Source organism: Eriocheir sinensis, chromosome 14, assembly GCF_024679095.1.
Source record: "Eriocheir sinensis breed Jianghai 21 chromosome 14, ASM2467909v1, whole genome shotgun sequence".
Classification (NCBI taxonomy): Eukaryota; Metazoa; Arthropoda; class Malacostraca; order Decapoda; family Varunidae; genus Eriocheir; species Eriocheir sinensis.
Genome location: NC_066522.1, coordinates 22,210,265 through 22,261,387, shown reverse-complemented (window position 1 = coordinate 22,261,387; position 51,123 = coordinate 22,210,265). Strand labels below are relative to the sequence as shown.

The window sequence follows — 51,123 nt, the reverse complement described above, 5'->3', positions numbered from 1 at the left end:
AGGTCGGGTCCCCCACCCCCACGCTGCCCATCGCCTTGTGTCTGGCTCTGATGTTACTTAGGCTTTATGTAATCCAAGACAGCGTCGCTGCTCTGCTGGCAGCTGCACATGCCCTGGCTGCTGACACCTCATCAAGTTATTTTGTTGTACAGTCCACTCCAGCCAAAGTGGGATAATGCGAAGGTAGTAGAGTATGGAGAAAAGAGGCTTCGAGGAAGCATTATACATCAGCACAAACCGTAACATGAACAAAAAAATTGGAGATGTGGTGTGGGCTGTGCCGGCAGCCAGTGGTGTGGAAGCGACACTGCCTAGGATGAAAGAGAAAGTAACAATTCATGCTGACCACCAGGTGATTGAGGTGCCTGAGCAGTGAGTGGGTCATCTCATGTGACCTGTATACAGTAGGAACCACCTCAGTTCCCCTGAAAAGCAAAAGCAAACCTAGTTGGGAATAAGTCACCGCAAATCACACATGTTTCCTTCCTCCTCTATTGCCCAACTTGTCAAAATGTTCTTATACTTGTCAAATGAATATCATTTGTGCTTCAAATGACATGGAAGGTGATGGGTTTTCTCACCACTGTCAATACTAAGTCCCTTAATATGATCTGTAAACTTTTCTACCTAGGCAAGTAAAGGTGGCATTACCATTAGCTTGTATATGTATCTGTGGGTTAAATTTGACAATATATAAAGGTAGTAACATGTAATGGACAATGTTGATTTCCTGGAATTTAAATGGACTTTTTTTTTTTTTTACTGTGTGGCATGGAGACTTTCTTGAATGAGTCTAAGAGGCCAATTGTCTTGACTAAATTTAAGAAATCTAGTTTTTTTTTTTTTTTTTTAATATTCCAACCTAGGTTGGCTGAAACAATGGTGATGTAAGATTTAGGAATTGTTTGAGGGATAAATTTGAGGCTTCTCAGGATATCAAATTATTATTTTTTTTATCACTCAAACAACAGCCTGGAAAATGCATTGAAATACACTTTCCAGTTATACTAAATGCTAATAAGCATTTTAATATTTTGAATACATGAATTGATTTATCCTCTTCCACTTCATTGAAAATAACTCATTAAGGTATTGGGTAACAAAAAATAAAAGTTGCCAAGGCTTATTATTGACATGAGAAATTAATGTTGGTCTTCTTTGTCTTGCAGCACACTGCCAATTCATGTACTGTCAAATTGAGTGTGAAATCTTGACTCATTGAAACAAATATTATGCTTGATTTCAGTTTGCAGTATTTGAGAAATGTTTACAAACGAATACTTAAAATCATCATTAATAGTGCCTCTTAAGCTATTACTTTCAATTTTCCCTCAACTGGGTGGTTAGACCATGAGAATGTTAAGGATGGTGCCTTCATAATGTATATTGTTCTTGGATAATTTATATTTTGTTTCGTGTGAATCTATGGAACGGTGTACAAAGTTTCAGCATCTTTGTCACATATATGTATTTCTGTATGTGGTTTCATTTTGGTTTGTAAATCCCACATTTTTTTCTTTTAATAAATATAGAACTAAGACTAAACAATGCAGAGGTTAGTCTTAAATATCCTTAAAGCCTTGTTAAAAAGTCTTGAGCAATGTCCTGTATGTGTGTGTGTGTGTGTGTGTGTATGTGTGCATGTGCGGATCTTTACCATTGTTTTTGATACACAATGATCACAGGTTTCACAACTTTATGTGGAGCCAGCAGGTCAATGCAAGATGTGCTTCAGCATAGATACATATGAAAGCATATATATAGCAAATATATCTTTATAACTGTATGTCAAAGCTTCCTTATAAATAAACCTAGTCCTAACCTTTGTTATATACGTTTTTCTTTTCACACCCCGTAATTAACCAGGTAAATCATTTGGATATACATTGCACAGCACTGAAGTGTGCCAGGCACCCAACAATGACTGTCTACTCAATGTGTACGCAGCCTCAAAGTTGTAATTCCAGATCCCAGTACTGAATTCAGGCACTATGGCATTACTGATACTGTACATACATATGAAGTCCAGGAACAAAGATACACTCTGTAGTGTCAGACTGGATACTTTAGGAAACCTGACAGAAAGAGACTTTATATGGACATTAATCAGCCTAATACTTGAATCAAAGAATTGGAGATCAATGTTGTGGCAAATGCAATTTAGTTCATTTTTCTCAAGCTTACCTTTACTGTTAGGTTCCCATTGAACCCAAAATACCTTAGGTCTGGTGTTCCTTCCATTTCAGGCTATACTTGACCTTCCTGTGTGCAAGCAGCAGGACCAAAGGTAAGTGGAAAATACATGACCAGCAACATGAAGAAAGAAACAATGTGAAATTTTTCATTTATTGTGACTTAGACTGAATTTACCACTTTAGTGTTCAAGACATCCAACACTTGATACACAGATCATATTGATATTTCCGTTACAACATGTTCAAGCAGGCTTGTAGAACCAAGTCCTTCCTCATTTTTTTTATAAGTTTTAATAAAATTATATTAAATTGAGCAAGTAGTAATCTTACAATATAATATACTTATTATTAAATGACAAGTTTACTTAATGGACTGATGATAATTTTCATACTAATATTATCCAGCCATTCATATTTCTCACTTCATACACTGGCACAAATACTGGACAATGCCATTCTTAGAACATATTTCCACATCAAATTTCTGATGACTATGCAACAATTACAATTAGATAATCATACTGAGTGAAGTCAAGTCAAACATTAATCTTGAACATTAAGCAAAATGTGGCGTCAATGAACATTTATATAACGAATATGATTTAGTTCCATAAAACATGTAGTGCACACACACACACACACACACACACACAAACATACACCATTTTTTCTAAGGAAACCAACAAATAAAAAAAAATCTAAACCCATTTTTTATCGTCATTCACCACAAGCATTCTAATATGAAGCAATACCATCCACTTTGACACAAGAGGAGATGTCCCAGGTAATGATTCACTGATGATTGTGTTGCATGCCCTAGATACTATGAAAGTCAAATGTATTATCACAGAAATACAGACCTCCTTCTTCACCCCAGCCTTTTGACACACAGTTCCTAACCTATGGTAGTTATTGGGAGACGCATCAACTTATTATATTCAGTGGCTCATAAGTTGTAATTTATCTATAAAGCATTCAAACATAGGGATTTATTGGGCACCTTATGCAAAATTTGAACTAGAGTCTGGGCCTGTGTAATGCTATGTTTTAGACCTACAGGAAAGTACCAGCAAACAAATATCACAGCCAGAGTTTCTCTCAACTCTATCCCCTTCTCAGTGGTGAAGGTTCATTCCTGTATATGCCCTGTACAGTGAGCACAAAGACCATTTACTATAGACAGAAGACTATCCATGCCTATAAAATGCATGTGAAGCTCAAATCATGTGTATACTGATGTAAAACTCTTTTAACTCCATACAGCAAATGTAAACTAATTCATTCTGGTAGGAGGTCAAAGTCATCAGATACATGGACCATAGGCACATGTAAATCATCTATATGTGGCCTGGAATTTGCATCACAGTCCCCAAGCTCCTTCAGCTTCCACTCCCAGTCCATCCGCTGCACTGCATGTAGCGACTCAGCCTCATTGTGGTGTCTCAGAACCATGAACTCCTGTACCAAGAGATTGAAGGAATGAGTCTAGTCAAATGTGAAGAGGAGGAAGTAAAAATAGGGTGCAAATGATGCCATTACTTCTACATTCCTTTCTACATACCCAGATCTCAGGTACAACTTAAATTTACACAATAATAAGTACATACTGAATACATATACCAATGTAAACATCATATTTTTTGTATTTTGTTTCATGATTAAGCTTGGGGTGACAACTTTAATTAAACATGGCTGTTACTTCTCTGGGAGGTTCATTAGAGCTGGAGTAAATTATACATAGGACTGATGTTTACATTAGTGTATATAGTATTAGGCTGAAAAAAAATACCCTTACTTAGATGAAACAAATATACTATAAGATTAAAATTACATACTTCTCAAGAGCTGTGTCAGCTCATTTTCAAAATATTAATACATCTACAATACTTAAGCTACACCCTTTGAAGAACAAAACTTATGAAAACAAAAAGGAAACTAAAATATTCCCAATAGAAAATGCCAAATGCAATGAAGGAACTAGCAACTTGCATACCCCTCTAGTAAGTACTGGAGTGGTTAGTAACAATGATGAACTTTATTTGGAAATCAAACCACCATTCGAGAACATTAAAAATGATCAATTTACAATGAATCGTATGCCTCAGACTTCTATAGAAGTCTGTGACATCTACTGACTTTTCTTAACAAATTATCCTTTTCCATGTGTCCTTCCCATCAAACCTCACCTTTCAGCCTCCATCATGACTGCCAGGCAGAGCATGGGTACAGAGCAATTTTTTTTCTTTCTATAGTACTATAAAGTAAGAACTTTCCCCAGGTACCCATTTATCACCCAGCCAGAAAGGGATAACAGTTGGGGAAGCTGCATGTAGACAAGGAGGGCTGGGATTCGAACCCAGGTCCGTGGATATGTATGTAGATACGCTAAGCACTGCACCACAGAGGAGAGATGTAGAGCATTTAAGAAAGGTAAACAAACTGCCAAAATTAATGTCTGATACTATCTAATTGTGCATGTACACATTTACACTGATTTGGGGGTGACGTTTAACCGTCAAAAAAAATTGCAAATTCAAATAAGCACAAATCTGTTGCTCTTTGAATTAAATTGCTTTTGATGTACATAATGGCTTCTAGTGAGGGAGATGTTAATCCTAAAAAGGCTATATTTATCATGTTAGTCTTGGAGTTAGCAGTACGAAATGTGTGGAGAACAGACATCACACTTTTAGACTTGGACTATGGAAATAAAATGCTGGTGCTATGCTTTCAACTGTGGTGAAACTACTAACAAAGATGTTAATCCCAGAAACAAAGCAAATCTATCCCATCAGACACAACTTTAGTGTTGCCAAATAGTAATGAGAGCACACATGACCAGACTCAAAACTTTAGGTTAATCTCATTTTGGTGACTCAGTTCACATGTTTGGTTTTCACATCATTACATAGATATGATACAGAAGAAATATTTCAGTACTATTACAGTTTCTCTGAGCCACACACTCATGATAACCTGGTCTCAAGAAATATATGAAGCCAAGGAAATATTATGAGGCCTTGATATTTCTAATCTGGTCTTGAGGTTAAGGCAAAGGTCAGACTCAGACCCCTATTAATTGCTTCTTTGGAAACAGGTTGCAGCCAAACATCTTACATCTCAACTTTCCAGTCAGCAACTCCTTGTACCCGTCCCTGTCATTTTGTGTTTCGAACTTACCTTTTGTTGTACACTAGATTTCTTCTTTAATAATAATCGTAGAATAGCATCACCAACACATACACCTGCAATAAACAGTGATAATGTTATAGCACATACCTTAATCTTGTCCCATTTGTCATCTACATCTTGCAACCATGAGAGGAATAATCGTCCATTGTATCTAGACCTCGCATTGCCGTCTTTCTCTTGTTCCGGTGAAATAATGTTATAAACCTGAAAATGATAGAAAATAATATCTTAAATATCTTATTCTGTCGATGAAAATAAGCATCAGTTGAGATTTTACCATGCAAGTAAGCTTATATTATAACTCCATTATAAGTCAGTCAGTGCACCATCACTTGACATGAGCTACATTCAGGCATTATAAAACCCAAGGCTAAGTAAAGAAAGTAAGAGTGCCTAATCAGAATAATAGACATAAGCTTGGTACCTGCATTATGAAAACACTAAAGTGGTTAATATTCCATAAACACTGACCTCCTCGTCCTTCAGGAATGTGCAGACAGAAAAGGGCAGCGCTTGGTTGGCTAATGCACGCGCTGCACGCCCGTGAACACGCAGAATCTCTTGCTCCACACTCAGCACTAATTTCTCCTTCTCTATTAGATGCTGAGAGGAAAAAGAAATATGTATGAATACATGGCAGACGTTAAAAGAGATGAAGGGTTGCATTATCTTTCATCTCATCTTAATATTCCAGGTCTCACAATAAAAAATGAGAGAAAAACAAAGGCTTTACCTGAAGTCGGAGTCTGTAGCGCTCCTTTTCCTGATCTGTAAAGAGATCCTTGAGGACCTGATTCAAGGCGGCAGGCGGAGTCATGATGGGCGACAGTCTGGAGGTGGCATTGCCGGCCAAGACGTAGGAGCACCGGTTCATTAAGTAGTCTTTAAACCCTTGGGGGGGCTTGGGCTGAACAGGTCGAAGATTCTCACGTCGCCGCTCAATCTGATAAACAAATTAAGTTAAAGAAAAAATTACAATGTTATTTATTTCCTTCCTTCCTACATATATTTTTAAGATGCTTCACCACAACCATTGTAATACCAAATATGAAGGAGACAGCTTAGATCAGAGGTATCATTAACTCAAAATATAAACAAATTAATTCTTCAAAATTAACTATTTGCATGCTACTGTTACTTTGTGTTACACTCACTTCTATACTGCTGTTCAGTGTATGTCTGTGTGTGCTATGACAGGGATAGAAAACTTAACAACTAACAATTGCAGAGAAAGAAAAGAAAACTGCCCACATACCTGTTTCCTGATATTGAGAAAGGTTTCATAACAATTAGTCATTGGCTGATCCACCAAGGAGACTGCAGGAGGCTCACACTCTGGCTCCTTCATCTTGATTTTCCTCTTGCGGGGGTGAACGGCATCGTCCATGGTGGTGGTGGGCCGGGCGGCCTCCTCCACCTTCACCGTCACCTCCTGCTTCACCACTGAGGTTGAGGCTGTCACGGGAAAAGTTTACCTTGATGATGAACTGAACACACATCTCGGGTGAAACTGAAGGAGCCATAACTCAAGACAATGAAAAAGATATAAACATGAACAAAATCCTCTCCATTTCCCACACATTCAAGATGGAAAAAGCTGTACTAATGGCAAAGCTTCTACACAATGCATAACAATTAAACAGACATTCAAAGTTTACAAATGTATATATTTCAAATGCTGAAAGAATACAAGCCCCCATTGTTCAATATCAACCCATCACCATGTTCTCTAAATCACTTCAATGAATTACCTGTAGTAGACTCCTCTGCAGAGCTGGAGTTTCCCCCACCACCGCTGCCTCGCTGGGACCTGGTGATTCTGGTGCCACTGCCCTTCTCACTGCCAGAACTGCTGCCAGCACCCCCTTGCTCCTCATTCTGCACAAGACAAATGTAATATTACTTCTTACATCTGCACAGGTAAGAATTTATAAATATCTAAAAGGAAAATAATGCAGTATTCCATTTTTTTTCTTACTTTAGCTTAAAAGGCTGAAAAAATCATGAACACATCAAAACAAATGATGCTCAGGCACAGCAGTTGTTTATGTTAAATAGCCTTCAAATTTTCAACAGCTGGCACAGCTAAATCCAATCTCATGGAGTTAAATAATGGATAACTTACAATTATTTTATAGCAAAAGAGGCAGCCAAGCACAAAACAAAATATGAAAAGCCCAAACATGAAGCTCCTAGAATAAGGTTAGAAGATGCCAAGAATTGCCAAAATTGGTAAAAGAGACGATCTCAGACTCTTGCAACTCCTCTTACGATTCATTATCAAACAATACAATGTAGAGCTTATACATGTTGGTCTGATATAGAACTTAAATTATTTCTTTACAGCAGTAGAGGAAATGAGTAATATTCTGATCAAGCAAAACAGAACAATAAATAAATAAATAAAATGGGAGCCAGGAAATAGATTTTGATGTATAAAAGATAGGGAGAGAGTTTTGTTTTCCCACCCAAGAAGTCTTAAGCTATTTACAACAAAGCACAAGTTCACATACATCACAATTCACCTTCACAGTCACTCCTGGCTCCTTGCCGTCCATGGGAACCTCTTTTTCTTCCCCAGAGCTCGTGTTCACCACGTACGGCAGCTGACGATTGCTGGAACTCTTGCCGTTACGTGTGCTGGTCTCCTGCTCAGTGCCGCCGCCGAGGACAATCTTGAGGGGCGGCACCTTGGGCCCGGCACCGGAGCTGGATTCACTTTTGACATCATCTTCAGTGTCACTACTGTCCCCACCATTTTTGGTGCTTGGAGGTTTAGGACTGTTGGCTGCTGACCCCATAGGGCTCTTGCGCTGCTCCCCAGCAGGTGGACCACTGACTGTGGTAGTCTGCTTGGGGGCATTGCCACCGGTATTGTTCCCTGCAGTGGTCCCACGTCCTCCTGACTTGACATTCTTATCTGAGGTTCCTATTGAAAGGATTAAATAATTAACATCCACATGTATTGAATATTTGACATTTCATAAGATACTTTGAGTTCCCAGTTTTGTATAAGCAGCTTGACAAAATTATGAACAAGGCAACTTTTGTTCTCTGCTACACCATAGGCTACAGTGACAAAAGCTACAGTGTTCAACCAACATGTAAACTTACCAGTGGGACGGCCACCCCCTCGTCCTACACCTTTAACTGCTGCGTCTTTCACTTCCTCCTTTCTCCTCTTTTTTCTTGCTTCCTCATCTTCTTCAGTCTCTCCTTCTCTGCCTCTCTTGTCTCCCTTGTCTTCAGGTGGTCCAGCATCTGGCCTTGGAGGTGCAGCTGCTGCGGTCTTGTCCTCATCTTCCTCCCCTCTCCCTTCATCCTTACTGCACTTGAACTCGTACACATCCTCACTGTTTTCCATTATGTTTCTGAAAATAAAAAGATACATGACAAAGAATCTTTTACTAAGCTACAGAACTTTCCAGCACCCTCCTATAAATAATATATTGATATGTATAAGACTGCATCAGTTAAATAAAGAGAATCACTAATGTCTCACTTGCTGTCGTGGGGTCTTGGCTTCTCTGGTGTGCGTGAAACTGCGTTTGGCAGACGTAAAGTGACACGTGGTGACCCGGGTCCTACCCCAGGCTTGTCCTCTGAAGATTTGTTGGCAGGAGGAGTCCGCCTAGACATACTTGTGCAGCTACCACCTGTACATGTATAATAATGTACCCTTAATTACAGGGACTGATTGAGGTATGCAATCATGGTGCCATAACTATGAAATTACAGTGATAAGTACAATGATAGTCTCCCATTGCATGTTCCTTTGTAAAATAATAAACATAATGATTAACATATTACCCTACTCTTCTGATGATGAGAAGGACGCTTTACAAAAAACAAAGTCCAATGAAAATAATAAAGATTAAATATGGCCATGAAAGAAAAGGTTGAACAACAATGTAACCAGAAGTGAGCATGTACCGATGTAAGGTTGTGGAAGCTCGTCTCCAGAAGATGAGCCCAGTTCTTGTATGAGACCTCGTGACGCTGCCTCTATTAGTGCAACAATACCTGGTGATCGACAGACGTCTCTCGGTGTCTTCCCTCGCCGGTTCACCACATCAACACCTGCTCCACATCTTAGCAGCAACCGTACCAACTGAAACAGCGGACTCGTTAACCACAACTCAAATCCCAGAGTCACTTCTACTCTTTACACTCGTCCTTCACTAAACACAAAGGCTACATTCCAAAAACATGACCAAACAAAAATTCATTAACCAAACCCAATGTAATGTATTCATGAATCTATTTAAGTCAAAATTTTGTCATGTGTCAATGAAATCACATAATAAAGCATGGATGAATAAATTCAGTATTAACAAAACTGCAAAGAGAAGGCATATATATAATCACAAATAGCATGCCAACAAGATAATACTGTTGACAATACCTTAAAGTGGTTGTTAATGCAAGCATCATGTAGGGGAGTGTCGTTATCAAGACCTTTGGCATTAACGTCTGCTCCAGCTTCAATCAACAACTTGGACACTCCGTAAAATCCACGGTTACATGCTTCATGAAGTGGGCTCCAGCCTGGTGAAGGAGAGAAGGGGGTCTTTAATATACTATGCTATCATGCTGAATACGAATCTACATAATTAGTGGCTAGGACATATATAATTTTCTTGGCAAGGTTGTGATGACAGATTAAGTGGTCTGTCAATATTTTTTTTTATTTGTAGTTCAAAAACTTGTTAAAGCCCAGGTAAATATAAATGAAGATTGGCATGGATACAGTGAGGTAGAAATTATAACTGCAACACAGCAAACACCTTTAGTGAACCAACAAGTGTATCAAGCACTGTTCTTCTTTTTCTATTATTGTGATATAGTTTTCAGAAAAAACTATATCACAACAATATGGAGCAGAAGAAAAAAGAAAACTGAACAAAACTAAAAGACAACAACGCCAAATCAACAATCAAGAATCAAGAATAAGACATAAGTGGGAGCCGTTACAAAGGCAATCCGACGCCTACTACTGGACTGGACTGGACTCACCACTAAGCCAAGACATCATTTGGTGTTGGTGACAATGTCCTACAATTCACTTAAAGAATCTGAACACCATTTCAGCCCATCTCACTGAACCTATTTTATTACCCACTTAAGCCCATCTCTGAACTAATCTTAACTTCACCCACCTCATTAAGCAAATCCTATTAAACCACTTCACCCACCTTATTAAACTAATCTCATTAACCACTTCATCCCCTCTCATTGAACTAATCCTCTTATCCTTTCATGATTTCTGTTCTTATTTGTAAACCAAGGTCATTTCAACAAGTCACCTTATTTCTATTAGGGACAAGATGGCTGATGATAAAACAGTAATTTTACAAACATTTCCCCACTGTGTCAGACTCTCATTCTGTTTGGCTTTCCATATTCTACAAGTTATTCAAAAAGGACATACAGTATTGGTGGTAGTGAGAAAGAATCTGCTATTTTCTTCTCACCTTTCCAGTTACTTAATCATATCAGACTACTGGCAATGATTTACTAATGCATGTTTCTTTCTGTGAAAATTTTGTAATAAAAACTGGAACATAACTACAAACAGCTAGTCGGTCAGCACATATAAATAATGGGTGTCATATACAGCATCAGCAGCTATGACAAAGCTTCTGCCATTTTCTTTTCTAACTATTAATAGGCCAAATAATAAGTGTGGTACAGTGGCCCAACCAGTGAATAGATCCCAGAGTCATTTTGCCCCCGGTTCAGCTGTCACAACCTCAGGATTGAACTATAAACTAACATAAACCCATCTTAACCTAACACATATGTAGTAATATACAGCCACTAAGATGGCAACCTGACGTCATAAACTAGCAATCTATCATCGGTAAATATCATCTTTAATGTCTTGAAAGGAGTAACTTAGCAACAAATTTGTTCTAGGGCTTTCATAATAGTTTTCTGGTGACAACAATGATCTTCATTTCAAAGGCATCATATTTTAACTCAGAAATTTAGTCTGCATCTCTGGTTACTCAGCTCAGGTCTGCTAAATGATAGTACGTGACTTGAAACTCAGATCAACCAGTCTCAAACATTGGATCTATTTATAAACTAACAGAATCCCACCTTACCCAAACGTATAGTGACCAATTACCGCTAAATTAGTAACCTATCAGAGTATCAAGACACCTTTCCATCCAAAATCGACATCTCTCCTGGCCACTATATTCTATTTTCTTTTATAGTAGTGCTTAGCAGGCTTTTTCCCCGAGCTGCTTCCTTTGCTGTTAAAAAATGGCAACCTATCACTGCTAAGGTTATAAATCAACCTATTCATACTAAAACAGGAAGCTACTGCCAAATGCCTAAAGCACTTCTGTAGCTATTTACCAACTAAACAAAACTAACACTTGTAGCAGTTTTCCAACCAATAAAACTCGCTCCAAATGAATAACATCATAATTAAACTAGAAACCAATTGCCTGTGCCTCTGAGATCAACACCTCAAGCCTGATAAACAACATCCAACTTCTACACAGCAACACAACCAGACAAAAACACCCACAAGATTAGTCGAGTTAAAAACTGAAAACCAAGGAAGAGAAGAATAACTGATGGATACGAAGGATCCAAGAATAAGGCATAAAGATCTAAGTAGCAATATAAATCACCGTAAGTCTATAGAAAAACAGGAACAAGAGGAGAAAGCCAGTACCATTACCACCACCACATCCAAGACCTTCCAACCCAAGCATATGACCCATGGGAACACGTACAGAACACGCATTCAACACTGTGGAGGATTTAAAGCAAGATAGAATGTGAAATAGCGAGAAACTGAGGAAGATCAGAGAACGAGACCACCACCATCACCACCACAGCCTCCCCCAAATCTGTGACCCCCGGGAACACGTACAGAACACGAAATCAACACTGTGAGGCATTTAGGGCATGGAATAGATAGAAATATGGAAAAATAGAGGGAAATTGGCAGCCACCACCATCACCACCACACCCAGCACAGCCTCCCCAAATATGTGACCCACAAAAACACGTACACAACACGATTTCAACACCTTTTTCCTCTTCTCACGTGACCAGCAGGCGAGAGAGGTCAGGATTCAGCCTTGGAGGTGAGAAATAGCCTCTCCAAATGGCAGTAATTGTAGAGGGAGGGCCGAGAGGTCATCCAACCCACCACACAAAGCGGCCGTCATCCACTACCTCAACCACCCCCTTACCATCTCATCCACCCACCGCTCTCCCCTTCTCCACTTTCCCCCACCCTCTGGCCACCTCTGTTTAGGCTCTATGAGTGTGAATAGGCTCTAAATGGCATGGAAAAGACCTTAAATGCCCTTACTCAGCCTCAACGGGAAGCAAAACAAGTAACAGAGTAAGCGAGGGATGCGTGTTGGGTTGGACAGGATTTTTCTTCAGGGACTTTCTTCGTCATTGCTTGGGTTACAGTTACTGGGGTAGGTGAGGGTGTGATATTGTTATTTTCCTAAGGAGGCCGCAATAACGATGATTTAGGGTGGAATGGAAGGAGATATGAGTGTCTGGGAACGCAGCTTCTCACCCCCCCCCTCGATATGCCCCTCCCTGCCCTCTCCTCCATCCCGCACCCAAGCCCTCGGCCTCCATTTTGTGTGGCGGGAAAGATGAATTTTCTTTGCCCGTATCAAAAAGTCGAGGAATAAGTGTTGGGAATGGTTTTATTTGGCTTCGAAACCAAGATAGAGACATAGAAACCAAGGAAAAGGCAGAAAATATTGAAGAGGTGACATTCTGTAAGGCGGGAAAGATGAAATTCCTTTGCCCGTATCAAGAAGTCGAGGAATTAATGTTAGGAAAGGTTTTATTTAGCTTTAAAACGAAGGAAGAGGCAGAAGAGATTAAAGAGATATGTTGTAATGCCCGCAAGATGAATTTCCCCTGCCCTTATGAGGAAGCCAAGGATATCAGGAAGTGTTCTTGGGAATAGGAAAAGGGACAGGTAAGGAAGTCTTAGGAATAGGAAATCTTAAGGAGTGTTTTATTTAGCTCTGAAACCAAGGAAGAGCCAGAAAATATTGAAGATGATATTTTGTAAGGCGGGAAAGATGAAATTCCTTAGCCCGTGTGAAGCAGCCAAGGATATCAGGAAGTGTTCTTGGGGAGTCTTTGGAATGGGAATAGAAAAAGAAGTCTAAGGAATAGAAAGAAGCGGAAAATATTGAAGAGATGATATTTTGTATGGCGGGAAAGATGAAATTCCTATAGTGTATCAAGAAGCCAAGGAATCAATCTTAGGAAGGGTTTTATTTGGCTTAGAAAAGAAGGAAGGGGCAGAAAACACTAAGAGATATATGAAGAAAACAAGGAATCTATCGAAGGAAGTGTTATACTCAACTGTAACACCAAGGAAGAGGCAGAAAGTGTGAAAGATAATACACAACTTCTGGAAAATTAAGAGAAAGGAAACTAAAACCAAGAACAGGTCTATGTGAAAAGTAAAACAGGTACAAATAAGTGTGTAAATACATCCAAGAAGGTGAAAGTAAAAAAAATAAAAGATCAAATCGAATTATAAAAGGAAAGTAAAAAGGCAGACAAGCAACACTTTTTAACTTTACCATAGATCTTAGTACCTCACAAATGATCTACAAAAAGGAAGTTAAAGTGACGAGAAGGGAACTGAGGGAAAAAATTATGGATATATTTATTGGTATAGGAAGTAGGCAATATGGAGAGGGTACAGGGAGAGAATGAAGGAAACATTATAATCACAGTAGAGATTACAGATGTGAATAGTGTGGTGGGTAAATACTGTGTGCATATGGGAGTGTAGAGTTGAACATAAAGAATAAGCAGAAATTTTTTTAAAGCACTGATAAAAATCTGTGTAAAGAGTGGCAACAATAAATGGACAGTCATGGAAGATCTTTGTGTCCATGCTGACCAAAATATCAGTCAAGTGAATATAATAGGTAGATTGTTTCTTAATTAGTGGCACTGAAAGAAATGCCTTCTTGAGATCAACACAGGCTGCAAGCATCCCTTGTTAGAACTTACGTCAGTGCTCCACCAGTATACAGAACACTTGGATACGGCCAGTTATCGACTTACCAAACCTGAGACCTAAATGCTCAGGTCTCTGCAACTTCAACACTTGGCTGCAAATCTGAATGAGGAATAGTTGGGCAGGTACCGTGCCTGGACCACTGAGCAGTGCAATATCACATTAGTTACTGTAGTCCTAACAATCCTCCTTTCCCCTTCCAAACAGGGACAGCCAGTCCCTTTCATCAGTCATGACAAATGATACCAGAACCATATGGTGGTCAAGACTGCATGAAACCAACAGTTCTGAGGAGCTCTGCACTGATGTAACAAACACTAGCTGCCTTTTCACCCCTTAACCCCTTCAATATGGTGACGCCAACGTCGGCGTCACCATATGGAAAGGGTTAATCCTCTTCTAAACCTCTTAATCCTCTTCCATTTCCTCTTAATCCTCTTCTAAACCTCTTAAGAGGAAATGGTAAAGGATTAAGAGGTTTAAAAGAGGATTAAGAGGATTAAGAGGTTTAGAAGAGGATTAATCCTCTTGCATTTCCTCTTAACCCTTTCTATACTGTGACGCCGACGTCTGCGTCACCGTAACAAAGTGCAGTCTTTCTTTGATTATCGTATAAGTTGCAGCCTGTCGTTTGTTTGAAGATACCATTTACTTCACCTAACTATAACCCAGTCTTCATATTTATGTACTCAACATATTCATATATGCTGCCTCAAAAATAAGAAATTTTACCCAACAAAGTAAGCTCCTCCTTTGTTGATTTTTACTTTAAGTTGGTGCCTGTCACGTATTTGAAGAAACACTTGGTCTAGGTAAACTACAGGGAGGCAGTGGGTGAGCGGTCAGCGTGCAGATGCAGTGTCCTGAAGAATCCAGATTCAAATCCTGCCCACCACTACAAGCTGACAATTTTCAGTCGATGTTGAGTGACCTAAGACTACCCACATGCTGTCCTGATGACCACCTATCAACCCAGACTCTAGATAAACTCATTAAAGAGGATCAAAGATAAGCTCTGAGGGGAGGATGAGCCAAGTAAGATGGCCCAACTAAAGAACATTGGCCTGTGCCATTGCAGGCTGGGCCCAACCATCAGGCCCCATCAAGAAAGCCTACTGGCACTATAGGCCAAACAAACAAACAAACATAATAAATAAATTAATTAAAAGTTGTTCTCTTTGCATGGTCAGTAAATTCAGTTTTACCTCCCCAAACGTTTTTTTTTTTTTTCAAACACCCAGAAAAATTAATGTTCAATACTACTCAGTCTGGTGAGGTACAACGAATTCTTGATGAAATGGGCCATGTTAGTTATTGGGGTTACTTACAGGTCCTTACTTCATATGTATCACTTACTAAAATTTCCTGAGAACAAAATGCTAACAGCAAAACAGAAAAGAAACAGCAACAATGGGTCGTACAGAGTCTACATTTGCTAACTGCATGAAAGAGATCAGTTAACCTAATATATCACTACTTAATATAATTTTCTGCAAACAAAAGGCTAGCATCTCAGCTGAACAAAAAATAAAAACAATGACAGTGGGTAGTACCATGGCTACATTCATTAACTGCATGGAAGAGATACACAAGTTAGTACTCGGACAAGTGATGCATGTCGCTAAGGAATCAAATGATCTCGCACTGACCAGCATAGTCCGTGGCGTTGACCTCGGCCCCTTGGGAGATGAGTTGGGAGATGCGCTCGTTGTCCCCCTTTATCGCCGCCACATGGAGAGGCGTCTCCCCCCTCTCGTTACGTTTGTTCACTCCTCGGCCAAAGCTGGGAGTGTTGGGTGTGCGAGGGCTGCTGGACCGGTTCAGTTCTGCCTTATCTGAAAGCATGATTTTTAGGCATACATTACAAGTCTGTCTATACTTGTGGCTCTCTGTGAAGGAAAATTCCCTAAACCAACATCTGGAAACCTTCATAAAAATATATACTTTTTTTCTATATACAGTCTGTTCATATTCATCCTAAACTTAAACACCTAACTCCTTTCCTCCTTTTTCTTCTTCTCATTTAATGTCCATATTTTTTCTTATGGTGTTGGACAGGCTCTCAAACTCAACGCCTAACACCACCTAAAAAAGTGCAATATACTAGTCTTCTGCTATCAGACATGTGATGCTGTGAGGTGTATGTTGTAATGCAAGTATGTAACATTAACACAAGATCAACTTTAACATGAGTAAGCTTATAGTAAAAGTTAATGCCCAGCCATTAACTTAAAGGTATTGTTTTGATCTCCCATTACTTTTATTCTTCTCCTTATTTTACTGTCACTGTCTCTTATTTTTCACATCCATGTTTGATCATCGGAGGACTCTGAATCTACATATATATATTTTTCATTTTCCCTTGATGCCCTTTCATAAATCTCACTAATAACAATAATAATAGTCTTCTTCTTCTCTTCTTTTCATTTAACATCCATAATTTCCCTTACGAAGTTGGGCAGAACAATAATTATAATAACGTATGGTGACTTTCAACAATTGCCACCACTAGTGCACTCACCTGGTGGAGAGGGAGAGGACATCTGCATGAGAAGGGCGATCTGCTGCCTCTCAGACATGGGCATGACTGGCCGGCTGGGGGTGTGGTGGGCTGTGGTCACGTCTTCTGCCCACCCCACCATTGTCTTTACGTGGCTGCCCACACCACTGCTTCCACCCCTCTTTTGACAGCCAATGTTTAGCGTGTTGCTACTGTCCGTTAGGCCCTGATGCTCTGAGGGAGTCTTGCCCCTCAATTCACTGTCAGCTGGTAAAATTAAAGAAAAAGTTATGATATACAGCCATTTTGATACTGTAGGGTGGGGAAATAATGGGAAAGGAAAGTGGTTCCAGATTTCCCACAGTATAAGCAAAGGTTGGATTTGAAGATGGTAGTTTTTGTTCTGCACTATAGTTGTGAGTTAATTTGATGCTAAGGCAGTCCTGACTATACATACCTGGGTCATTTTCCTTCTGTTCTTTGCTGGCACTGAACAGTTTGCGCTTGGAATGGACTGGTCTCACCATTGTTGTCACCCATCAGGCTGGAGGAAAAGGAAAGTACACATAAATGATTTAACCCCTTGACTGCAGATTTCCTACAAGAAGCCATCACCAAGCTACAGGAATGGAACAAAAAAGGGCCGCTACAAGTCAGTGAAGAAAAATGTGAGGTCCTGCACCTTGGGAGGGGAAATCCAGCATACCAATACCACATGAGAAACACTCCACTGCCCACCACAGAGGCAGAGAAAGACCTGGGACCAGGCTACCAGTAAAAGCCAAATCCATGCCGATCACAGCAGACGGGTTAAAGGACAATATATGAACGGAACATTATACTTATTCCAACCATTAACTGAATGCCAAATGTCTTCTTCACCCCAAACTGTCCCTACAGACCTGAACACTTGTATTTCAAGACAAAAATGCAAAGAATTAAGACTCATAGCCAAGCACGTGATATTTACCCCCCTATAATTGCATATGTTTAGCCCACAGCAAATTTTTTCCTTAACTAATATTTTCTATAGCAGCATTTTGTTATGACCTCACTTTTATAACTACCAGTATGCTTATAATGGTAATAATAATAATAACAATAATAATAATAATAATAATAATAACAGATAATATAATAATGATAATATAATAACAATGATAATAGTGATATAATAATAATAGACAAACATCATTATGATTAGTATTATCATCATCATCAAATTATATAACTATTAGCTCTTATTATCTTTATTGTCTGTCATGGTGAGGAGGCCAGGGAGACGCTTGGGTGCTGGCGGTCTACAGAGGAAATAAGTGCAAAGATTAGATCTATTGCACAAACTGATAAGAAAAATTTGGAGGGCTTAACAAGACAATGCTTTTAGATGTTGCCATATACAGGGCCTGACTCAGGGGAAAGGGGACTCAGGGAATGGGTTTTGAGCTTCATCCCTAATTACGACATAGATCTGCTCTTAATAATTGATTTATGAAGAAGAGAACAACTATCTTGGTCTGCGGGACACGGAGACGCACGTGGAATATTTTCAGCCTGACGTCAGTAAACAGAACCATATTCAATCTGAAGAGAATTAACAAAAATAATAATAATAATATAAATAATCCATTTCCACATATTTCTGTTCTCTAAATCGTGCCAACTGTCCGCATGTCCCCCTCACCACATCCATAACGCCCTTTGGCCTTCCTCTTTTCCTCTTGCCTGGAAGCTCATTCTCCCAAAATACCAAGCATCTTTCCTTCACATATGTCAAAACCATCTCAGTCTGTACTCTCTCACTCTGTCCTCAAACTGTCTAACCTAGGCTGTCCCTCTAGTATACTTATTCCTAATCCTATCCATCCTTGTCACTCTCAACAAAAATCTTAACATCTTCAACTCTGCCTCCAGTCTTTCCATTAGTGGTATGTCTCTAAACCATACATATAACTTTGATAGTTTGATAGTTTGATAGATTGTAAATCTTCCCTTTCACTCTCACTGTTACCGTTCTATCACAAATCCACAACTCCTGCTCACCTCTAAACTTTTATACAGTCACACTGCCCTCATAATTATCTTAACACTCTTACATGTTTCTCTCTTACCCCTGATTTCCTCATACAATACCACACCTCTTCCCTCAACACCATGTCAAACTGCTTCCTCTAAATCCATGAAAATATAACGGACCTCCTCCCCTTCCCTAAACTTCACATCATCATTATTCTCTGAGCAAACATCACATCTGTAATAGTCCTCCTTCCTGTCATAAAACCATACTGCTCCTCCCTAATTGTCACCTCTCCTCTGCAGCAAGCTTCAATCGATCAACTGTCAAACTAAAGTCAAATTAACTGCTGAATATGAATAGTAAAATAATTGCCGAGAAGGTAGTCTTAGAGAACAGAATAAACTAACTCACCTCTCCTCTTAGGCAAGCCTCCACTATCTTCAACCATAACTTCATACACTGACTAAACAATTCAACACTTCCACATACAACATACAACAGCTCTGCACTTTATTCAATAGGAGCAGTGATTAGGTGACTTTTATGTTTTTGTTTATTTTTGCCCACGAGCTGCTTCCTATACTGTAAAAAAATAAAAAATAATAAAAAAATAAAATAAATCAACCTAATTATTAAAAATCGGTATCAGCGTGTTTACTTTTCCACTCCTCCAGCATCCTCTCAGTTTCCAAGGTTGTGTTAAACGGTACAGTTAAAAACTCCACTGCCACCTTTCCTAAACATATACAAGCCTCCACAGGTACGTACGTCATCTTTTTCTTTCTTCTATCGCACCGGCACCGCTCAACGGCAATAAAAACAGAAAACAAGAAAGTCCGATTAGCACTAATGCACCAAAAAGAATATAGTGTGTGGCTGCAAGAGAGTCCATTTTGGTTGGAGAATTTGGATCACTCATGGAATATTAACACAGAAAGTAACTCCAAAATCTGCTAACATGAATAGGAAAATAATACATATGATTGCCATGCACTTAGACCCAATAATTAATCTGCGTGGCTAATTTCAGTTAGAGAATCTGGATCAATCAAGGAATATCAACACAAAAATACCTCAAATCTGTTAACATTAATAGAAACAAATAGCTGTCATGTATTCAGACCCAATAATACAGAATTTCCAATCTACAAGGCTTGCAGAACACATGGCAATGCAAAAGGTAAGTGCAGAAGAAAACAATAATATGGACCGAAAACAACAGAATTTCCTTACATCAGAAAAAACTCAAATCTGTTAACATTAATAGGCACAAATAACTTTCATGCATTCAGACCCAATAATCAATCTAGAAGGCTTGCAGAACAAATGGCAATGCAAAAGACAGTGCAGGAGAAAACAATAATATGAACCAAAAACACCAGAATTTCCTTACATCAGAAAAAAACTCAAATCTGTTACTATTAATAAGCACAAATAACTGTCATGCATTCAGACCCAATAATCAATATACAAAGCTTACAGAACACATGACAGTGCAATAGATTAGTGCAGAAAAAAACATCAATAGCTAACACTCCAGGATTTGCTCGCAACGGAAAAAAATTTAATCTGTTAAAATGAGTAGGAAAACAACTGGCATTCACCAAGACCCAGTAAGCAATCTACAAGGTTTAGAGAACACATGGCAATGCAAAATGTTAGTGCAAAAAACAACAATAAGCACTTCAGAATTTCCTTAAATCAGATAATTCAAATCTGTCAACATTAATAGTAGAAAACAAATGTCATGCACTCACTCAATAATTAATCTACAAGGCTTACAGAACAAATGGCAATGCAAAATATTAGTGCAAAAAGCAACAATAAGCAATTCAGAATTTTCTTACATCAGAAAAAAACCCACGAATCTGTTAACAGGAATAGGAAAAAACAACTGGCATGCACTCAGACCTACTAATCAATCTATAAGGCTTGCAGAACACATGACAATGCAAACAATTATTGCAGAACAAAACAAAACTAAAAATAGTAAACATCATTAAAAAAAACTTGAATCTGTTAACATGAATGGGATAAACCAACTGGCATGCACTTAGACCCAATAAGCAATCTACAAGGCTTGCAAGACACATGGTAGTGCAAAAGATAAGTGCAGAAAAACATCAACAGTTAACACTCAAGACTTTGCTTGCAGGTAAAAACAAACTGACAGCTATACACTTACATCCAATAATCACATTTGCACAGCTTAACATATCACCAGACCACTCGAAGGGTAAGAAATACACACCAGAAAACACTACGTATAGGGTATTAACGTTGTCACGGCGGGAATAAGTAGCAGGAGATAAGAGACGAGGTGAGGTGACTGTCATTTCTCTCACCATCTTCCTTTCCCCAGCACACCTCATTTCCCCTCCAATCCCTAATTTCCTTGGCTAATACAACCTACGGATAAAGTATTAACGTGGCCACGGCGGGGATTATGGAGCAAGAGATAAGGGACGAGCCGGATGTCAAAGCTCTCGTCAGCTTCCTTTCCCCAGCACACCCTTCGTTTCTCCTTCATTTATCTATTTTCCTGGCTAATACAACCTCCCACGTGCACGGAACTTCACCATGAACCACGATAGAGAGAGAGAGGAGAGCCAGGCATGTCACAATCACACGGGACTTACTTCCTTCGAGCATCATCAAATTAAAGGAGAGTGACTCAAAGGAAAGACGGGAGATAAGGACGCAGGAAATAGTAATAGTGAACCACATGAAGACATCCTTCGTTAGGGAGCTGGAAACGAGGACGGGGATATAATTTAAGGCTAGAGGGGAAGGAAAACCCCAAGGAAAAGGACCAGGCGAGTAACTATCAAATTAAAGGAGAGTGACCCAAAGACGAGACGGGAGATAAGGACGCAGGGAATACAGTAACAGAAACCCACACGAAGACACCCTTAATTCGAGAGCTGGAAACGAGGACGGAGATATAATTTAATGCTAGAGAGGAAGGATAACCCCAAGGAGAAGGACCTGGAGGCGTCTGAGGTCTAAAGAAGAAGAAGAAGAAGGTCCGCTCCGTCAGCTTCCCTCCACACACACTCACAGATAATCCTCGGTTTTCTTTCCCTATTTTGGCACTACTCACATGTCTTTTTCGATAAAATTAACCGGTTTCCATGACCACGGTTAACTTATGGATGCACACGTGTCAAAGGGAACATTTATGGAATTCGCGATCCACTTCAAATTATTGATTCTCTGGAGCGTTCGTTTTCCCGCGCAATCCGTCTGTTTTGAGGACTACGTCACGAGCATGATCCTGATGTCACAGGAGGCATGTGCTTATATGTGCGAGAACTCTCTCAAGAGTACGATAATTAAGCCACCTTTAGCATCGTAGAGATACGTTTCCAACGCGCAAGAAAGCATCAATAATTAACATATTGAATAGTATGTATACCCTAATGTCGTTTTTCTGCGTGGGTGCGACTGCTATGAGTCAGAAATTGACAAAATTAGTGTGTAGAGTACAACAATTTGATAACGCTGCTCGTGACGTCACAGTGAAGTGATACGTTCCGCTGACTATATGCTGATTGCTGACCGCAGTGTGTAATGCTGACTCCTCGGTTGTGCTTTTCCTTTTGTTTAGACGTGCACTCATCCATAATAACCCCAAGCAATGCTATGATCAGTACTGACTTCATTCATTACGTATATGCGTGCTGCAGGCTGTGTATACGTGCTGACTCGGAGCTGATCGACTAGGCTGTGATTTGCTTTAGACGTGCAATCCTATATACAAAATAACCCTAAGCAACGCAATGAAACACGAGGCCATGATTCGTGCTGACTTCTTTCATCCTGTTGACGGACTGTGTGCTGACTCGGCTATAGTTAAATTTGCTTCCCTATAAACGTATATCCTTTAAAATAATTCCAAGAAATGCATTAAAAAAACGGCATAATCCTTACGTGCTGACTTTCTACCTGATGATGCTACGCCCTGTATATGTGTGCTGACTGCGATTAATCCGAATATGCTTGACGCAGCCATCGAGTTACATGGGCGCCCTTGATCTTCAGAGCTAATTAATATATAATTTATCTGAACTAATATGCGTGAAACTAATTACATCATATATACTCAGAGCCGTACTCATGCAGCTTTGTGAAGTATAGATCGAAGTGTCGAGAAAAAGGACAGTATAAGAAGCGATACAGAGCGGAACAGGTCAAAATGTACAAGAAGAAGAAGAAGCTGCGATAATGTATTCTTATATAATAACGAGATAAGGATAATGGTATCTTGCTGCGAACTTTGAACTGTGGGTGTGTACGCGACAGTGGACCGCCATATATGATTGATTGATTGATAGTTTATTGTTGCAGGTAAACAACATCACACGATCGTCTCGCTATATTAATGACTGAAGAATGACCATAACTACAGATAATGACTGAAATAAAGTTAATTAAGTTTGAATTAAGCTATTAGTATAACAAGCAAAATGATCGAGTATCAAAAAGAATGATATATCCTATTGGGGATTGAGGAAGCAAAGATTCTCTCTATATTTTTTTTATATAATAAGGAGATAAATAGGAGTTGAAAGAGAGAGAGGAAGGAAATAAGAAGAGAGAAAAGGACTAATGAAGAGAAGAAAAAGAAAGGGTATACCTAAAAAAAAAAAAGATAAACAGAGGAAGGAAGGACTGAAGAAAAGAAAAGAAAAGAGAGACAGAACAGAGACAGGAAAAAAGGACTGAAGAAGAGAAGGGAAACCGAAGCCAGACCAAAGAAGAGAAGAGAAAAGGAAGAACTGAAAAAGAGAAGAGAAAACGAAGCTAGGACTGAAGAAGAGAGGAGAGAAGGAAGGATTTAAGTCAGGTTGCCAGCATTCACCATTTGTCTCTCCAACTATCAGCATCTCTCTCCTCCTCTTGACAACACCGAGGCAATGGCAGCAACGAAGGGGCAGGTAAGAATCATCATTTTTTACCTTACTACGGAAAAGGAGAAGGAGGAGAGTCACTACATAAAGGGATAGAGACGTATGGCCATGCTGCAAGATGACAGTAGAGTTAAATCAAGCTTGTCTGCACTTAATAGAGGGTTGTTAAGTTATTCAAGGTCACGTGTTGGACTGCATTACCTCCCGCCGGTCTGTCACGTACTTGGAGATTAATTATGTGATGTTTAGTGTGTTATTTTGGTATTTAGGATAGCTCAGAGTCTCCCTACACAGTTATTGTGTATGTAGTATTGGTATGGGTATTCAGGTATCTATAGTTCATTATATTGCCCATCTAACATTACATATTAATTATTCTGCATTGTCATTAGTCAAGTGCATTATACATTGTGCCCAGTGCTTTATATTGTCTATATATAATGTCTGTCTCCATCTAATACCATATATATTCCTATCTAGTTCAAATTGCTTATAATCAGTGATACGTTGCAAATTAAAAAAAAATGTGATTAAAATAGCGCTCAAGTGTTTGATTAATTCAGACTCCACCAAATTATTTTTCATCACAAACTCCCACCTGCATTAGTTAAGTGCTGCATGATTATTGATTTCTCTATGAGCAATCTAGACCTCAGCTACCTCCACCTTATTATTCACTATTGCAGATATCCAATGTCCTTACCGTATTTGATATTTCACTTGAATGGAGTTGAGGGTGTAAGCATTTCCTTCATCTTAGTATCACATTCTTTTACTTGAGTACAGCACTGCATATCTGCACTCCTTTTGTATGCACTTTTTCCATGTTCCTCAAGGTGAAAAGAACTATCATTATTTTATTGGGTTTGTATGGTCTGAACATTAATTTGAATCTACGTTAACCTCGTTAGATAAATTTTTATTCCAACTGATTTTGAAACGTAAGAGTATAGGATCTGTGTGGTCTGAACATCTATTTAAACCTTTGTAAATCTCATAAGATAACGTTTTTCTTCTCAACAGATTATCAAGTGTAAGAGCGTTGGATCTGTGTTGTCTGAACATGTATTGGAACCTATGTAAATCTCGAAAGGTACATTTTTTTTCCCTTCAACAGGTTATCAAGTGCAAGGCGGCAGTAGCCTGGGAGAGCAACAAGCCCTTGACCCTTGAGGATGTAGAGGTTGCTCCCCCTAAAGCCGGGGAAGTGCGCATCAAGGTGAGACAAGACACTAATTAACCCCTTGACTGCGGATTTCCTACAAGAAGATATCACCATGCTACAGTTCAATGAGGAAAAATATAAAGTCATGCACCTTGGGAGGGGATATCCATCATACCAATACCACATGGGAAACACTCCACTATCCACCTCAGAGGCAAAGAACGACCTGGGACTGTATGTTACCAGGCTACCAGTGAAAGCCAAATCCATGCCAATCACAGCAGACACGATAAAGATTCCTGGCCAGCTTATAATTTTTCAGCAACCCTTATGTAGCTGTACATCCTCCCTTTTGGGCCCGTCAATAAATGGGTACCTGGGGAAACCTGGAGAAAGTAAACTGTGGTAACTTAAATGTCAGATTTGCCCTGTGTTGCGGGGTAATGGACTATTTCCCAACATAGATTCAAAGGCTAATGGGACAGAGATGAGCACTGAGGCTATAAGAGCAAAATCTCATAAAACAAAGCATCATAAAGTGAGGGAAACCTGTAGAATCAATTGATTATTTAGTTGGCTAATGTTCCTTTTAATGCTGGTTAGTTCCTATTCCATATTGTTCCTCAAATGGTTCTTATGTTTCTCTTTATGATCTTTTAAGTTGTTAATATTTCTCTATTCTAAACCAGCGAATATCTCATGTTTCTTCAAGGCCTGTTGCCAATGATACAGATAGATTCTTGATAATTTACTGTACTTATTTCCTGTTGTTTGTGATCTTTATCTCCCATATTGATCTTGTCAGTGTCTTATCTTTGACCTCCTCCCCTATCTGCACTTACTGAACTCTCCCTTACACAGCACTCCTAGAACATTAGACCTTTCACAATATTGTTTATGTTCCACCTTTTTTTTTATTCTCTTTACCTTAGTCAGTTTTATATCCATGTCTGCTCATCGAGGAGACTGTTTAGGTCTATGTGAATTTTTTAGTAGTTTCCCTTGATGCCCTTTCATGGATCTCAATAATTATAATGATAATAATAATTTCTTATGATTGCCAAGGTCCTGGCCACTGGAGTCTGCCACACTGATGCCTACACACTGGACGGCCATGACCCCGAGGGCTTGTTCCCCGTCATCTTGGGCCACGAGGGGGGTGGCATCGTGGAGAGTGTGGGGGAAGGCGTCACCTCAGTCAAGGAGGGTGAGTGTCGCTGCTGATTGACTAACTTTTAACCCCTTGACTGCGTATTTCCAACAAGAAAACATCACCAAACTACAGGAATGGAACAAAAAGTGGCAGGTACAATTTAATGAAGAAAATGTAAAGTCGTGCACCTTGGGAGGGGATATCCAGCATACCAATACCACATGGGAAACACTCCACTATCCACCACAGAGGCAGAGAAAGACCTGGGAGTATGTTACCAGGCTACTAGTGAAAGCCAAATCCATGCCAATCACAGCAGACTGGTTAAAGCCATTAGTATATTGTTTTGTGTTTTCTTATATTACATCTTTGTTGGTCTGTGTGTGTCCTTTAGTATCGCTTATAAATGTTTTGTACTTTTCCAAGATCTTTCTGTGCGTCACGAAATTGATCTTTTAGTATTAGCTATGGATATTTTCTATTTTAGGTCTTAGCTTGGTACGTTTGTCTTGCATGAGGTTGTTCTTTTCTATGGCCTTTTATTTTCTTGTAGTGAATTTAGGGCTATGATATAATGTATGACCCATAAATGTTTTCTTTTTTCTATATATGGCGTTTTAATCATTATAAATGTAAATCCAAAATGTTACTACAAAAAACTCCTCTTCCATCCCCAGGTGACCATGTGGTGCCACTCTACATTCCACAGTGCTATGACTGTAAGTTCTGTAAGTCACCCAAAACCAACCTCTGCAGCAAGATCAGAGGCACCCAGGGCAAGGGAGTGATGCCTGATGGCACCTCACGCTTCACCTGCAAAGGCAAGCAGCTCTTCCACTTCATGGGCTGCTCCACCTTTGCTCAGTACACGGTGGTGTGCGAGATATCAGTGGCAAAGGTTAGTTACACTAAATTCCACTGTTAGGAAAATTTTAATATTGTGAATTCTGAAGGCTGGAAATTATAATCCCCTCCAATATGTAGTTTCACAGATTGATCTGGGGTCAGGTTCCAGTTTCCAATTTCAAGTTCAAAGCCTTGAAAATGCAAGCCCATAAAAAAAGAGCTTCCTGTCATCTAAAGATAAATGAGATTCCTCCCACAAATACTGACATTGTTATGATAATACACATTCCATATTACTCTAAGGTCAGTGACTTAATTTATGTCACTAAATGATGTGGGTGATATTTAGCCACTCAGAAATTTTTGAACATGTTAAATTGTCAATAGAAACCTAACATGTTCACCACCTTCGTGCTCTGACAGCACAGTCATCGCTTCCCCAATGCACACGAGTAATGGAACTCCAGTGTATTTTGATATTGCGTGCTCTGCCTCTTGAATATGCCAAATTTTGTGTCACTAACACACATTTCTGTGGAGATCTTAAAACACCCATTGTAAAGGGTGTAAAGGGGCAAGATGGCGCCACTATAAACACTCGCCTGCGCCAGAACGGGCTGGGCCGACCATCAGGCCCCACCTGGAAGAAGCCTTGGGCCGACCATCAGGCCCCACCAGGAAGATGCCTACCGGCGCAACAGGCAACAACGTAAAAAAAAAAATAAAAAAAATTGTTATTGTAATTTATACCTTATAAAGAGCAAAGTGTTTTACCACTCATACATTTCTTGACAGGTGAATGAGGCAGCTCCTCTAGACAAGGTGTGCCTGCTGGGCTGTGGCCTCAGCACTGGCTATGGTGCAGCTCTTAACACAGCCAAGGTGAGGAGAGTTTGAGATTTTCTTTGAAACATTCAAGTAATTGATATTTTGTTTACTTGTATTCATTGAGTGAAACGCACTTCATAGGTGTTGAAAAGGTGGATGTTTGTTTCAGAACACCCACCAAAGCATTCTTATTGTTGTTCCTTTTGATTGATATGAATAATGAAGTAATGCATTCAAAGCAAAACTTAAAAGGGAAGTAATGTTATGTAAATGGTATACTACACTCGTCCAATTTTCAGGTTGAGCCCGGATCAACCTGTGCTGTGTTTGGGTTGGGTGCTGTAGGCCTGGCTGTGGCCATGGGGTGTCGCCAAGCTGGGGCCAAACGCATCATTGGTATTGACATCAATGCCAGTAAATTTGAACCTGGTAAGGAATATTTCTCTATTGGATGCATGATCTCCATAGGGTCATGGTGGGTGAAGAAACTGGCAGTCAGTAAGGAAATAACTTGATATTATATAGGGGCCATATTAGTCCAGTTGCTCAGACATTCACACTTGATTATGGAAACCTAAATGTGTGGCCTGGATTAGAAAAAAAGTGAAAGATTTATACAAGAACATTGTCAAGAAGGTATATAAGCAGTAAAAAAATAATTATATAGAATAGACAATGAAAATTAAATGAGATTACATTTATATACCTACCATTCCATCAGTTTGCTTTTTTTTTTTTTTTTTTTTTTTTTTTAAGTTGCCTTATTTTATACTCGGTACTCAGTACAATATTCTCCATCATCATCATCATCATCATGCAGTAATTTTGTGTTGTCCACAGCCAAGGCATTTGGGTGTACTGAGTTTGTCAACCCTAAGGATCATCAACGCCCCATCCAGGAAGTGTTGGTGGAGCTGACCGATGGTGGCTGTGACTACACCTTCGAGTGCATTGGCAATGTTGAGATCATGCGGGCAGCCCTGGAGGCTTGCCACAAAGGATGGGGGGAAAGTGTCATCATCGGAGTTGCAGCTGCTGGAAAGGAGATTTCCACACGGCCCTTCCAGCTGGTAACTGGCAGAGTTTGGAAGGGCTCAGCATTTGGAGGTGAGTGCATTGGTCCTCATGTGGCGAGCACTTCTAGAAATGGCTGAAGTGAGAGGTCTTGTAAAACTCACAGCATTCAGACTTGGTAGTAGTGCACCTGACATCTGAATGATATGAACTAAGGGAAGTAGCATTTTGCTCCTAGCCTTTGCAACCCATAAATGACATGAATTCTGTGATTATACGACCTTTTGTTTGATGGGTATTTAATTTATTTATGTGTGACTGCATATGAAATAGTATGCATGCATGGAAATCAGTGTTCAGTCAGGATCAGTCTTATCTCAGTGATTTACATAGTGTATTATAACTAGATATGTATAATTTAAAAACTTTGCCTTAACCTTTTCATACTCTTTTTTTTATAGTTTTTGTCGTTGATATTTATGCTTATACTTGATATTCACTTTACCTATAATGGAAGATGACTTACACAGATCATTCATTCTCACCATCAGGATGGAAGTCCCGGGACAGTGTGCCCAAGCTGGTCGAGGATTACATGAATAAGAAGCTGATGGTGGATGAGTTTGTGACCTTCACCAAGCCCTTAGGGGAGATCAATGAGGCCTTCAAGCTGATGCATGAAGGGAAGTCCCTGCGCTCAGTCGTCATGATGGAGTGATGGGTGGCTATTGGTGCCAGTGAATAATACCTGCCTGTCTGAAGAAGGCCTCCATGTTCCTTGAAGAAGCCATAGTATTTTTTTTTTTTTATATATATACCAAAGCTCAATAGATTTTTTACTGTATTTTCTAAGATTCACTGCATGTTGTTTTTTTATATATATTTTTTTAGTTACTACATAAAATAACTGATTTTCAGACAAATTTGAATGAAATGGATTGCATGGTAAACTAGTGTTTCAGTTTTGAAAGTGAATGTTCAAGTTAACATTAAATGAATACTCTTCAATTACTCATTACAATTCATTAAGTTAAAACCGCTTTCCAGTTTGATACTATGGAGTTGCCAACAATTTTGGTTCAATAACTGCTCTAGAAATAAAAGAAATAAATGGTTGCTGCCAAAAGGGGTTTTACTAAACAAAAGCAAGGCTTTAATGCAGTATCCTATATATCATATATTTGTTCTTCTAATACCAAAGCAGGAAACTTGTGAAACCTTGGTTGGTCGCACACAAAAAATACAAAATTGACTTAGATGCAACAATACAACTATAAAATCTTAAGAGCTCTCTCTCTCTCTCTCTCTCTCTCTCTCTCTCTCTCTCTCTCTCTCTCTCTCTCTCTCTCTCTCTCTCTCTCTCTCTCTCTCATAAGTATATGAAAAAAAAGAATCCTCATCTTTAATAAAATAATAATAAAAATGCTATTGGTTTCTATACTCCATAGGTACGCCTGGCCTCCGTGCTCACCTCTGTCACCTTGACCCTTGAATAATAATACGGGTAAAATAAAATAAAAATTGCTATTGTTTATTCATATTGTATAAAGCGTCTTAACTCACTGAGCTCTGCGATGAAACTTTGTGTAATAGTCACGTTGCGGGTGTGAAATGTTGCCAGGCTCGAGACCAAAGCTTCCCCAGTCTGAAATGTTAGAAGTATGGCAGAGAGAGAGAGAGAACGAAGATGATGCGAGACCAAAGCTTCCCCAGTCTGAAATGTGAGAAGTATGACAGAGACAGAGAGAACGAAGATGATGCAAGTGTTTCTGAGTGAGATGGGACGTGAAATAAATGAGAGGAGTGGGAGTCAATGGTGCTGCTGCTGGGGCTGAGTGGAGAGACGAATGGACGAGTGATTGAGGCAGTGAGAGTTCCTTGAAAGAATGTGGTGTGAAAGATGTAGGGAATATGATTTGGTCCCATTTACGTCGGATACCGTCTGTTCTGCAGGTTTTTTTTTTTTCACGGGATCTGCCGTCATAAAGGCTGACATGGGAGAAATCCTATGACATCAAGATCAAGTTCAAAATCAGTCCCGCGTTTGTTGTTGTCGCCGGGAAGTCATGTCTGAGGACTCCAACTCGGCTATTTTAGATCCTATAGTAAGTAGAGTCGCACCCATCATGGCCTGGAGGATAAGGAGTCTTAGTGCATTAGATTGTCATGGGATTAGTGATGAAAGGATACGCCATGGGGGTGCCGCTTGTCATGTTGGCAAATATTCAAAGATTTACTCTTTCTTTTTACTATATTAATATTTTTTTAGCTATAAGAGTATTTTTTAGAACAATCTTAACCTAATACGTTTTTTAGGGAGGTGGAGGAGGTACATATTACTGATAGACGAACATGGAATTTAGGTTCATTTGCACTGTATAGCATGCCTATTGTACATTACATATGAGAAGGTATTGGGGGAAGTCATGGTATTTTGTTCAGAGATGTGTACAAGATTTATATTGATTCAGTAAGATTTGATTGATAGATATTGATGTTTTGTGTGTGTGTGTGTGTGTGGTGGAAAGGAACAGCTCGTACAATGTGTATAGTTTAAGTTTATGATTTCCTAATGTATTGCACTTTGTAACATAACCGTATTTTCTCTTCCCAGTCCAACGTGACCGAAGGATGCCGCCTCCCAGTCCTTATGATCAATGGCGAGGATTGGCGTAAGTCAGGACACTCAAGTAGGACAAATGCGTTTCATTATTTTTTGTTTTATTGGTGTTTTTTGGATTCAGTAAATTCTTTCATCAAAATTTGTCTTCAACTTGTATCTGAAATTGTGTATTGACATATATCTAAATTTAAAAAAATATATTATCCAAGGATCAGTAACTCATTATCGACAATGTTTCTTTTACAGTTTACAAAATTCATATTTATGTGTGTATCTGTTTATCAATATATACATACACACATACATACACTTGAGAAAAACTTGATTTTTCTGACCATAACTTACTGATTTTGGATTTGCCTGACAAAACTCTAGGTAATTGAAAATCCACTTTTTTTTACGATTGCCAAACAGTACATCCGCCAGATAGCGAGCACAGCCATAGTACCATTTTCTTCTATCTTACTGCAAGGATTTCCATATTGCACTTTGTATTAATAATTTTCTATTGTTAATACAAGAGATCCTTGAGGGGGAGAGATGCAACACTGTCTTTTGCAAGTGGCCTGTTATTGGCTGGAGATTGTTGGTGCCATTGTGTGGACCGGGAAGCCCTTGTTGCCAAGGCTGAATGCCAGCAGTTTTGGGTCATTTTCCACTTTATAGATATAGATAGACAGGAGGCAAAACTCCAAGGGAAAACTGGCTACCCAGTGACTACTCCTGGATACATAGGATGTGGATTTCCTAGTACGTTTTTTTCGGTCAAATACATTGTTCTAAATTGGATTGAACCATTAGTTGGTGGAAGTGACAAACTGTATGTTGGTTGTGGAGATGACTTGTAATATGTCAATAACTTCAGAATTATGGTGTGGAGGTAGCAGATGCCATCCTCATGGTCCACAGTAGGGCTGATTAGTGCATCTCTCCCCCTCAAGGATCTCTACTTAGTACTGTTCTGATTCATTTTCCAGCAGTGGCTTCAAAACAAACATTTGCTGAAAGCCAACCATAATTCACAAACATCTGCTGTGTTGTTTTTATTGTGTCAGTTTCGAGTTGGAAAACTTCCCTGCACTTCACTAAAGCACATCTGCTTGGGAATGATGACGACTGCTAGCTGCAGAATTCAGTAGCACTTGTATCTGGGAATTTTGTGTATTTGACCTGCCTTTGGCCCAATTAGCTTGAATACTTGAGTGATTAATGTGCAGTGAAATTTCAGTTATTGAGAATTTTGTCAGTGAAAAAAACAAAAGTTTAAGGTCTTTGAAATCAAGTGTCTACTGTTTTCGTCTGCTGCACTAAGAAAATCTCCTAAAGGCAATGAATAAGTCAAAAAGACAGCCTTATAGAGATTTCCTTGGCATGGTAGCCACAAGATGTGGGGGAATTTATGTGCACCACCACATCAAAAAATATTTCACTCAGTTCATCCACAAAGCATTTGCATTTCCTTTGCTTATAGATTTACTTCATAGAAAGATTATGTAGGCTTGCTTCCTTATTAGAGGATCTTTTCACTCACTATGATGCTGCATAAGGTTGCAAAATAGTAGAAGAAAAACCCAAATTATGTAGCCACCACAACTGTTATGTGGCAACAGCTTATGTCCCTATTTAGCTGGTATCAAACTGTTAATACATTGTCAGTCCTGTATACTATATATCTGCTCAGTATGATTTCGGAGGCACTGAATAATTTTAGGATTAAAAAATGCAAGTTGTTGATTGTTCTTTTTCTTACAGCACTTGCAGAGGTAATCAGTATCAAGGATCTGGAGGACAAGAAGCTGTTTTATGTTCATTACATTGATTGTAAGTTTTCCTTTATATTTCTGTGATTTGTGTTCAAATGTGTGTGTATCTACCTAGTTTACCTTGGGATATATAAAAAAGAAGCTACACTCATTCAAGGTTGTGGCCTGGACAGTCTCTTCCTCCGGGCCATTATGTAATTCAGTGTATTTCTTGCTATCCTCCAAGACACTCTAATGTATCTTAGCAATTGAAGGTCTCTCCTATAACTTGCCTGTGTGTTACCCTGGGGACAAATTGTTTTGGAATATAACACCCAAATCTTTTTCCAGTTTTGCTTGTTAATAAGAGTGCTCCCCATTTTATAATTCCAGCATTTCCTGTTTTTAAGCTATGAATCATGTGTGCTTCTCAGTTTTCTCCATGTGCTTTAACTTTATTTATTTGTTTATATAATTATTTTTTTCAAGATAACAAGAGATTAGATGAGTGGGTTGATGAAGATCGACTGGATCTGCGGAAGATCCAGTACCCACGCCGAGATTTGGCCTCCTCCACTACCACCGGCCTCAACACGCCCAAGAAAACTTTGACAGGAGCAACCAACTCTCGGCCCTCCTCCCCTGGACTCACAAACCCAGTGAGTGGCCTAACTGTTACTGTGCATGCTGATTTCTGACCTGTAATTTTATAATTATGTGTTTATAAAGTGGATCCTGGTTTTTGCAGACTGAAATAAGGGAGGGGTTGTCTGTATTATCCAAGTGTGGAAATTTTCCCTATGCTGCTAGAAAATAAAATAGTAAATGTTCTTGAGTGAAAAAAAAAATCATGTGAATTAATGAATTTAAAGTCTTTTAACAGTGTTTATAAAAATGCCAACTTGTGAAGGACCAGAATTTGAACAGGAGCATATGGAAGATATTAAGTGAGAAAATCAAGATAAGTGTCGACTCTTACAAAAGAAAATGATGCAAGGAAATCCCTGGGATCAGATGGAATAATTACTTTGATATCAGTTATTTTTATTATTTTTTACAGGAAAGGAAGCAGCTCAAGGGCATAAAAAAAAAAAAAAAAAAAATGTAGAAAAAAGCCTGCTAAACACTGCTCCCAAAAAAAGATAAAAGTAAAGAGTGACCAAAGGAGAGGTCAATTTCGCGTGTAGAGGCATCTCGATACTCTCCTGATAACGACTAACGCATCATGTTCGCGATGTTATCAGGAGATCCCTAAATGAAAGAGAGGCACCTAAGGATGGGACAAGAGTGCATATAGTCACTCTTCACAAAGGAGGAAATATAGAAGGTCAACTGAATTCCCCAACTCTTTTCCCAACCTTTGAGACTTTGCTAATAATGTCTAATTACTGCCTGAAAAATGCCCCTATTAACCCTTAGACGGCGGTGGAACTCTATATAGACGGTCCAAAATTCAGTCAGTCAGTTTTGTAAGGCATAAATATAACAACATTTCCAGCTTGCAGTAGACTCTATATAGACGATAGTTAAAACATCTCTTATGCGGCGTAACTACATTTATGCTACAGTCCTAAGGTTGGCAGTGACTATATATTGACGATTCATAATGGGGGAAGCTACTTTTCAAATACTGCCACCATCTAAGGGTTAATGGAAACGTCATTTGCGTGACATCAAAATACATGTATAAAGGTTCATAGGTTCTGCCATCTCAGGACTTTCACCTTTCTTCCCATTTGAAACCCTCCCATCACTGTCTTTTTTTCTGGCTGAGATAATAAAAGTCCTAATTGAATTGCCAAAAGGAACATGAAACTCGCCTTAAAGGAGTTTGTGATGTGTTTAGAGTGGTTGTTGTTCCAAGGCTTGCATACGGAAGTTACTGTGGCACACCCCTCACTCTCTCCATCCAAAACTGTGTGCTCTAAAAAGCGTCACCAAAATCAAATTGCCAGAGTAGTTATATTGCATATTTTCAAAGGGTCTGATTGGTTCCAAGCCAGAACCATTCTTTTTATAGATATAAGATGCAAAATTTAGTACTTTTATGTGATTTTTTATATGGAAATACCAGTAAATGACTGCCATTTGCTACCCATCTAGTGATTGCAATCTAGAACTAGTAACTGGCACCTACTTTTGGTATTTCAGTCATGTAATGTTGGAGGTTCAGACTCAAATGACTATAATTGATAAGTGGCTGCACTCTCATAACTTACTTGATGTTCAGACCTTGTTATAGTGCACTCACTTAGTTATTACAGTAAATATAGTCTGTGGTTAATTAATATTGCTGACTCTCAATGGAATACAGGCATACCTTAACATCCGAGGGTTAGGTATCAGAGACATTGCATATATTGAAAATCTATGGATATCTGCTGTTCCCATTAAAATTTGTGTGTGCTGCTCATAGAACTGTTAGACTTTTCTTGCCGGTCTTGATTGGTGGCCCTAGCCTGTTAGTGGCATGGGTGAAATTCACGAACTTGTGTGCCTCCCCACAGTAACTACTATTGTGGTTACTGTGAGAATAAAGGTACATGTGGTGGCAACGTGGTGTGCAGTGATCTGCGAGTGGTTTGGCTGGCTACAAAAGGGCTCAAGAAAGCCCACGGATACCTAAATTTTAACTTGTTAATTTCCATTGGCTACCCCATGGATATTAAAACTGTGGAGGTTAAATCCGCAGATGTTAAAGTATGAGTGTAGTTTAAATTTAAATTATGCACTCTTATTGAATGTTTAAGTCCATTTATATAGTTGTTATTAACTGCATCCACTGAAAAATATTTTGTACATGAAAGAACTAAATATTTCTTTTCTCTCTCCATTGCATGAGTAAAGCATTTAATGAAAAGGTTTCCATGATTAGCTTAGAAAAAAGTAAATATGATTAATATATTGTAATTCAGTCCAACTTTGTACTTTGTGAACCAATATGATATTCTCCTTGTTTGCAAATGCCACCAGGGAAGAACTTAAATAATACCTATGATTTTTTTTTAATGTCATTTCTATATATTTTATTAATTTTTGAGAAAGCTGCTGCTCCTGAGTCACAATGTACACTATATTTGTGAGGCAGAGGCAATAATAGATGTAATTCACTGGTATGACACTCAGGCTTGGCTGCAGCCGTTAGTCACATCAGATACGCACACGCCAGAAACAGCTAACTTTTACACGTCAACAATATCTAAGTACTGTGCTGGTCATGATCGTTGTGGTGGTGCATGAGCCGTTAAACCAGTGATAGCCATGGGTGAGGTGTGCCTCATATTCCCTGTAGTACATTCTTTTCAATGGTTTGTTCTTTACAGTATCATATTTTGTGAGACATTATGATGCCCATACTATCACAAATTATAAGGATGGACTGCATTGCTATTTGGGAAAGTTTATATGTCTGTTTCCTGTGGGAGCCATTTTTAGCCACTGTATCTGATGTGGACTGTGAAAGATCACTAAAATTAAATTTGGCACACTTGATAACCATCGCCAAAATGATAAATCAGCAGACTGACTACTGTCATAATAAAAATACAACTTGTATAGGTATTTGGTAGGGAACATTTATGATCATATTGCGATGGTTGTCTGTACGTATATGCATTTGTGTGTGTGTTTGCGTGTGCATATGTGTGTGTATGTGTGTGTGTGTGTGTGTGTGTGTGTGTGTGTGTGTGTTTATATATATATATATATATATATATATATATATATATATATATATATATATATATATATATATATATATATATATATATATATATATATATATATATATATATATATTTTATATATTTTTCTTTTTCATTAGTCGTGCTTCTCTAATTGGTAGTTTATGCTTGATGATGTCAGTTTGAAACTCATCTTTTTTATAATTGCATGAAACTATGAAGTTTTGTGTTATTTTTTCCATTTATATTATTCCTTGAAATACTAAAGAAGTCAATTTTCTGTTGTGGCTCAGGACCCAATCACTGGCCCTTCTGTGTTAGCTGCCCTGCAGCAAAAGCAACAGAAGATCAAAAAGAGAAAGTTGGATCACAATGAGGTAAGATCACATACATATTGATTTCATACCTGAACAGTTCCTATCTGTCAGTGGTGCCTCCTGACAGCTGCTTTTAAATAACAGTACATATAGTCCAGTAGTTTTAGGGAGCTTGTTTTAGACCTGTACAGCTTGCAGTTTCGCCCGACACTTTGAACACAGCTGCATGGCCTGACAACTTCCTCATTTGTATCCTCAATGTTTCTATGCGTTTAGTTTCTTGATTCAGGTTTGTTTTTCATTCAAGCAGCACAATGATATTAAACATTGATTTAGATTTTCTTTGTTTAGCATGAGACCTGCAACATTTGCTTGCAGTCATCCTCATCACTCTCATCACTGACTTGTACCACTCATGTGCTGTGGTAAATTCTCTTTCAAGCAGGCGAGTGTTTACACTCACGAGGTTCCACTTCTCACGTTTGATTTGTTGAACAGAATGCGCCCAAGCATTTGAAAGGGTTTTAATAAATAAATACATTGAATACAAGGTGAATTATTTAGTAAATTGGATATTATACTGAAAAATTATTCATCATAAATTAATATGGTAATGTACCGTCATTATGACTTTGGACGATGTCTGTGACTTGCAGCCACGCACCATTAGACGTTTCTAGTAGGTATTTACGTGATTCAGGGCACGGTGATCCCTCAGTTTAATTGGCGACATGGGGAGGGATTGTCCAAAAGACCTGGGAGTCCAAATTTTCCAAATGAAATTGTGAAAATATAATTGTCTTGAGCAACAGCCATATTTTCCCATGCATTGGCAGTGGCTTGTTCAAAAAGTGTTGTATAGTGTGCTGCAGCCATACTTCAAGTTTGTTGTGAATGTAAGGGTTGAGGACTTACTCATAAAGTCTGGTCTAGAAATTTCATTTCCTTGTCCTAATTGACACTGCTTACAGAATAATGCCTGTCGTTCAGAAGCTTGTTCAAGAATTTCAAATATGTTTAAGCCATTAATGTTTTACATATGAATGCCAAAGGCTTTGTTGCTGTAAGCATGTTGCTGATGCTTAAAATAAAAGGTGAGTGAGATGAGCACTGCAGCCTCGCGCAGCTGTGGCGTGTTCTTCCAAGCTTACACTGCCTTGCCTTGGTGCAGGGGCTCAACAGCCAATGTCAGTCATGGTATGAGACAAGATTTTGTCAGCTGCAAAATTTAATTAATGTTTTCTCAATTTTTATAAGTTAGGGAAATGTCTGTGATTTTAGGGTGATTTGTTTCTTTAATAGAAAGTGCCTCCATAATATATTTTTCACAAAGTATGTATGATCATAAACTTTACTGTAAAAAAAATTGCAACCTTTACATAAGTATATTATATCAACAGTCAATTCTGAGATCTAGTGCAGCCCTGTGGTGTTCTTTCAATGGTTGTAGGTCTACTGGCTGGCTTGTACTCTGGGGCAGAGAGTGGTATGAAGTGTGAGGGTGCATAGCCAACTTCAGTCCTGAGAACAAAGGAGTGAGGCAGGGCTGTAGCCTAGTCCCCATCACTTTTCAACACTTGTATAGAGTGGGTATTAGGCAGAGTTGTGAACCAATGTCATTGTGGTCATTGTAGAGCATCTGTTGGCAATACCAGGGTCAGTGCCCTTGTTTTTGCTGAGGATGTATTAACCCTCATTGAGTCAGTGAGGTCTCCTGGGCTAAGACCAAAAGACAGGCATTTGGAGGCTTACTGGTTGAAACAGTACAGTCTGTTTATGTGTGTGGTGGAGACATTGAGAGCTTGGGAAATTACACATACTTTAGAAACATAGTGCAGAACATTGGTGTGTTACATTAAGAATTGTTACAGCAGATTGGCTTGGCCTACAGTGTTATGGACTTGCTCAACATGAGTATATGGCACTATTGAAATCTTGGCAGAAAGACAGTGATTAGGTTTTCCAATTGCTTGTGCTCTGTATCTTACTCTATAGCTCGAGACATGGATACTAAATAGTGACTTGAAGAGGCTAATTTATGCCTTTGTTAATAAGTGTTGTCATTGGGATCACTGAAATGATCAACTAATTTTGAGACAGAATCAAAACATATTACCTTCATAGTCAGTGGACTCCAGCTCTGGCTGTACGGGCATGTGGCATACTACTCAAAAGTCAGCCCTGCTCGCTGGGTTGTTTCTGTAAGAAACAATCCTGAGTGGGGGAGGCTTTTAGCCTGATCAAGTCTGTCAATCTTGTGCCGAGTTATTTTGGATGGGAAAATTGCCTGCATGGAGGTTTTCCTGGAGGGATCCCTGGAGATGGCACACCTTAGGGTGGGTGAGGCAACGTGCCTCATTGGTGTGCCACCATTGATTGATTTGAGTATGACAATAGGAAAATGTCAGCCAAGACATGTAAATGATTAATAAATCATTGCTGATTATTGATTCTACGTTTTCTTCATCAGTTTATTCACATCTTATTGTTATGTTGATACTGAGCTCTAAACTAAGCACATGTACTTAACAAATTCCCTTTTTTGCAGGAAGAAGATGGCCGCAGAGCATCCATTGGTTCTCTGGGGGGGTCCATTGGGAGCTCCATTGGAGGTTCCATTGGGAGCCTGGGGGACATTGAAATTCCTCCACTCACTCCCCTCACCCCCCTCACGCCACTCACCCCACAACAGACGGTCCCACGCCAGACCGGCTCCCTGGCCACCCACTCAGATGACCATGCCATCACCCGCATCAAGAACATGAAAATGATTGAGCTGGGGAAATACAGAATAAAGCCTTGGTATTTTTCACCATATCCACAGGTAACTAAGTCAAAGGGGTTAGATATATTGAACTGGCCTTACATGGCAAAACTTTGATCCTCCTCTCTCAATTTTTTTTCTGTTTGGTGTGATTGACATTCCTTTACACAGTACCTCATTTTATTTCCACAAGATTGATCCTATTACTTCCAAGTTTAGCTTCATGATATGTTTTATGTTATATCTAGATCAGTTTAGGAGGCACCATGTTGCCATTGGATATTTACAAGAGGAGCGTATCAGGACACCTCTCCTCCCGAATCTGACCTCTCTTTTGGCCACTCCTCTTAACTCTTTTTATAGGAGCAGTGATTTGCAGGCTTTTTTTCATTATTGTTTACTATTTTTTTTCCCTTGAGCTGTTTCCTTAACTGTAAAAAAAAAAAGAAGTTGTTGATTTAGGAATATGTTAATACTGATATTTTCCATGTTTTCCCTTAACAGGAGATAACTAATTTAGACTGCATATACATCTGTGAATACTGCCTCAAGTATCGGAAGAGTAGAAAGTGCCTCGAGAGACATCTTGTAAGTATAATGTAGTTTTGTAATTGCATAAATCTGACATGTGTATTTCTTCTTTCCTTAACCCGTCCGCTGCAATTGGCACGGATTTGGCTTTCACTGGTCGCCTGAAAACATGTCCTCCCAGGTCTTTCTCTGCCTTTGTGGTGGATAGTGGAGTGTTTCCCATGTGGTATCGGTATGATGGATATCCCCTCCCAAAGGTGCATGACTCTACGTTTTTCTTCGTTGAATTGTAGCAGCCACATTTTGTTCCATTCCTGTAGCTTGGTGAGGTCTTCTTGTAGGAAATCTGCAGTCAAGGGGTTAAATTGAAAGAAAATGTATATATAAAGGTTGCCCAAGCTATTTACATGCATTTAAATTCCAGGGCCTGATTAATTTTTCAGATCAGTGTAAACAAATAATATTCACACAACTCCTGCCAGTGTTGTTGATGATTAACCATTAGACGGCAGTGGTATTTGAAAAGTAGCTCCCCCAAAAATGAATCGTATATATATAGTCACGCCACATAATGGATCTTTTAACTATCGTTTATGTATAGATTCTACCGCAGTCTGGAAGTGTTGTTATATTTCTGCCATACAAAACTGACTGACTGAATTTTGGACCATCTATATATAGTTCCACCGCCATCTAAGGGTTAAGCAGTAGTGCTTTTCAGTTTTGGATTGACTTCATTCTCTTAAAACATGTCCAGATAATTCTAATAAGAGGAAAATGTAATAAGTTAATAGTGGTCATAATAATTAACCCAAGTATACCTGTTGCCTTCCTCTCTCCAGCGTAAGTGTTGCTTCAATAAAACAAGTCCAGATAATTCTAATGAGAGGAAAAATGTAATAAGCTAACAGTGGTCATAAGAATCAACCCAAGTAACTGTTGCCTCCCTCTCTCCAGCACAAGTGTCCCTTCAAACACCCGCCCGGAAATGAAATCTACCGCAAAGGGTCAGTTTCCTTCTTCGAGCTGGATGGCCGCAAGAACAAACTCTACGCCCAGAATCTCTGCTTACTCGCCAAGCTTTTCCTGGACCACAAGACTCTCTACTATGACACTGACCCCTTCTTGTTTTATGTCATGACGGAGTGTGACATGCGAGGATACCATATTGTTGGCTATTTCTCAAAGGTAAGAATTGTTACTAACCCGTTCACTGCGATTGGCACAGATTTGACTTTCACTGGTAGCCTGGTGACATATACTCCCAGGTCTTTCTCTGCCTCTGTGGTGGATAGTGGAGTGTTTCGTATGTGGTATTGGTATGCAGGATATCCCCTCCCAAGGTGTAGGACTTAACATTTTTCTTCATTGATTTTTAGTAGCCACTTTTTTCTCCATTCCTGTAGTATGGTGATGTCTTCTTGTAGGAAATCTGCTGTCGAGGGGCTAAAAGAGGTGGCAAAAAACAAATTATCCACTGTTCCTCAGGAGTTCATTTCTTAATCATGACTGCATTCACAGGAGAAGGAGTCCTCGGAAGACTACAATGTGGCATGCATCTTGACCTTGCCTCCTTACCAGCGGAAAGGTTATGGCAAGCTGCTCATTGAATTTAGTAAGTATTAAAATTAGCAACATAGAGGTATAGCCACATTTCCATATATTCTGAAATAATTGCATATATTATTATTTGCACTATTATTATTATTAGTAGTTGTAGTAAGAGGAATGTTCGTAAGATTGTTATCCATAAGAGTTTTTAGGAACCTAAGCCATATGTGTCATGTGAACTTCCTGTGTCAGTACAGAAATTAATGGTTCTTGTTTAACCCTACTCATTTCCCATGTAGGTATTTATTTGTGATGATTTGGGTAATAATTATAATCTTTACTAGATCATAACATACCCCAATGAAACTGGTAACTTCGGTCTATGGGCCATATTACAAGTCGAATCCAGGAAGCTTTGGGTCCCTACAGTTTGGTTCAGGGGCCGTATTACAAGTTGAATCCAAGAAGTTTTGAATCCCTATAAAGTTAATCATTCCGGACTCTGTAGGGACCCGAAACTTCTTGGATTTGACTTGTAATACGATCCCTAAATTGAATTCTGTAGGGACCCGAAACTTCTCGGATTCAAATTGTAATACAGCCCTATAAGATAAAAACAGCCCACTAGATTAGTAACTTAGCCCCACTGGTTACAGGTGCCCAGCTTGCTTGGAGGCAGCCATAACATATAGATGCAGATGTGTACTCCAAGAACCATCATATGTTTAGATTAATTCATTGTTTTTTCCCACAGGTTATGAATTGTCCAAGTTTGAAGGTAAAACTGGGTCCCCAGAGAAGCCACTGAGTGACTTGGGGTTGCTCTCATATCGGTCCTACTGGAAACAGACCATACTGGAAATTTTGATAGCACTGAAACCTCAAGAAGGCCAAGAGAAACCTCAACTCACCATCAAGTGAGTGTACCTGCCACAAATAATACTCATTAGACACTGCATAACTAAGGAAGGCAGGAAAGTAGTTTATGAGCAGAAAAAAAAATTAGAACTTTTAACTAATCTTCTGTGATTGGCACGGATTTGGCTTTCACTGGTTGCCTGGTAACATATACTCTCAGGTTTTTCTCTGCCTCTGTGGTGGCTAGTGGTGTTTCCCATGTGGTATTGGTATGCTAGATATCCCTTCCCAAGGTGTATGACTTAACATTTTTCTTTGTTGAATTGTAGCAGCCACTTTTTGTTCCATTCCTGTTGCTTGGTGATGTCATCTTGTAGGAAATCCACAGCCAAGGGGTTAACAACTCAACCTCCAGTCTCTTGATTCAGTGAAACATAGCTAGTACTAATAATCATATTCATACATACATATAGTACACATTAAAATGGAAGAACAGTTAATTGCTTATAGTCTTTTTTTTTCATATAATTGACTTTGAAAATAAATATATATATATAGTACAAGCTAGCATGATAAGTTTTCCACAAAGGGCAAAATACTTTGTGGCCATCTGATTCACATAAGCTTCTGTGGATTATAGAAAACACTCACATTTTTCATTCTCGTAATCCTTGCAATTCTTTACAGCGAAATCTGCGAACAGACCAGCATAAAAAAAGAAGACGTGATATCAACGCTCACCAACTTGGAGCTGATCAACTACTACCGGGGCCAGTACATCCTCACTCTCAATAAGGAGCTGGTCGAGAGCCACAGGAAGGTCATGGAGAGAAGAAAAATCAGAATAGACTCCAAATACCTGCACTGGACACCTAAGGACTGGGCCAAGCGGGGAAAATGGTAGCTGAGAGAGCCGTGCAGGCAAGCAATGTGATAGCAGCCAGTGGAGGAAAAGGATACATTGCCTCCGTTGAATTCTGGTTTGCAAGTTGTATATGTAGTTTAAGGTATTGTAGATACGTGGAGAGGAATAAAAGTTAAAGTAAAGTCATATGAAGAGAGTATAGTCTGCCTATTATTAATTGTTATATAGTAGAATCTTGGAGGTAAAGAGTGTTTTAACCTGTCCGCTGCGATTGGCATGGATTTCGCCTTCACTGGTAGCCTGGTAACATATACTCCCAGGTCTTTCTCTGCCTCTGTGGTGGATAGTGGAGTGTTTCCCATGTGGTATTGGTATGCTGGATTTCCCCTACCAAGGTACATGACTACATTTTTTCTTCATTGAATTGTAGCTGCCACTTTTTGTTCCACTCCTGTAGCTTGGTGATGTCTTCTTGTAGGAAATCCGCAGTCAAGGGGTTGATCATCTCTCACGGCAGACACACCATACACTGTTATATTTATCTGACTGACAGGTACAAACATCAACACCTCTTCCCTTGTGTTTTCTTGGCAATATCAAAACCAATGCAAAAATAAAGAATAAAGTAAGAAATAGGCATACGTGAGTGCCAGATAACCTTGTAGATTCCTAATTCTGATTGTGCCGGAATAATAAATCAGTTTACTGTAATATTGAAGTGGATAATGAAATAGCAAGTGGCATTGCAGGCATTACACATAGCTTGGGGCCTAAAATATGGGCCGTATAACTAAACATTTCGTCCCCCAAGTTCACAAATTTGACAAGGCGTTCGTAGAAGTTTGGGGCATTTCCAGGGCTAGTTTTACGACCCTGGTGGTAGTTTGAAAATGAGAAACCCATGAACATTTGATTGATTGATTGATAGTTTATTGTTGCAAGTAAACAACAAACGAGAAGGGAGGAGCATGCCATCCCAACCCCCAGGCAGTACAGAGTGTGATATTTGATGATAGAATAACAACAGGAAAACGTTATGAGACCAAAGGAGAGAAACATATGATGCAATAACAGCGAGTCACGTGATAACATTATAGACTGTAAACTGGAGCTGGAGAGAAAAATCATTGAAAAGTAAGGTATAAGGAGTGATTAAACGTAAAAAAAAAGGTTATAAGAAGACATCCGGCGATCCTAACTTATGGAAACAGACACGATTGATGAACACGAATACTTAACATAGACGAGAAAAATATAATAAAGTAATACAAGGCGTCACAAAATCGAGGTCCCATAAAAAGAAAAATAAGGTAAGAAGAAGACACATGGCAACCTTAGAGTCTCTGAAGAAAAAGCAGAAAAACTAACACAAATACCTGAAATAAATGAGTCAAATAACGAGAAAATAATACCAAGGCGTAAAAATAAGCACAAGAAGCAATACAAGGCGTCAGTTGGTCATAAAATAGTAAAATACGGCAATAAGGAGACACTGGCATCCTTAGACAATTCAGAAAAGGAGAAAAACCGAACACCAATTAATACTTGAAATAAACGAGACGAATAACCAGAAAATAATACCAAGGCGTAATAATAAGCACAAGAAGCAATACAAGGCGTCAGTTGGTCATAAAATAGTAAAATAAGGCAATAAGGAGACACTGGCATCCTTTGACAATTCAGAAAAGGAGAAAAATCGAACACCAATTAATACTTGAAATAAACGAGACGAATAACCAGAAAATAATATCAAGGCGTAATAATAAGCACAAGAAGCAATACAAGGCGTCAGTTGGTCATAAAATAGTAAAATACGGCAATAATTAAGGAGACACTGGCATCCTTAGACAATTCAGAAAAGGAGAAAAACCGAACACCAATTAATACTTGAAATAAACGAGACGAATAACCAGAAAATAATATCAAGGCGTAATAATAAGCACAAGAAGCAATACAAGGCGTCAGTTGGTCATAAAATAGTAAAATACGGCAATAATTAAGGAGACACTGGCATCCTTAGACAATTCAGAAAAGGAGAAAAACCGAACACCAATTAATACTTGAAATAAACGAGACGAATAACCAGAAAATAATATCAAGGCGTAATAATAAGCACAAGAAGCAATACAAGGCGTCAGTTGGTCATAAAATAGTAAAATACGGCAATAAGGAGACACTGGCATCCTTAGACAATTGAAAAACCGATCACAAATACCTGAAATAAACGAGAAAAATAACGAGAAAATAATACCAAGGCGTAATGATAAGCACAAGAAGCAATACAAGGCGTCAGTTGGTCATAAAATAGTAAAATACGGCAATAAGGAGACACTGGCATCCTTAGACAATTGAAAAACCGATCACAAATACCTGAAATAAACGAGAAAAATAACGAGAAAATAATACCAAGGCGTAATGATAAGCACAAGAAGCAATATGAGGCGTCAGTTGGTCATAAAATAGTAAAATACGGCAATAAGCAGGAGACATCTGGCATCCTCATGGCTAGAGAAGGATTGCGTTGCCTTGGTGGAGTACGCGTGTGGCTGAGCTCCTCACTTCCACCTCCCAAACACCACAAATGAGTAAGTTCCCGGCATCTTTACCCTTCCAGAAATTACCCTAAGAACTCCAAGACACATAAAATACCACCTAGAACTCCATATCCATGAAAGGAAACAATATATGGGCACTTAAAGGAAGGCCTATCTTTTGGGGGGGGATCTCCGGGAAGTCTTCACGTAATGGCGGAACCTTGCGGCCTAGTTAGAAGCCATATTTTATCGCTATTTTTAAGGCTTGTGTGTCGGCTAGTGGGTTTGTGGCTCTGTTTCCCGTGTTTTGGGATCGAGAGGAAGGGAAGGGGGTGGGTGGAGTTAACTGCGTATGGTGGGAAGGAGTAGCTGTGAGGGATGTGATCGATTGATGACGGGGACAGCTGCCGCGGGGAGGAGGAAAGGTGGGACGGCGGCGCGTGGGCTGACGATGTGGACTTCATGGTGACGTTCTGGCCTTGGACTTCATGGGACACTCTGCCCTTAGATTTGGTGGGGACTTTCTGCCCTTGGACTTGGTGGGGGTGGCTTTCTGTCCTTAGACTAGGTGGGGACTCTGCCCTTGGACTTCGTGGGGGTAGCTTTCTGCCCTTTGACTAGGTGGGGACTTGATGGGGACTTTCTTCCCTTTGACTTCATGGTGGTGTCCTGCCCTTGGACTTGATTGGACTTTCTGCCTTTAGATTTGGTGGGGACTTTCTGCCCTTGGACTTGATGGGGACTTTCTGCCCTTAGACTAGGTGGGGGCTTTCTACCCTTGGACATCATGAGGAGGTTCTGCCCTTGCCCCTTAGACTGGTGGGGGAGGTTTAGCCCTTGGACTTGATGGGGACTCTGCCCTTAGATTTGATGGGGACTTTCTGCCCTTGAACTTCATGGGGAGGTTTTTCCCTTGGATTGGTGGGGGAGGTTTTGCCCTTGGACTTGATGGGGACTTTTTTGCCCTTAGATTTTGTGTGGACTCTGCCCTTAGACTTGGTGGGGACTTTCTGCATTTGGGGTGTGTGGGGAGGTTCTGCCCTTGAACTTGTTGAGGTCTGCGGGGGAGGTTCAGCCCTTAGACTTGGTGGGGAGGTTCAGACCCTGGACTTGGTGGTGACCCTTGGACTTTTATCAGCCATGTTTACTATATTAAAGAATCCCTTGAATATTAGTATAGCAAACTTTATTATTTAATTTATTCATGTTTGTTATTATTATTATTATTATTATTATTATATGGATTATTTAGTACTTTATTACTCCCCACCACACCCTGCATATTGGAAGGAGGGGTTGTGGTAAGGTTATTTATTAATTTTAATTTATTAGACAGATGGCCTTGATTTGTATTATGTTATTCATGTGTTTGTCATTTTTCTTCTTATTTATAATTTATTTAGTACTTATATGAACTCCCACCCGGCATTCAGGTTTGTGGTAAAGCTTTTTAAATATGTATGCATTTTATTTTTTCAGAGTCGGAAATGACAGATGACCTTGACGTTGATGCAATGTTAGAAGCTCCATTCAAGAAGGAGGTGAGTACATGTCCGAGGCCTTTCAGTAGGTGTATCCTGTCCCAGGTATGATGTCTCCTACAGTTCTCAAAGCTTAATATCAATACTTGGCCCACGTGGTACCGAAGCTGAAAGATATCCACTCATAGTATCACAACTTGTCACTTAGTAGCTAAATAAAAAAGAAACCATTATAAGTAGCCAAAATGTATAATAACACGTTTTTTAGTTTTTTGCAGACTTTATGGAGATGTTTACAGAAAGTATACTAGTATTGTATGAATGTGGCATGCTAAATTACAAGAAAAGGAAGATAAGGATTCTGAACGGAGTGACTTTAGTGATATGGGAGTACCAGTGTCTGTATGTTGGTATATAATAGATAGACCTTGCAGTCTTGTAGAAGTTTATCTAAAAATACGTTGCTTCAATAGCCGAAGGTAATTGGAAAATAGAATTTAATGTTTAATCTTGTCCTTAAAACACCATATGCTTTGACAAGGCTGCAAGTAGGTGTGTATGCGGATCTGCCGTGTGCCTCGCTGATCTTCTCTCCCCATTCTCTGTTGTTTTAGATAACCTATTCAGTCACTGTCTCCCACCCTCCATGATAAAACGGTCGTGAGCTCGAATACTGTGCTCCCTCCATCGCCAGGTACTGGTAGTACATAAGGTATAACTCTTGTTGATGAACTCAGTGACAGGTCACGTCTCCAGTGTCACAAGTTTTCAGCCATATTCCATCAAAGTATTGTCATGCATTACAAATGCCACCAAAATTACTTTTTGTGGATCTAAGTTGCAGACTTGAGGTTTAATCACATACAGGGCAAGGTTGAAACCTCTACTGATTCAGATTGGAATGTGGTAGTAAACTTAGACAATGTCAACAGTTCATATTCTAGGCTAAAAGAACCAGGGATAGATATATAAAAGAACTTGCAGTTGTATGTTCCTCTAGACTTCCTAAAAAATATATTTTTTCCAAGTGCAGAGGACTTTCATCTGCTTGATCTTATCTCTGGATTGTTTTGCCAGGCTGTGAACAGTTGCAGCTCTGTAAGTCATTTACTATAACTACCTCATTGGTCATGCTGATACTAGTAGTATGTAGTAAGTATGGATTTCAGTGAACCATAAATCATAACATGTAAGTGAGAAATTCATATTATAGTTATTGAATGTTCAGTGCTAGTTCAGCCAGATATAAACTTATAATTGTTTTTAGTTTGTTATCACAAGTGACAGTTTCAAAGTAACAGTATTATGGATTTTTTTACCTGTATATCAATATATTTTAGTATCAATTAGGAATGAGTGTAGTGTCCTATGAATTGCCTTCTTGGATATTTGGGTGTACAGCATTTTGAAAAGTATGTAATAGTAATATGCTGACTTCAAGTAGAAACCTTTTTAAGGAATCTTCTCATATGCTTGCTGTATCATCTTTTTTATCATTGGATTTTTGTCATGATTCACATATTTGGAAATGTTTCCATAAAGATCTCACTAAAATTAGATAGAAGTAAAGCAGTAAGGCTCTGTGGTATTGAAATTTGAAAGCTGATGGAAGAATGTAGTAGTGAACTCTGGCCTCCTTGCACGATGGTACCAAAGTGAAGGAGAGAACAAAATAAAAAGTGGTAATTGGTGAAGCAACAGTGTGTCCCGTGGTGGCCTTGGTACTGACAACTTGGTATCTCCACTCAGATGCTGGCGACGGCAAGCTCACTCCACCGAGGGATCTCGCTCCTTACTCACTCCACTCAACACCATCATCATAAATTGACCACAATATTTAATGTTTATGTGTCATGATGAGGACATTCAGTAAAACAGGTATAAATTTTTTAAAGGAAATGCTAGTTATGTGGTCAGTCTCTTATTTTATAATCCCTTTTATTTATTTATTTATTTATTATTTTCCCCTCTTGTACTGTGACTGGTGCATGTGTTGTATATTGGTGCAATATAACTTCACATTGCGTCAAGGCTCCAGTCTAAAGTTTGCGTTTTGCAGGCGGTCGTGCCTTGGTTGGACCCTACGGCTAGAGAGACATCAGGTACTAGCGGGCTGGAGGCAGCTGCATTATGTTTACTATGTCGGTGCACAGGGCTAGAAGTTGCCCTCTGCAGTGTGAAATTTAGGGGGTGCAGTTCACCTGTATCTACCCTTCTGATTCTAACAGTGACTTTACTCTTTCATTGTTAGCACCAGAAGTGTATCTATGGTGGTCATGTTTCTTGAAGTGAGCATGGTGGGCTACATCAGTATGTTCCCATAAGTATGGCTGTGGTGTGACTGTGGAGAGGAAGTGTTTGTAGTGCAGACCACCAGTGAAACTCCTGGAATCTGCTGTGTCTTTCAAACAATAGCCAAGAGTTTTTCAGCTGGATGGATCTGCTTTATGAGTAGGTCTTTACTGCCAAGCTTATCTTCGAATCCAAGTTATTTTGCTTGGTGGGAGAAGGATGTTAGGTGATAGTGCCTATGTAGATAACTAATGCGTGGCTGTTCTGTTTTCTTTCCCCCACCCTTGCCCTTCTCCCACCACCCTCCTGGCTGGTGCTGCCGTTACACCGTCTCTTGTGCTCCCCCTAGGACGCTACTTCATCCTCAGTGGACGCCAAGCCTAAGGAAAATGGACATACATCTTCCAAAGACAGGTGAGCTAGTGGGTTGTATTTACCTACTTATGAAGTTGTGAGATTGAGATTTCAAGTATTAGAGCAGTGATATAATGGATATATTTGTTTTAAAGTTGACTCCATATAAGGCAATCTGTTAATGTTAGTTTGAAGTTGATGGCAATTAGACCCTATTATATGATTTTGTTACTTTTCCACCTGAAATTTTGTTGTTCAGCAATTTCTAACGCCATGTCTTTTTACACAGGAAAGAAAAGGATAGGGACCGAGAAAGAGACAGGGAGAGGGACAAGGACAAGGAGAAAGACAAAGACAGGGATAGAGATAGAGACAGGAAAGACAGGGATAGGGATAGAGATAGGGATAGGGGTAAGGACAAAGATAAAGATAGGGATAAAGACAGAGACAAGGATAGAAAAAGAAGGTCCCGCAGCAAGTCACGTGACCGTGACCGTAAGAAGAGGAGCAAGTCGAGGGAGCGCAAGAAGAAGTCCCGTTCTCGCTCCAAAGACCGTGACCGCAGGAGGAAGTCTCGCTCCCGATCTCGGGACAGGCGCCGCAAGTCTCGTTCCAAGGAGCGCCGCCGCACCAGGAGCAAAAGTCGTGACCGTCGTCGCAGG

General features: G+C 39.3%; 4 protein-coding genes across 12 annotated transcripts in view; 3 read left to right on the top strand and 1 right to left on the bottom strand.

Annotated features, from left to right (window-relative positions):
- Positions 1–2,332: 2,332 nt before the first annotated feature.
- On the bottom strand, positions 2,333–22,220 carry LOC126998652 (ankyrin repeat domain-containing protein 11-like). Of its 3 annotated transcripts, none has more exons than XM_050860613.1 (15): positions 22,051–22,220; positions 17,388–17,474; positions 16,952–17,197; positions 16,080–16,265; positions 9,793–9,935; positions 9,321–9,498; positions 8,890–9,043; positions 8,502–8,758; positions 7,913–8,316; positions 7,139–7,265; positions 6,643–6,842; positions 6,121–6,330; positions 5,859–5,990; positions 5,475–5,591; positions 2,333–3,653 (listed from the first exon to the last, which is right to left on the bottom strand). In XM_050860613.1, exons 2-15 carry the CDS (start codon positions 17,455–17,457, stop codon positions 3,474–3,476), a joined length of 2,604 nt encoding a protein of 867 aa, XP_050716570.1. In that variant the 5' UTR covers positions 17,458–17,474; positions 22,051–22,220; the 3' UTR covers positions 2,333–3,473. The 3 variants fall into 3 exon arrangements, with proteins under 3 accessions (XP_050716570.1, XP_050716568.1, XP_050716569.1); XM_050860611.1 differs by having other exon boundaries at positions 7,901–8,316; positions 22,051–22,219; XM_050860612.1 differs by lacking the exon at positions 22,051–22,220 and adding an exon at positions 21,199–21,446 and having other exon boundaries at positions 7,901–8,316.
- A 1,503-nt stretch (positions 22,221–23,723) lies between these two features.
- Positions 23,724–29,992, top strand: LOC126998655 (alcohol dehydrogenase class-3-like). Its single transcript, XM_050860616.1, has 8 exons — positions 23,724–23,887; positions 24,978–25,079; positions 26,091–26,232; positions 26,856–27,076; positions 27,820–27,906; positions 28,152–28,281; positions 28,693–28,959; positions 29,418–29,992. Exons 1-8 carry the CDS (start codon positions 23,867–23,869, stop codon positions 29,582–29,584), a joined length of 1,137 nt encoding a protein of 378 aa, XP_050716573.1. The 5' UTR covers positions 23,724–23,866; the 3' UTR covers positions 29,585–29,992.
- Positions 29,993–30,827: 835 nt separating this feature from the next.
- On the top strand, positions 30,828–43,986 carry LOC126998654 (histone acetyltransferase Tip60-like). Of its 2 annotated transcripts, none has more exons than XM_050860615.1 (11): positions 30,828–30,971; positions 31,481–31,538; positions 33,242–33,310; positions 33,721–33,890; positions 37,208–37,291; positions 39,780–40,055; positions 40,500–40,583; positions 41,484–41,714; positions 42,048–42,141; positions 42,832–42,994; positions 43,623–43,986. In XM_050860615.1, exons 1-11 carry the CDS (start codon positions 30,933–30,935, stop codon positions 43,837–43,839), a joined length of 1,485 nt encoding a protein of 494 aa, XP_050716572.1. In that variant the 5' UTR covers positions 30,828–30,932; the 3' UTR covers positions 43,840–43,986. The 2 variants fall into 2 exon arrangements, with proteins under 2 accessions (XP_050716572.1, XP_050716571.1); XM_050860614.1 differs by having other exon boundaries at positions 30,831–30,971; positions 31,481–31,556.
- A 2,294-nt stretch (positions 43,987–46,280) lies between these two features.
- LOC126998651 (RNA-binding protein 39-like) overlaps positions 46,281–51,123 on the top strand; it is an 8,708-nt gene continuing 3,865 nt past the window's right edge. For 2 of the 6 annotated variants that reach the window (XM_050860609.1, XM_050860604.1), the window contains exons 1-6: positions 46,281–46,385; positions 47,814–47,875; positions 48,430–48,509; positions 49,565–49,917; positions 50,457–50,521; positions 50,751–51,123. The exon at positions 50,751–51,123 is cut by the window's right edge and continues 77 nt beyond it. In XM_050860609.1, coding sequence (XP_050716566.1) covers positions 49,669–49,917; positions 50,457–50,521; positions 50,751–51,123 — 687 coding nt within the window. In that variant the 5' untranslated portion in view covers positions 46,281–46,385; positions 47,814–47,875; positions 48,430–48,509; positions 49,565–49,668. Of the gene's footprint in view, positions 46,386–47,813; positions 47,876–48,429; positions 49,918–50,456; positions 50,522–50,750 lie in introns of all 6 variants that reach the window. The other 4 variants (XM_050860606.1, XM_050860605.1, XM_050860608.1 and 1 more) reach the window with 4 other exon arrangements.

Bases quoted from the DNA above. Each gene is read 5' to 3' on its own strand.
- LOC126998654 (XM_050860614.1), top strand. From the start codon at position 30,933: ATGTCTGAGGACTCCAACTCGGCTATTTTAGATCCTATA. The intron at 33,891-37,207 runs GTGAGTGGCCTA...GTTGTGGCTCAG, and splicing joins CCCCTGGACTCACAAACCCA to GACCCAATCACTGGCCCTTC. The intron at 42,995-43,622 runs GTGAGTGTACCT...AATTCTTTACAG, and splicing joins AAACCTCAACTCACCATCAA to CGAAATCTGCGAACAGACCA.
- LOC126998652 (XM_050860611.1), bottom strand. From the start codon at position 17,457: ATGGTGAGACCAGTCCATTCCAAGCGCAAACTGTTCAGTGCCAGCAAA. The intron at 5,592-5,858 runs GTCAGTGTTTAT...TATCATTTTCAG, and splicing joins CATTCCTGAAGGACGAGGAG to GTTTATAACATTATTTCACC. The intron at 3,654-5,474 runs GTATGTGCTATA...CTCTTGGTACAG, and splicing joins ACAAATGGGACAAGATTAAG to GAGTTCATGGTTCTGAGACA.
- LOC126998655 (XM_050860616.1), top strand. From the start codon at position 23,867: ATGGCAGCAACGAAGGGGCAG. The intron at 25,080-26,090 runs GTGAGACAAGAC...ATGATTGCCAAG, and splicing joins CCGGGGAAGTGCGCATCAAG to GTCCTGGCCACTGGAGTCTG. The intron at 27,907-28,151 runs GTGAGGAGAGTT...TCCAATTTTCAG, and splicing joins CAGCTCTTAACACAGCCAAG to GTTGAGCCCGGATCAACCTG.